The following is a 72089-nucleotide window of genomic DNA, read 5'->3' as shown; positions in this document are numbered from 1 at the left end:
TAGCTCCAGCCTTGCACATGACAACCCTGGCTTTCCCCCTCCTTCGATGCAGTTGTAGGTGGCACAGGTCTTGATGATGGTCGATTAGTCATGATGAAAATAGAATTTGGCAAAGGTTGAGCCACCATCTCCATTCTGCTACTCTATGATGCCTGCAGGATCCACATATTCAAACAGTTATAATTGTGCATAAGTGTGAATTGGGTGTATTCATGCAGTATTTGTATTACATGTCCTTGCATCTCAGACAACATATTGTTGCTTAGTTGAGACAGTAGTTGCCTTGTTGGAGGCTGAGATATTATTGGCTCCTATAACAACATTATTGGTTGGTACTAAGCATTGAACAAACACAAAGAAAAGAAGTAAGTTTGTTGCCTGGGTGATAACAGGTTCCTCATCATCTTGAACTTCTTCCCTGGCATGTGCAGCTCTCCTCTGTGGTTGTAACTTTGGCCTCATACCAACTTTCTTCAAATCACAGCCCACACTATTGTGGACACTACCTCCACAATATCTGCAGTTCATAATTATCCTATGCCTTGACAGTGTGGGTCCATTTTCCCTTGTTCTCATATGGTTGTTTCCTTCTAGACTTGGGTGACCTCCCAACATTCTTTTCATATGCTGGAGGAAGCACTTCTGGTCCATTAACCTTTTTTCAAGTAGTCTTGTCTCTGCATAGCCAGATGTTATGTCCATATACTTTGAGGTATGACTCTGTGAAGTAGCATTAGAAGGTCATTAACTCTGCACTTATCCTTTTATGTCTTAAGCATGCAATGGCATGGTTGCAAGGGATACCAATGATATCCCACCTTTTGCAGTCACAAGTATTGCTTGTAATGTCCACAATGTACTAAAAGTTCCTCTCCTGCACCTAAAATATACTTTTGCTAGCAGGCAGTGCAGTGCAAAACAAGTGTTTGCCAACTCTGCATTCTTTTGCACTTTCTTTCCTAATTTTTGGACATATAAGGCCAGTCCAAACCTCACCTACCTCTTTCTCCTAATTGTAATGTCTGGTCATAAGCTGCCCCTTGCATCCTTTCCAGCATGCTTATCATGTGAAGCATATAGGCTCCATGGATAGCCTTGTTCACAATGTGCCCCTAGCCTTCTTCTCATTCCTTAACATCTTGATATTCACCTTATCTTTCAGGCTGTATTCAGTGATTGCCTTCCTAAGAAGCTCAACTGAAGAAAATGTCATTCGAGCCTTGGATATAGGATTGTTCATGTCCTCTGCTCTAAATGATTTGAACTTGAATCTAGGTTCACCTTTTGCATCAGAGTCTGGCAATTCAAAGCCTTCCTCATCAGTAGCTCCTCTCTATCCTTGTGCACTTTATAAACTTCATCCACATTGTCCATAAATAGATCATCATCTTCTTGCTCTAACTCATAGTCACTATCAACAGAATCAGGGTCACAGTCACTGTATTCACTTGCACTGTGAGCCTCTGCATCAACTCCTTGTTCAACTCTCATTAACCTGATATTGTCATAGAAAACAGGAAGCTTCTCACCAACCTTCTCCTCAACAATGTTTACCTTCTTAGGACTAAAAACCTTAGGCAATATAGCAATTGGTTTTGCTACAATATCATCCCAATTCAAGCCTGCAAAATTGTCATCATGATCTAAATATATAACAAAATTATTGACCTTCTCCACGATAGATGCCATAACAAGTGTATCTCTATCATTGACAATTACCCTCAGACCATCTGCAAGAGTCTTCCCTGTAAGCAACCAATATGTCTTCAAACATATGACTCTTCTCGTAACCAATTTTAGCAATAAAACCATCTATCCACAATGGTGACAAACTGTTTGTCTCACAGTGATCGAACCGGTCCACTTTCTCATCTATGTAAGCCTGGTTCCCACCTTGACCAACAAAGAACCCACCGCGATGCAACTAACAGAAAACACATCATTCCCAATACCTACAAGACCAAATCCGCAACAATATAAGACCAATACCTCCAGATCAATTTCCTAGCAACAATTTCACCAACACCCTAACCCTAGGTGCAAAAGTTAAACCTTTTGACAGCAAAGAATATCTACATCTACAAACATACATCCTACAACAACGAATTGAATAGACTTGAGCTTTGATTTACTTACCATACACGGGCGGCGGTTCACCTTTTCGCCGCCTGGTGGCCATCTCCTCTCCGTCTCACCGTGATCCTCACCTCAACCTGGACTTGGCCGAGGAAGATTACGCCTTCTTTGCCATCAGTTGGTCCCTAGTCGACACCGATCACCGCTGATGAACACCTTCAAGTTTGGCCACCTCTCCGTCTTCCAAGTGACAAAAACGAAGTCGGAAGTGAGAGTGAAGTGGGGAGATGAGAGCAACAAGGGGTTCCTTGCATACGTTCAAGTTTGTGGCCTCCTCACGCGCATCTCATGTGCGATGCGGACGCCACGTTGGCATGGCCACATCGGCTCCCAGAGCCTTGCGAAGGGGTATGGACCTGTAGTGCACCACTTAAAAAGTTTGATGGTTCAGAACTACATTAAAAAAGGTCATGGACCTATATGACACAGCGGGACAAGTTCATAGACCGTCAATGCGTTTTACTCTTGGATTTTCGTACTTGAAACCCAAAAATATCACATATAAAGTTTTGCCGATCAAACAGCATAAATAAATTGCGATTCACTATCAGTAGACCTAAATGATATGCTTTACGAAAATCAAGCTATTGTTTAGAGTGGCCGGTTATGTTATAAAACCGATGGCATGCCTAGAAATGGGCTTCTTTTTTCTTTTTAAGTGATTTAAGTAGCTATAGAATGCCTGCAAATAAAAGATTTTTATTTCAACCTTTTATCTTCTAGCCAACGAGAGTTCCAAGCAAATGAAGAAGACTAACTCTACGTGTTGATGACGATCTACGAAAGGTATCATCGAAAAATTAGTTTGGGGCCTAAATATAGTTCTGATTTTTTTTTTTGTCTGAATGATAAGCCTTTGGTGGTGATACAGGGGCCCATTTGGTAAAGCTCTCCAACCTCCTGATTCTATGGTGGAACTGATTCTGTGGTAGAAATATATTCTATGGTGAAAGTGATTATGTTTGTGAAATTGTTTGGTATGTAGTGGTGAAAGTGATTCCTAAGAGAAGATTATGTTAAAATTAAGGAGAATTAGTCAGGAATTGGTGGAAGCTAGATTTTTCAGCTCCCACCTCGCAATACAAAACGTGGAAGTGATTCTCTCTGATTCTATCGTGGAATCGATTCTGCGGCAGGGCGTTTGATAGCTCTCCCACCGATTTTAGGATAGAATCAGCTCCTGGAGCTCTACTAAACAGCCCCAAGAATTATATGCCACTTCTCGCATTCATATGGCTTCTGTTTGCGAGGTGGTGGATGGGACACGTCCAACTGCTAGCTTTCAGAGGATAGTTTACAAATGTTGACTCGGATCACTTGCCTAGGTTGTTCTTAGAAGTGGAATGATACTCTTTCATTGATGAACTTGGTAAACTATTTTGGAAGCGGGATGCTAAAAAATCATTACACGGTCAGGTGGACATAGTAATCCGAGAATGCGCAAGATATGGAGGTTTATGATACCCTTTGAAGATCAAATCCTTATTGTGTGGCTAATCACGGAAGAAATTATTTTGACAAAAGACAATTTGATAAGGAGAGGGTGGAAGGGGATAGAGAAATGTCTATGGGTGACATGCCGATTATTTGATTTTCAGTGGCCAATGCCTTTTCATCCATGGAATATATAGTTGGAGACTGATTTGGTTGTCTTACTCAACCTTGCTCCCTGAGTGAACATGGGCAGCCAGGAATACCATTATATTCGATAAATGCAATCTTGACGTGACACATGAATATCCTCATTTTGAAATTTTGAAAAGGTTCACAAAATTCTCAAATTGAGGAGTGTAGATAGTTCAGAGTGTCGGGACCGGTCCAAGGATAGAATAATACTCATGCCATATATTGAGTCTCGAATCAAACTTAATATATAGAGACTCCATAGATGATAGCAAAACACAATGTGATAACTTAACTGAATATTTGTTATTACAGAGGGGAATTTCGAGGGTCAAAAAGCAATTCACAATAATGAGGCTTATAGAAGCTCATTTGCACAAAGACATAATTTAACAAAACATTTAATAAGAGAAAAGGTAAATAACTGAGTAATAATCCACCTCAAGAGTTAACCCTCTTTACATAAACCACCTCAACCGAAGATGATCACCTTAAACATGATTCCTGCAACCATGAATGAACCACCAACCTGATGCTGGCCACTCACGCCATTACCAATGTATTCAATCATGTGTGGCATTTCTCATCGTTCATAACCATGAGCACGACTGATTAATCAGTTTTACATTCTACAAAGGTTGTACACTTTATCCACAAGTCATAATTATCTATTATACCAGTGTTCGTGAAACACTTACACACTTTCGAGGTGTGCGGCCAAGAATATCACTACAAGGACTTACAAAGTCTCTCCCAACAAGTGTCTATCAACTAAAGTTTCACTGCTGCGTGAATAATTACCTCAACAGTGGAAGACCACTCTTGCGCCATACAGTTCCAAGGAAATTCAATTATGTTCCCCGTTCCACCAACTATTTTACACTATGTTAGAAGAAAACTAATTAGTTGGCTAGGTCTGTCCCATACCAGGCTTGTAATTGTACTATAAAGCTCAATCCAATAGCACCATGAACCGGTCTTTAACATGGCCTAGGCAAGACCGCCATCATCTAACACAGGGAAATCACCCATTATCGAACAAAGCTCACAATTTGCCTGGAAACATCAATAGGCCAATCAACATGCCAAACTTAGCTAGACCCTAAGTTCCATGTTACTAAAAATATTATCTCATGTTGCATATTTTATCTCATGTTGCATAGTACCATTACCAAATTATTATACCAAGTGTCATGATCCAACTCCCGAGTAAGGTAAGCAATTCTACCCTTGATCCCACCAAAACTGAGACAACAAGGTAGATATGTAGAAAACTAAGTCAAGCCTAACCTGGGTTTCCCATTAAAAACTATAAGCGTACAACTTTACAAACAAAACTTTAAAAAAAACTTAGGAGTAAAATGCATCAAGGACAACTTGTCTTCACCCTGGTACTCAGCGGGTTCCTCGAACTCCTGGTCCTAGAAACCTGCAAACTCCTCCCCATGGACGTCGACATCTAAGTGCAAAATAAAACAAGGCAATAAACACCGAGAACCAAGAAAAGGCCAAAAAAACCACACACAAAACAACTCAATTTATTATTTTTGGTGAATTATTAGTGAAGTAAATGATTAGATCGGAGTTGCATTGGTGGAGATATGGCTTGGAAGGGTGAAAGGAAGGTGTAGGAATTTTCTTGGAATTTTTCTGGAGGTTTCTAGATTTTTCTGGGAATTATTTGGATTTGCTAGCAATTATTGGAATTAAAAAGATTTATTATGAATTAATAAACACTAAAAATAACTCAATATATTTTTTTTAAAAAAATATTTTACTAAAAGAAGAACCAATTTTCTATTTTATCATAATTATTTACAACTTGCTAGAATTAAAAAAATTAAAGAAACCTATTTAAAACATTAACACAATAATTCCATATTTTCTAAATAATTTTTATAATTAAAAAATTTATTTTATTAAAGGAAAACATATATAATGGATTAACAAAAATATTAAGGATTTTTCTAAATTTTTATATTAAGAAAACCCTAATTTTCAGATTTATGAATTTTTGTGAATTATTTTTCTAAAGGAAATCGGTTTTTCGCCCATTGATGACAACATCACACTTAAATGCTTATGTGGCAACACTGATTGGGATTACACATATTTGAATATAGGGCATCGTTTGAAGATTAGACGGCTGCAATCTCATCAAGCGAAAGGGTATGGGAGTTTCTAATCTCTGCTACTAAAAATAAGATCCGATGGCGAGGGTTTACCTTCTCTTTCTCCAGTGAACTGAGGCGACGGTGCAGCTTGAGTGCAGCAGTGTAGCCGCCGGAGAGGAGTGGAGATGGGGCTGTGATGCTCGGAGATCGACGACGAGTGGCAGAATACGGAGAGGAGGCGACGGTGAGTCCATTTGGGGGGCACGTCGATGTCAGGGCAGGTCGTAGTGGCCTGGCGACGGTGAGGCACCACGGCGGAGGCTCGTCAGAGAGGGCTCGGATCGGCATTGCATGGCATGAACATCGACCGCGAGCAGCAGAGCACCACCAATGATGATCGATGAGCTCCTTTGGGGCGTCGCGGAAGCTTCGGATGGCTTGCAGTGGCTCGACGACGATGACGTCCCTCAGTGGCGACGGCGACGTGAAGCTTGGGCTCTGGGGCGACGCTCTCACCACAAGGAGGTTGGGGCACATTTAGGGGTGAAAAGACAACGATGTCGCCTAGAGGGGGGTGAATAGGCGTATCCTAAAAATTTTACAAACTAAATGCAATGGATTAGCAATATGCGGACAGTCCGTAAATTTTTTCGGAGTCTATGCAAAAGTGTGGACACTCCGGACATTTCAGGAAAAACTCAAGAGATGCCTATGCAATACAACGTGAACCAAATCTAGGAATTACCCAGCATCAGTGGATGTATTCCAACCTATTTCACCAAGTACATGCAGCTCAAAGTTCACAAAAAAGTAGATCGAGCAATATGCACAAATATTGAGCAAGAACTAAAAACAAGGAAGTAAGAGAGGAGACACATGATTTGTTTTTCAAAATTCGGACACCTCCTCAAGAGGTTCCTATGTCTCCGTTGAGGGGCTCAATCACACTTGAACCAGGTCTCTCTCAACCATTTTCCTCTCAAAGCTCGGTCACACTTGAGCTTGGCTTCCACTCTTGATTTCTTCCCTTGCGGAGGTGAAATCAAAGCCTTCACAAACTTCTCGCAGCACACTACAACCTTGGGTGCTCGCTGGCAACGCCTAGCTGCCTGGGGGATTGAATCCCCAAGAGTAACAAACACTTCGCGAACTTCTTGCCGATGAACTCGAGTGCTCAAGAATGGAGTTTAGCTCACTTGCACTCAATCTTTCAATCTCTCAACCCAACTCACTTTTCTTCTCAAATCTTATACTAAAATGGAGTGGGGAGAGCTCTATTTGGCTTTGGCTTTGTGTATCTTCGTGAAGGCACCAGTAGCCCTCAAAGGAGGGGGTATAAATACCCAACCCCCCCAAAACTAGCCCTTACACCTGAGAAATGCGAACACTCTGCAGAAATACGGACTCTCCACAAAAAGGTGCGGACACTCCGCAGTTCCCAATTAACCCCAAAACTAGCCGTTGGACCTGGAATTTGCGGACCCTCCGCAAAAATGCGGAGTCTCCGCCAAAACAGCACAACTGACCTTCTGGAAAACGGCGATAACTTTTGATCCTGAAGTCCGATTTCAACAATTTCGAGCTCTATGGAAAGCTTATTCAAAGGACTACACATCCCAACTGAATTATTGATATTAAACCCATATGATCAAACTAGGAATTCTCTGAAATCTATTTTAGATACTTCTACACTTTCGGCACCAGGCTCCTAAAGCGAACTCTCACTTTGGTTTTGGTTAGAAATTCTTGAGCACTGAGACATGATAATTAGCTCTATGTTGCATCCCTCTTAATAGTGCAGCATACCTATACTCAAATTCAAAGATATAATTCGTTTGAATCACAAATGAGCCTTCGAATACCTTCGAGTACCACTTCTTTCTTTCAAACTTTGAGGGTTGCGAACTTTCATATAATCTTCACTCCATCTCTTCTTAATTCTTCATATGATTGATGCGAATCATTCATAGCTTCCCATGGCCTCACACGGTCCATTGGCGCAAAGCCTTCACTCGCTCTTCACCACCGCCTTGGTCCTTCGGCGCCAAGCTATTTGCTTTCCCTTCACCACGGTTGGTCCATCGCAGCTGAGTCTTGCTTGCCCTTTACCATCTTACCATAGAAAACCATTTTGTATCCGACATCTTCAATAAATTCACTTTATCATGTATGGAGTCCATTCTTTGTTCTTCACTCTTGGCATATATGATTTCAATTCAACTTATACCTTCTTATGGATCCTAATCTCAACTCATTCTCAAGCACAAAGCACATGTGTTAGTCCATAAAACTTAATTGATAACTTTATACCTTTAGTCACTTAGTCTTCACAAGTGACTTAGCCTTCATGTTTATTGTCAATCTTCAAGCTTCTTCTTCTTATGAGCATCACTAAGATCTCAATGACTTTAATGCAATCCTTTGAACTCATAGCATTCTTCAACAGATCCATACCTCATTTCTTATGCATCTCCTATGGAATAACCTAATAACAATTCCCAACATAATTGTTAGTGCATATGTATTGTCATCACTTACACGAGCATCACCTAGAGCTCATTGATCTTGATACATATCTCTCCTGCATGCATAATCTAAGGAACATCTTACTAACAATTCTCAACAACATAGTTAGTCCATAGGTATTATCATTAATTACCAAAAACCACACATAAGAGCTAGATGCACTTTTAGGGGGTGGCGTGGGGTGCTCGGTGCGAGGTCTGGGCGCCCTTTATAGGCCGCGGAGGGGTCTCCGTTAGGGTTTAGTAGCCGGTGGCAATCGAGTGGCGAATTCCATGTATAGAGCTTCGAATCTGGAGCTAAATTGAGTCGTGTTTGCATAGGTGGTCCTCGTTTTCCTTCCTCTATGGCCACTTACCATAGATCGGCGTGGGACTGACAAGATATTTACATTCGGCCGCTGGTGGAAGAAAAGGAAGGAGGGGCAGAGGTAGGGGAAGGTTCTGACACGCAGACCTAGGTGCGCACGAGAGAGAGGGAAGGAGGCGGGGCGCGGCCGCTTCGGCCCGGAGGCGGGAGGGCGTGCGCGTGGGATAGGGGAGAGGAAGTGGGCCAAGGTAGCTCGGCCTACTGGAACGCGAGTGCGGAGAGGGTGGGGACTGGGCTTCGCCCGGGTGCGGGCCAGAGGGGAGGGAGCTGGGTTGGGTCGGTCGCTGGGCTGAGAGGGAGGGAGAGAGGCCGTGTGGGTTGGGCTAAGGGAGAGAAAAAAGGGCTCGGGTGATTTTATTTTTATTTCTTTTCTTTTCATGCATTTTCTTTTATTCACTTATTTGATTATCATAAAGGGGTATTAGGACATTTATTTAATATTTTTCTTCAGAAATTTTTATGTAGCAAATTTGGGCTGTGACAAGGAGCAAGTGAATAAGATGAGCTCGTCTGATGATAGTACTGTCACCTTGTTGGTGTTGCTGCAACAAGGCTTCTCTGTTGTTGGAATTTGTGTGTTGCGTTGTTGAGGCATGAATAACAATTTTCAGTTGCCATGAAGCCTGAACATCTGAAGTCGACGTAGCAAAGCTACCGAACCAATGGTCACAGAAGATCAGTGAGCCTAGTGTCATACATGGGCCTCAGCCGCCCAGCATGACTAGCACAGTATAGCTCTGTAGCCGAGAACCAAAATATAATTAATCTTGCATGTGCCAGTTGCCAACGATGATCAGACACCGTCGATCGAAGACCCAACGCCCCAGATGAGCCATCCGGTTGGTTGATGGATCAGCGCTGTTGCGTATGGGCCTGGGCTAGCTCCTATACCATACCAGTTTAGATCTGAGCACAGGAGCGGGGCGGACCAGCTCGGGAGCACGACAGTGACGGGTCTTTATAATTTTATGAAAACGATCTAAATCTGTACTACTTAAAATACGTCTACTAGTTTTTATCCGCTCGTTCGGCGTTGCGCTCTAAAAATCCTGTGTGTCCCTGCGTTGCGTTCCGCTCCGCTCTCCGTGTAGGCCCACATCGCGCGCTCCCACGCCCTCGCTCCCATGCACTGCCGCGTGCTCCCGTGTGCTGCCGCTTGTTGTCATGCGCTCCCGCACTCCTACGTGGGCCCGTTTCTCACGTGTTGTTGTTTGCTGGTAGCGCACACTTTCACGTTACTACTTGCAAAACAGGTGCATCAAACTAGTTTAATAAAAAATAAGAATCCAAGCGGAGGTATGTGTCTTTACTGGGCCCTCTCCTGGGTCTGCCCTGAGCATAGGAATAACGAGATATATTGTTTTTTTAGAATGGATTTTTTTTTAAAATATATGGTAACATTAGTTATAGTGTGATACAGTGTTTTCTTGTACCATGTTGGGTGTCATGGCAGTGCGATACAGTACCTTCAGTGTGTTCTTTTTTTATTTTTGGTGTTTGGCTAAGCTCATGGCCTATTTTTTTAAAAGAATGGATTAAGGTGACTGAAGTTTCCGTTGACGACTAAAGTTTTCGGAGAAAAACGATAGATTTTATCTGGACGTTCATGTATGAGGAAATAAATAGGTAAGATATTGTATTTTTTTCTATATATATATCAATATATATTTTAGTTGAATATCACGTGAGCTTGGAGGATGGCAACAGCTAAGCCAGTATGTATGTGGTGAACACCGGGCTAAAGGTGGCAGCTTGAGGAGCCTCCAGCGTGTAACGGAGAAGACGACATGAGCGAACGGTAGCTACAATGACAAGCGGGACCCACTTGGCATAGGCATGTCTACACAGGAGCTAAAGTGCTCAGGGCGCGGAGAGTGCGCGAAGTCTTCTACCGTTAGTATATAGCATTGATATATAATGCATGCATGGCAAGAAGTGAAAATGAGCTGCATACCTCACTTCACTGGCTCTTCAGTCTGGAGTGTCACATTCACATATACTACCAACTCGCATGATCCATGGTCTCCAAGTTTGGGTGACTGCATGTTACTTGAGATTTTGTATGTACTGCCTCACTTGTTTCTAGCATCTTCTTAGCTTGGACCACTTCTTGTTTCGGTAGAAGCTCCTGATTCAGCTACATTGTCAAATGCAGACATGCATGGATGATTGACAGATTGGCATGTAGTGTGATGATATGTAAATGAATAGAGTCAGTTTCCTTTTGTTAATTGCCAATTGCATGCCATGTTGGTGTCTATATGGGTGTCTCAAAGTTTTGATTAGAGGACGTGCGTGTAGCACGATGGCAAGTGCGCGTGGCTCGCTCGATGCTCATCGGGGTTTTCTCTATTAGTTAGGGGTACGTATATGTGTACACGTTTAGTGAGGATCTATCAGTAGTGTGTGCTTAAAGTGTGCACACATTTCCATGCATTGAGCTAATGTCGTGTGAGTAGATTATGTACGTTCTGATATGTACTAAAAAAGTTTTGGTTAATGTACTGGTTAGTGACAATAAGAGATTGAGATAAATTTGTCTTACTATCAATCTTTTGAGAGAACGTGTAAATAGCACGATGATAAGATCTTCAGGTGTGATGTTACTGAACAGAGCTTGAACTCTGGTTCTCGCAAAAAAAGCCTCTTGCTATGTCTTTTTTTTTTTGTCGTGGCGTGATCATTTAACGATAGCGTGTGGGTTGTAGCTAGCTTTCGAGACCTTTTCTCGATCTTAATGTAATGTCCTCGAGATATCTCTCCTCTTGGATTGAGTTTTTTTTTAATCAATTTTTTGGAACAACTTTTTTTTGGATGAGCTTTTATGAGAAGCTAGCTGTCTTGAACAGCTGTCTCGAGAATCCACTGGCCAGAGAAGCTAGCTAGCCCTTTGGCAGCTCTAATTTTCTTTCGGGAGATTGTTTGTTTTGAATGTATAATGACTAGTATGCTTTTGAAGCGTATGATGATGTGTTTGATTACTAAATAAACGCAAATGCCATAATTTTTATAAATTTCGACATTTTGGGGTGGAAACATTATGGTTTCACAATTTGAAAGGCAATTTGTATATCGACAGACACAGTTCATAAATATTGCAAAAACCAAAATGCATAGTTTGTAACATTGAAAAGTCAAGCACACAGCTAGAAGCTGAATGCCTTTGCCTTCATTAATTTGAAACTGATTTTGTTTAACAAACACACAGCTAGGAGTTCATCCCAGTTTGCTTTTTTCCTTGGAGTTTTTTCAGCGACGATCACATACTATTGTGCATCTCTGGACTTCCCTGAACATGTGCATCTCTGGACATGTACATCAACACCTGACGATCACATACTATTGTGCATGCCTGAACTTCTCTGAACATGGGCACATGATTCTGGATGCAGTTTATCAATTCAACGTTTTGAAAAACGGTAACCTCTACCGGTCACCCACCTAGTTGAGACTATACGGTGATTATGCGGTCTAATCAGTCTAACAGGTAGGACCGTAGGAACACCCTTCCTTGTACACGACCGAGTAACCGACCTAGTAGTTCTGTTTTCAATACACACTACTAAGAAAGTTATTACATATGGATTTTAAATTTTATCATAGATAGTTATAGGTTATATCTCTGTAAAAATATCTATAATATCAATCTTATTGCAGATGGTTATAACTTCGTCTATAATAAAGGTACACAAAGACGGTCTATTTGTGAGTAGTAAGAGTCATAGATGATTTTTGTTGAAACCCATATATGTGTAGTGTCATAGACAGAGTTTTTTTTAAAAAAAAAACCATCTATGTGACCCTTTCCCCTTATAAGTAATTTTATTCATGGCTGCTCTCATGATATGATATAAACACTTCATGATTCACAAATTAAGCAACATTGTAGACATTATTTACATATTACACATTGATATATTGTTCAGAACATTGATCACATATTGTTCATCAAAACTTCAACACAAGCATTTACATATCATAAAGGTTAAGAACATCAAATAGATGCACATCAAACATTATTCAGAACACATAAACCTAGCTATACATCATTGGCGACGTTGTCTTCCAAAAGTACGAGATGATAAACCTCATGGTGACACCATCTCCTAGAAGGACAAAATGATCGACATCATTGAGCGATGTCATCTTCCAAAAAGATAAAATGATTGACATTAACTCAATTTCCTATGTTTCAACACAAAGTTAACCCAAGCATCATCTTCAATGAGCATCTCACAGTCATTCGGATCAGGCTCTATCCGGACTATCTCACACATAAGCTAGCCATGGTTAAGCAAGAAATGCGGTTCAAACCAGTCTTGCAGTTCACGAAAATGTCCCCATTGTGACGAACAACAATAGAGAAATTTTCATCTGAAAGAACAGAATGGAGAATGTGATTCACAACAAACACATGATCAGCGGAGGGGGCCTTCATAGCAGCGAAGAACATGAAGTCTACCTAGCCAAAGTTGACTCTAAGCATTCGCACCATGGAAACAGCCATAGGGACAGCCCCATCCTACCATTGCTTGATTGCCGTGATCTGAGCCATTGCAGGTCTACGATAGAAATAAGGTATTACCCTTGGTTATACAGATCAAAGCAAATCCTAAGAAACCTCAACAAAACTATGATAGGAACTCTACGATACTCACCTAAGTGCAGTGAAGGGAATTCAGTATCCAAATGTTTGATCCGTCGGTCATTTGGTACAATGACCGAGGGTTCAACTTGTAACCATTAGGAACATCACCACCTTCGGCTATTACACAATCTCACTGATGGGCTGTCGGCCTAGGTTGAGTTTGTAGTAGTGCATGTTTCTCTGGGAATATAATGCTGTTTTCAGTTATCTTTGTGTGTAGTGATGGCAAAAATAGAATACTAATGCAAGGAAAAAATAGAGGGTTACCTTTTTCTGTACTATAACCTTCATATATTTTTTTTAACTCAAATATTGTTTGATTAAAAAGTGAAAATGAATCAAAATTGGTATTCAACCCTCTTCATTGGACCATCGCATTGCTGGACAAATTCTTGTTCGTTGGGCCAGCCTACTGGGCCTAGATGTATATCAGGCCTTTCCAAAAAGACATTACAATACTTGGTCAACCTGTAGTGGGTGATTGATTGTATAGCACATCCTTAAATAATAAATTAAATTCCTTTTTCCATTGAAGGAACCTGATCTTTTGCCACTGCTCCATCTATGTCTTAATTTGTATATTTTTGCAACTACCACTAGGTCAACATCTTTTGACATCAATATGACTATTAGAAGATCATAGGATTTTTTTAAAAGATCAAGATATATACCAGAACAAAATAGAAAATCAATAAAAACAAAACATAAAAATGGGAAAAAAAACAGGGGTCGCTTTTGAATAAGAACATCCTTGGCTTTATGTAACATGCTAAAATAATTCCCCGATATGAAAGTCTTATGATATATTTTTTTTGTTCAGAAGCATTCCTAATTTTATGGACTTTATGGTATTCTAATTATCTGATGCAAATTTCTACCAACTTCTGGTAATGTTTCGTTTAAGATTTCTATGAATTCTTTGTCATTTTACTTGACGGTTCAACATTGTTAACCTGATGGGCGCGCAAAAAAGAAAAGAAAAGAAAAAGGCAGATACAGTATATTGTAAAAGGGAGAAGCATCATTTCGGGGTTGTAGAAGAGAGAATGCAAGTTTTTAGACTAGTGTGGCCAAAGGAAAAGTTTCTCTAATCAACATGCTTTAATTTAGAGTTTGTACTTTAATTAGTTTTCACTTCTATTGAAGCACGCAAATTAACACTACTCAGCAGAAGTACAACTGTACAAGTACAGTAGTACAGCACTCACACGGCCGGATCAAACAAGAAAGTGATAATAAAAAAACACTTAAAATGAAGTGGGGGACAAACGCATCGAACTAGATCTCTTCTTGAAAAGGGAGAATGAGAAGTCGAAACTCGATGCGTGCATGCACAAGTTGTGCGTCTTTAATCCAAATTCCAGGGTCCCTTGCCAAACAAACAAATATTCTTGCTTTCACCTTCACACACATACACACACAAATTTCTTTTTTTTTTCAGGAAAAATGGTGTATCCACCTTGCTTATATTAAAGCACGATCCAAGAATAACAAGAGAGTAATAATCACAAAAAGGAAAACAAGAGAGGTAGCTCAAAATTCATATCTCACTGGAAAAACTGGAAAAGGGAGGTTACAAGGCCGTTTACATTCCTGACCCTTTTCAGCCCTGTTAGGTTACACACTCTATAGCCGTCCCATTGTGATCGGACGGTCCAGATTGTATAGGTACATCATATTTGTGACTTTTGAACACTCTCTATAGCCGTACGTACATGCACGTGTACACGTAGCTCTTTAACCTGCAATTGAAGATTATTTGCATGCATGCAAGGTGCAGAATTTATATATAAACCCAACAAAATTAGGGGTGTGAGTGATTATGATCGTTGTCGATGGATGGATGAATGGATTCAGAGCCATATGGCGCCGGCGCCCTTGAGCATGGGCACGAGCTTGCTGGCGAGGTGCAGCGACATGACCCCGTCGGTGGAGCCGATGAACCTGCCGCCGATAAAGACGGCGGGGACGGGCGGCGAGCGGCCGAGGCGGCGGGCGAGCTCCCGCTCCATGTCGCGGCCCCGGGGGTCCTTGTCGAGCTCGTGCACCGCCGCGCACACGCCGAGGTCGGAGAAGAGGCTCGCCACCGTGTGGCACATCGGGCACTGGCTCGCCGTGAAGATCACCACCGCCTTCTCCGTCGACAGCTTCGCCACTGTCTCCGCCATCGCCGTCTTCTTGATTTCTAAATGGGTCTAGTGAGTTGAGGAGCTAGGCACAGCTAGTAGCTATAGCTAGTGTGTCTTTTGAAATGTTTGTGTGGTTTGCAAGTGCAGGGTGTCACGCCCTTTTATAGTGGTAATCCGATAGAGGAAGAGGAGAATAGTGGGTGCTTGTATGAGAGAGAGATCAGAGAGAGAGAGAGAGAGATGTTGTGGGCATAAGAATCTTCAACTTAATTAGTTTGGTACAAATTTTGCTACCTGTAGCATTCCACTAAAATTAGAGTTTACAGAAAATGTTCATCGGTCAGATCAATCACTTGGATATTAGTGATTGCGAATCGGGTTCTTACCGTATAAATTGTTAACAATATGTTCCTAACATGAAAACAAACATATAAAGTGTCACATCAAGCAATCTCCACCGGAAAATATATGTAGGCAGAGTCGCAGAGATGCATGGTTCTCCAGACATGAATGTGTCCATGTCCATTTAATAAAGTAGCTAGCGGACATGCATACGGATAATGTTTAAAACAGCTTCGAATGGGGCCTAGAAAGATATATGGAGGCTATTGGATTTTTATGCCACCCACTGCGAAAATATGGAATCCCTCCAAACTGTACTAAAAAATGATTTTTTTTCTAGGGTTTTGTAGCTCAAACCAACTGAAACTGACCATCTAACCAAGAATTGGCCATAATAATGGCCTATTACAGTTAATTTATAGTAAAAAGCAGCTACAATAAATTACAGTCGGTCCATGTTACAAACTGTAATAATTAGACTAATACAGTCCATTTTGAATAAGAGGCTACTAAAATATGTTACAACAGTTGATTCATGCTAAAGAGCATATTACAACATTTCTCCCATGGGAGTGATGAGTATAATTCCAGCCTTCGATCCTTAGAGTGTAAGTGACCCACCGAAGAAAAGAGTCCATACTTCGGACATGTTGTTGCGGTTGTCCTTGGTTTGTTTGAGTTCTTTCCACTCGGCGACGAAGTCAGCGAGTACTTGTGACTTGATTGTTGTCCGAGGTATGAAGCGAACATCAAATTCCCTGAGCTTGCCAGTCCACTTAGTGATTCGTCCAATGGTGTGTCTACTGTGGATGATCTCTCCGAGTGGAATATTTATGGTATTGTGATCTTATGAGCCTGCAAATAGTGCATTAGTTTATGAGATACCATCATTACCGTGTATAGCAGCCTTTGTACTTACGGGTAACACTCATTAGGACCGTGGAGTGCTTCATTGACGTAGTATACCAGTCGTTGGCTCTTCTCTCGCTTGTCAGACACTTCTCTTTCTACTACCAGCACTCCACTTACGACACATGGCCCGACCGCTATGTATAGCAATAGTTCTTCATTTGGGTCAGGAGCGACTAGCACAAGAGGGAAGAAAGATACCTTTTTAGATTTTTGAACGCCTCATCCGCTTCCTCAGACCATTCAAATTTGTCGTGTTGGTGCAATAACTTGAAGAAGGGAAGCCTCTGATCTCCGAGTTGGGATATGAAATGACTGAGAGCTGCCATACACCTGGTTAGTTTTTGAACTTCTCGTAATACCTGGGAGGTTGCATTTCTTCTATTGCCTTGATCTTGTCAGGATTGACTTTGATTCCCTAGTATGACACTATATACCCGAGTAGTTTTCTAGCATCGACTCTGAACGCGCACTTCTCTAGGTTGAGCATGACTTGGTGCTTGCGTAGATTACTGAAGGTCTCTTGCAAGTATGAGATAAGGTCTTCCTTCTTCTTGGTCTTGACAACAAGGTCATTGACGTAGGCTTCGATATTTCGGCCAATCTGGTTACGAAGAGTTATCTGCATACCTTGTTGGTAGGTGGCCCCAGCGTCTTCAATCTAAAGGGCATTTTGACGTAACATAGCACTCCAAAAGGAGTTATGAAAGAGGTTTTCTCCTCTAGTACTAGAAATCACCGGTTTCCCTATAGCTTTTCATTTTCCTTAGGAAAATTTTCCCTATCCTAGGAAAAGAAGCTTTCCCTAGAATGTGAACCTAACACCGTAGGAAAACAGATTGTTCCCTACGAATTGGTACCTTTCATAGGGAAGATTGGGGGAAGCGGTCCTGGTGTGCCACGTTGGCCCCAATGTTGACAGCTATCCCTAGGCATATATGGATTTGTAGGGAAAGAAATGCCAAAAAAATTCCCCACAGTGCTAAAAAAAATTCATCCGACGCCAACGCTGAAAACCCTATCGCCATCCCAAATCCCTGCCGCGCTCTCAGCACACCCAAGTCCTTCAGCCACCACTGCCCAAAGCCACTCGTCACCCCAATCCTCAGCACCCCGTGCTAATGTCCCGTACCCCGCGTCGAAGTCCTTCAGTCCGAGAGGGAGGAGCCACCCCGTTTTGCACAGCCGCTGCCCCACATCCTCTCTCAAGGCGTCCGGGGGGGAGGCGCCCCGCGTTGCCATCCGGGAGGGAGGCAGCCACCTCCGTCTGAGAAGAGCCAGCCTGTTTTGCGTAGCAACCTTTGGAGTGTGCCGCCTATCTTCTGTCATCTCGCCGGCCTTGCTGGTGCCTAGGCCCTGGCATGGCCTAGTGGTAGTGCAGGAGGAGGCAGCTGTGTGACAGGCGGCGGGATAAACCCGGCCATCCGGAAGGAGGACCAGGTGGTAAATGAAAGCCAATACCACAAAATATGTTGTATACTTCTTTTGGAGTTCTTCTTTTATTAAACTAATAAAAGAATGGACACCTGAATTTAAATCATTCATCCTCCCCTAACTATAACCTTCGCTAAATTTTTTGCTTACACGATAATATGCGTGCCCCAGCTAAAAATCTTAGTAATCATACATAATGATAGCATTGTTCATTGGCACTTATCAATGACATTACTTTGTGTGTTTCAGTTTGTTGTTGCAATATTAACCATGCTAGTGGAAGATCGTAGTTTGATGTACCAAGGTTGGAATGACAATGATTGCCATTCTCAAGAATGGGTGCACAACACAAATGGTTTTCTGAACCATGCTTTTAGCGGTGTCCCTAATGCTGAAAAAACTGGAGTAATTTGTCCTTGTTTAGATTGTTGCAATAGAGTCAGAAGGAGAAAATCTATACTGAGCATGCATCTTTGTAAAAGAGGTTTTATGCCTAGGTACAATAGGTGGACTGAACGTGGAGAGCATCTAGATAGGTCACCTGCATTGGAAGAACTCTATAGCACTAGTGATAGATTAGATGAAATGTTGGGTGATTTTGGTGATGCAATGCATACAGATAATGTAGAGGAGAAACTACGACAGATGCTAAGACATTTTATGCATGTTGTCTGCCTCACATGAGTCACTATATAACTTCATTCGTATTTCACGCCTAGCCACAATGGCATGCTTGATGGGCATAAATCACAACACAACCTCTCTGCTGAATGTATTGATAATTTACTTAGACTCTTTGGTGATGTGTTGTCTGAGGGCTATAAAATGTCGACTAGCTTGTATGAGTGTAAGTGTCTTCTCAACGATCTAAAAATGCCCTATGTCAAGATAGATGCATGCATAAACAATTGTATGATATACTACAAACAAGATGAGCACAAAGAGAAATGTGATATCTGTGGGGAAATTCAGAATGTAGTTGTTGAACCGGTAGGTGAAGGGCGTAAATGAAAGCCAATACCACAAAAGGTCCTGCGTTACCTCCCAGTTCTACCAAGATTGCAGCAGATGTATGGTGCACCCCTTTGATGCTGAAGCATGGAAACATTTTAGTATGGTATGCCCAGATTTTGCAATGGAGGCAAGGAATGTTCGGTTGCTATTGCAACTGACGGCTTCAATCATTTCTCCTTTGGAGCTTCATAGTATTCTTGTTGGCCAGTATTTGTGATACCTTTGAACTTACCTCCAGCTCTTTGCATGAAGGAGGAGAACATGTTTCTTAGTCTATTGATCCCTGGACCCAACCATCCTGGTAGGAATCTAAATGTCTTTATACGACCGCTAGTGTATGAGTTCAAGGAAGCATGGATAGGAGTAGTCACCTATGCTAGTTTCTTAAAGCAGAATTTCTGTATGAGGGTTTCATACCACACTTCAAGTCATGACTTTCCTGCATTAGGCATGTTCAGTGGATGGTCTACGCATGGTGGCTTGGCATGTGTAGAGTGTATGTTAGGTGTGGATATTACTTGGTTGCCAAATCGAGGGGTCAAGATGGAATAATTGAAGATAAATGGGATGAAGAGCCATGACTACCATACCATACCTTCATGGAGCGGCTCTTTCTTGTGATGATTTGAGGATTTGTTAATAATGAAGTATGGGAGGTATTAGCTGAGCTAAGTTACTTTTTTTAGAGTGTTGTGTGCAAAAGAGGTCGATCCTGCACAAATGCTACAATTGGAAGCAAATATACCTATTATAATTTGCAAGTTGGAGAAAATCTTTCTACCGGGTTTCTTCAATTCAATGGAGCATCTAATAAAACACCTCACGTATCATGTAAGGGTAGGAGACCCCATCATGTATATTTGGATGTACATAGTTGAGAGGTATAAACTTCAAATTCCTTATGGTTTTCTTATTACCTATCATAGACAATGAACTAATTACATGATTCTTGTAGGTTATTGAAAAAACTTAGACAAAAAGTTTGTAACAAAGCTCGTGTTGAAGTCTCAATAGTAGAAGGATGGCTTGTTGAGGTGATCTTGCACTTAACATCACTATACCTACCCGATCTCATACCTAGATCCCACAATCATCCACATCGTTATGCTCAAGATGGTCCTTGATATGAATGTACCTTTAGTTTGTTTCAAGTGTGTGGATGGAAGACTGGTAGAGGAGTGTCTAGGTTCCTAACAGTTGAAGAGTACAAGGCAACAATTATTTGATCTTCACAAACTTGAGCGAAATGGATGAATATGTGCAGTAAGTGCTCTGAATATGTTAAATCGGCATGTTAATACTTCATAATCATAATTAATAGTTTTGTATCAAAATCTATAGAAAATTTGAACAAGAACAATAGAGGCGTCCAAGACCACCAACTCAGAAACAACTAGACAACTTAAGGATGAATGGAGCTGGCAATAGCAAACCAGACTTGCTGGATTGGTTTAAAAACATGGTACTTCCTTGGCTAGTTTCTAGTAACAAACTTGTAAACATTCTCCCCCCATCTTAATCAGGTTTCAATTTTAATTTGGATCATTGCAGCGTGACAACAATGCAAGCATAAATCCTGAATTGCGTCATTTATCACATGGATGTGGCCTCAAGGTTAAGTCATATGACATTTATGAAGTTAATGGGTACAAATTTAGATCAAAAAAGTACGAAAAATCAAGAGGGAACTTAACTGCTGTCAATACAGGGGTGCTTGCTATTGGCATTGATGTAGGCACCAACAAGACGCTTGAGTATTATGGCATTATCAAAGATATAATTGAGTTAAGGTTTGATGGTGATAGAGATTTTACCCTTATTTTGTTTGAGTGTAATTGGTTCCACCCGACTAATGGAGTGCGATACTTGGAAAGGTTTGGATTAGTTGAAGTTGCCCATGCATCATGTAATCCAGCAATCGAGCCTTATGCACTTGCTAGCCAGGTAACTCGGGTGTATTATCTTCCATATGCATGTAAGTCGGAGTTGAGCCTTAATGCATGGTGGGTTGCATATAAGGTTAGCCCCCTTGGAAGCTTGTCCATTCCATCAATGGATGACTACAATGATGAAGATCCACAATGTACAAATACTTTCCAAGAAGATGGTATATAGGCTGACTTCTTTGTAGACATTGGATTTTGCTTAGATGTTATTACAAGTAATGGCTTAAATGAGGTTGTCAATCCAAATGACCTATCAGAGCTGGTCAAACAATGAAACACTATGAGTGGAGAGAATGACCTGCCAACTGAAGTAGAAATTGGATATGATACGGAATCATGCTATGAAAGCATGGACGAAAGAAACCTAGAAGATCCTGATGATTGTTTAGTATAGAAATGTTTTCCCAAGTAATAATTATTTATGTACTATTGTACTTGTAATTTCAATTATGTACTACTATACTTTAATTTCAGTTTTAGTTTGTACTACTATACTTTAATTTCAGTTATGTACTATTGTACTCTAATTTAAGTTCTCTATTGCATTTGCATAATTGAGTTACTGGTTAATTGTTATAAGCTTATTTTGTGCACAGATGACACTTTCACACCGTGTGGCACATAGTTGGATTAACAGTGGGTCCACTACAAGGGACGAGGCAACTTCTAGTCAGAATGAACCTGTTGATTCATCTGGAGTTGATGAGGAAACATGAGAGGTTTACCTGTGTGGTAGTGCATAACTCTCCCTTAGAATCCCCAATGAGAGAGATTGTCTATTGCTCACACTCGAAGGGAAAATGTGAGTTTGTAAAATTGACATGTCTATTTTCATGCTCATTCAGACATTGAGTTAACTAAATGGTTATTTCCAATTTCAAGGCAATGGCTTGAAGTCCCTACGCTAGGAGGGGGAGGACACCTTCAAGTGTACTGACATGTATATTGAAGATCAATCATCCTGGGTTGGTTGAGTTTAAAGGCAAGGCGGTGCCAGCATCAACATAGAACCATTACCTTGCATCAAAGGGCACAGCTGGGAAATCCAAAGCTCATGTTGTTGTGGAAGAATTTTGGGTAATAATTCTCTCCTTTGTGCCATTCTTTGTAGAATATCACTTCTGTTATGGTAGTTGTAGATTTACTTTAGAGTAAATTTCATAAAACTATAACTATTTGTACCATTATAACACAGACCTACAACTTTTGAAGTATATTTCACAAAACTACAACTACTTCGACCCTTAGTAACAATAAACTATAACTTTTTAATATGGTCCCATGCGTTAGCCACACATATGCCACATGGTCTGGTCCTACCTGTCAACCACACATGTACCAAAAAGTTACAGTTTCTTGTTACCAAGGGTCGAAGTAGTTGTAGTTTTGTGAAATATACTTCAAAAGTTGTAGTTCTGTGCTATAATGGTAAAATAGTTATAGTTTTCTGAAATTTACTCTAAAGTAAATCTACAACTACCATAGTTGTATTTCTATGTTATGATGGTACAAATAGTATTGTGAAATTTACTCTTTACTTTAATTTCAGTTCTGTTGAGTGATAATTCCCTCCTTTGATAATCATCCTTTACACCATTCTTCTGTTATGATAATTCTGACTTCAGAATATGATATGTTCTAATTTTATTTTAGAAGATATACTTATGAACCTACAATTCTTTAATTAACTTAGTGTACATACCTATATACTTCTGAAATTATAGTTCTGAATTCTGCACAAAGAAAACTACATTTCTGAAATCTACACAAAGAAAACCTACAGTTACAAGTTTTTTTGTCTTGGCCTTGGTTATTCAAGAGGATAGCTCAGATTTATGCTAGCTGTGTGTTGATGCATGCGAGGATAGCTCAGATGAGATGCAGAGATTCATTCTTTTGTGTACTGATTTCACTGGTAATATGAACTTGTTGGTTGTAAATCTTTACCATTTTGTGAAACTAAAATTCTTTTAATATGATATGTTCTTTTGTCGCTAAGGTTCAAATATGATCCTGAGAAAGAAGATGATGCAAGACAACATCTAGCTGAGTGCTGCAAATAGCTCATACAAAGCATCATGTACTATGCAAGAATCTATGCTACAATTGAACATTACATCAAAGTGGAGAAAAAGGATAATTTGCTACAAGATTGTTGGGACTTATTATTTGTCACGGGATGAGTATGTCACCCAACGTCCTATTTGGTGCAAAGAAGATTATTGGCGTGCTTTGGCCAAAGAATGGAGCCATCCTAATTTTAAGAAAAGATCTGAGACAAATCGCGCCAATCGCTACAGCTATAAATTTAAACCTCACAAAGGAGGATCCAACTCTATTGCAACAGCACGCCAAAAGCTAGTGAGTGTTTCCTTACTAAAAATCAATTACACATTTCAAAATTATTCATGGATTTAATTTGAGTTTCTTTTGAATGAAGTCTAATAAAGAAGGGATAGAGGTATCTCAGTTCGGGGCATGGGTCTATACACATAGGCGATCAAATCCTCAAGATCCTAATTCTCTAAACACAGTAGAAACCACTGCATGCCTAGTATGTTTTTTTGTTAACTCCTGTCACATATTTTGTGTGTGTAATATTGTTGCATAAACTTGAACTCTTCACACATTTCTTGCTTGCTAGACGCATGAGAGGTACAAAGCTCAGGCCATAGAGTTACATGGGCTAGATTTTGATTCGTTACACTCTCTGGTGTATGTTAGAGCTCTTTATGGATGTTCTTGTGGTCAACCACATGGCAAATGGGCCTTATTAAATGGGATAGTTGATGATGGAGTGGTCCTTGCTGAGTTGTAGAGTGACAATACATCTTTGTCGGTCGCCAAGCGCAAATGTCAAGAGGAAGAGGAACATGCAAGGGAAAAAGAAACTCGTGATAGTCGTTTGGCAAAGGAATATGCCAATAACATGTTAGAATGGGGTATCCTAGTGCAGAGCCACAATGGAAATATTCAAAAGTTTTTGGAGGTGAGATCAACATACTGCTTCTTTTTTATTTTTCCTAGTGTTAGTTCAGTTATTTGCTACATCATAGTCTTCAAGTTGCAGGATGTGGCTGCACATACTGGAATGCCTTCATCTTTAGTTCCGCTTCCCTGCCTCCCCCACCTCCACCTTAGGCATATGGTGTTTCAACATCACCAGATCCATCTCTAAGAGATGTAAGTCCCCCACCTCCTCTTTAGGACTTGTTGACTTGAGTTCTAAAAATTGGTTGCAGAATTTGACTGATAGTGGCACCTGAAATTTTTTAGATTTGTTATACCATCACCACAATAGAAACAGTCATCCGAGCTGGGTCATCAGTGTTGGATAGGATAGAATCGGCACTGATGAAGTATCGGTGGCAGTTCATAACTTCTTATGCTCGATCAGCGATTGAGATAGGTTGAATCGACACTCAGTATCAGTGTTGGCTCTTGATATAAATCGGCACTGATACTATCAATGCTAGTTTATAATTTGAACCGACACTGATAGTTTGGAATGGACCCAAAATTGTAGTTCAATCAGCTTTAGCTCATGTGTTCAGGTCCGCTTGATCTCTCTCTCACTGATCTCTTCCACAAGGTGTTGTCCCTTATCTCTCACTAGCATGGCTACCGGCAACGTGGTCCCTTATCTCTCTCTCTCTCTCTCTCTCTCTCTCTCTCTCTCTCCATTATCTCTTTCAACTGACAGTGTGGGAGGCCACTGGTCAGCGATAGTGGCTCAGACCTGGGCAGGGCTCACCCTGGTTATGGCTCGGGTGGCGAGATCGGGATGGTGCACGGGCAGGGAAGGCTAGGCCAGCTAAGCGGCGCGCGCAGGTGACTGCGCAGGGGAGGCGAAGGGCGTGATGGTGAGCGTGTGAGCGGTGGCGTGCGTGGGGCGTGCCGGTGGTTGTGCGTGGGGATAGTGGTAGCATGGCGTGTGGCCAGGTAGCATTGGCTGGCTAGGAGTACACTTGTAGGTGGGGGCGCACGAGCAGCATCAACGGGCGGCATTGGCTCGCTAGCGGCAGCTATGCAGGAGTACACATTTAGATGCACCTCTTACAATTTTCTCGAATGATATGTTGTACTGCTGTACCCTTTTTGGCCTCAAGCAATTTCCTTCTTTTTCATTCACTTCCCACTTCTTTGTGTTAATTTGAGCATTTGCTTGTTTTTTTTTTTGTTGGATCTGTGAAATGTATGACAAAAACTTGAATTTAGTTGGATGATGGAGGACCTTAGGTATGTATGTCATCTTTGTTGTTTTCAATTTGGTTTGCCCATTTCTCTGAGCTAGATGATATGAGTAAGAATGGCGATGGGAGGAGTACGCGGTTGAGTTGCTGGTGTTGGTCACAATAGCACGGTGTTGTGTATGCTAGTGTCTATACTTGTACTGGATATTCATGTATATGTAATGGATGCCTTCAGCAAAGTTAATGTTATGGTTGTGCTGGAATGAGATTTGTGATGTACATGTGCAGGAAGGTAATTTTCATATGCATCCGGTACTAGACAATTGAGATTTGTGGTTGGAAACCTAGTTTTCATATTTTTAGAATGAATTTGGTTTTGTAGTAGCGGAGGGGCTATCAGTGTCGGCTCATGACATGGAACTGGCACTGATAGTCTGTGACTATCAGTGTCGAGTAATCAGTGTCGGTTCAAAAATTGCCACTTATGGTGTTTTGGAGCCGACAGTAATGACCATTTATGTAGTAGTGCATGCTTGTGGAAAACGAGCCACAGAAGTTGTGAAAACATAAATTGTAATATGCCTTGTTCCATGACGACCTGGGAATGCAAAGTTAACAAAATGATGTGGATATATGTTCTAAATTTAGTGGAGTAATATTTATGCGAAGGGGCCGATCTCCTTTCTCTAGTCCCCAAATATTAAAACTTATAAGGCATCTAATATGACCAGCTGGTGATTCGGTTAGATACAAGTTGTAGCAATAGCAAGTACCAGTTTCTGCAAACATTTAGAGCTTTAGTTATTTTGCTGAGGGGGGATCACCATGAGAAAGTTGAATATATGTTTAAGCGTCCTACTAAGGTCCATGCTATGGTTTGCTAATTCTAAAATGTAGACAATGACTTTCCGTTGTTTTGAATTTACTCATTATCGATGCTATTATTATTGGGATGTTCTTTCGATGCTAATGTTGGTTGCCTTCCTACTCTTTTGAACTCACTGTGATTGTAATGCTTTGTAACAATATATTTTATAGACCTATTATATGATTGATGACTTTGTTGACCATTGTAATAATATCATGTATACTATGTTTGGTGACCTTTTGTTTGTGAATGTTTTGTGCAATTAATATTATTCTAGTTTGGATCTAATTTTGAATATAAATGTGGAAAAATAGAGCAAAACAGCCCTAGTGTTTTATGCAGATTCGTAGGGAAAGGTTTTTCAGTCACAGGGGTGGAAAAAACATATTTAAATGTTCCCTAGATGTGAAACATGCTTTCCACGTATGCAACTCTACCATGTCACAAAGTGTTCCTACAATTTTTGTTTTGTAGGGAAAGAATCTTTCCCTTTGAATTGTAAAAAACTGTAGGGAACCAAGTCTTTCCCGTCCGCTGCATGGATTCCTGGGAAACAAAGTCATAGGCACGTAGGTTCAGAGCCAGGCCAACTACACCAATAGCACTCATCGTCAAATATTTTCCTGTAAATCGTTCCCTACAAAAATCCAAAGGGACAATATTTCCCTACTGTTTCTTGGCATTTCCCTAGGAATTTTGACTCTAGGGAAACTTGCAGTTTCCAATAGTGCTCGTTGTCCGGATGCATGTTGATCTGGTGTCACCGGAGCAAGCATTGAGAAGGCTTAGATAATAGCACCCGAAGGTTTCATCGATTATCTGATCTATCTGTGGTAGGGGGAAGGCATCCTTCGGGCAAACTTTGTTAAGGTCGGTGAAATCTACGCACATGCGCCACCCGTCGTTTGACTTTTTAACCATGACGGGGTTAGCGAGCCACTCGGGATGATCCACTTCTCTGATGAACCCTTCCTTCCTGAGCCTTTTGATTCCCTCCTTGATTGCTTCTTTCCGGTCAGGTGCAAACCGCCAGAGCTTCTAGTTGACCGGCTTGGCATCTGATCGGATAGCTAATTTGTGCTCGATCTTCTTGCACTAGTAGGCATAGTGCGCAACAGCCATGAACTTGGCCAAAGTTTATCATCCTAAGATGGTGTTGTATGCCATTTCGAAGTCAACCACAACGAATGGAATCTTCTTTGGCCCTATTTGTTTCAGCTTATTGCTGGCTTCTGCTTCTCATACGCCAAAAGTTGAAACAAACATGCTTTATTGTTTTCTTTTAAAAAGTTGAAAAGTTGCCTTATGATGAAATGAACTAAAAGATGATAAGCTGTTTGCGATTGATTTTTCTAGCTTTTTGTGTGCTAAGAACATAAAAAAATTCTCATAAAAACCAAAAGCTATCATCTTAGAAGTTAGTGCTATCTAAGAAGTTGACGGAACCAAATGATGTCTCTTCAATTAATCTAGAACAAACTAAAAAGATTGTGGCCGCTAGTGTAATGGCTCATTTCCATCCTCCAGCACCTCCATCGAAGCCTGTTGTGTCTGAAGATAGCATAAATTTTTTTCATGAGTATAGACAAAGTTAAATAGACTGGGTGGCTTCAAGGAAGCCACCGACGGATTACAAGCATATCAACAAGAAGCAGGCCAACTTGTCTAAGCATTGGGGGCTTCCTGGCTACTTCTGGATTATCAGCAGAGCAACTAGCACAACTTGTTGCGGGAGTGGAAATCCCAAAGTTAGATGTTAGATGGCCATTTGCGTTGGACAAACCTTTGGTCAAACCAGATATAGAAAATAATCTTATAACTCAAATGTACCGATTACATTTGTGGTAATTAGAGCAGTCCAGGCAAGATATACAAACGTTTATATAGAGATGAATATTTGCTCAACGGGGATGACTACTTCTGGGTGAACTTCGAGTGCTTGTATGAATTGTACCAGAAAGATGCTCTTGATGTGTCCATAGTCAAAGCATGGACTCTGTAAGTGACTTATGTATATAATTTACGTTATATGATCTTGTACCTTGAGATATGGCAAACTTCTCTCTTTCGTAGATAATAAAGTAGGATTCATCGATCTTGGGTTTGTCAATGAGAAAATTTTGCGGATGAATATAGACTTCACAGAGGACTACTTATTGAAGTGTCTGTTTCACCACCAACACAAGAAATTTGTACTCTTACCCTACAGCTTTGAGTACACGTTTGCACGCCAGGGGGTTCACCTTTTATAGGAAACTCGATTCTAGTACTAATTTGCCACGGTGTGACATATTTTTGCAATTTTCATTGGATTCTCCTTGTCATCCACCCAGACTTGAGTAAGATTATTATCTTGGACTCACAAAAGAGAGATAAGATAACTTACCAAGACCTCATCGACATGCTAAACAAGTAAACTCGATCATTAGTATTCACGTTAATTGCATTTAAGTTTAATTGGTATTCATATTCACGTACGTGGACGTACACAAGATACTACAATAAGAGTGTTGTCTACTTTCCCTACAGTAAGTAGTATGATGTAAAAACTGACTTTCCGATACGTAGGGAATATTTATGTTTTGCATTTCCTACTAAATAAAAAGGTTCATTAATTCATTCCACTAACGTATCATTTCCTCTTGAAGTGTAGGAGACAGTTAGCCGACAACAATCTTTGTGAGTTTTATATCCTTACTTTCATGTACATATTCAGCGAAGACGGAGACACTACCAAGTTTACTGATGTTGATGTATAAAATTACATATCAATGCCTTCTTTTCAATTTCGTGTTCAATGACCAATTGTTTAGATTCTTCAAACGCAACGCATCAAACAACGCACAAGTGCGATACTCCCTACAGAAATACATGCCATGCAAGATAAGATCATCAGGTTCTTCATCGAACATACTATCAATCCAAATGGCAAGTTTCATGAACCGATTGTGTCATCAACGCGTGAGAGACCTTCAGATAACACCATACCTTCTAGTAGAGAGTATGGGATAAGGAAGAAGTCTACCAGGGGTTAGATAGCGTATATATCGCCAAATGACACCATATTAATGAAAGATACTAATTACTATGTATTAATAAAGGACATGAATTACTATGTTTAATGAAGATATCTTTATTATTGATTTACATTAAATATGTGTTTCATTGTATGCATGTATTGAGAGCGAGAGAGAGATGGAGAGAGGAGACACTACTACAGAAATTGTCATCAGTGCCGGCTCAAAAATACCATCAGTTGAGGTTTTTGAATCGACACTGATTACTCGGTACTGATAGTCATATACTATAGTCATAGACTATCAGTGCCAGTTTTTGAACCGGCACTGATAATGGGTATCAGTGCCGGTCCATAACAAGGAACGAACACTGTTACTCAAACTATTAGTGATGGTTTGTGGGATAAACTGGCACTGATACAAAGGCTATCGGGGCTGGCTATTTGTCATGAGCCGACACTGGTAGCCCCTCCTCCCTGTAGCATGGGACATTGTAGCAATGCTAGGTCATATGAGTCATAAGGCCAAATGTACGCATAGCATTATCCATTGACAAAAGAGGAATGCTATTTCAAATTTCAATAGTACATATATGGAACCAATGCACTTGCTGATTTGTAGAGCATTGGCATCATATTACAAAATCAAACATTATATCATCAACATGGACATCCATCGCAAGTGGAGTTTCAATACAACGCACATGGTTTGCAGTTTACTGACAGGGAGTGAGCTTCTTGTTGTCGGCACCACGAGGATTGTCAACCTTCCAGTCATCCTAGGCCCTTGCTTTCTCCTCTTTGGCATCCTCATCATCTTGGGCTGAGCTAGTGCCATCCTTATGCCATGCAGAGTTCGCTTCTTGAATCATCTTATTAGTCCTTTCTTGCCATTTCTCCATCATTTTTATCTCACGCAAACAAGCTTCTTCTATGCTTATTGTTGGCATCCTATGATCCAAGCAAGATAGAAAGGCAACAAAAAAATGAATCAAAGGGTACTCTCGTATGTTCCAACAATGCTTCATGAACCATCGAAGGACGGACTATGCAGATCAATCTATGGCATTGTAGGTGATAATATATATTTCGTAATGGACTGAAAAACTAACTTGCTTTGGGCTAGAATTTTCTACAAGACTCTGTGTCATTTGGGTTGGGTTAGTGGCCCAAGATAACAGAGGAGTAACGAGAGCTAACAGGAGCTCGAGCTCCTCTGGTTAGCCTGCCATGGCCGAGCTCATAAGCTCAAGCTGGCGATGTGGTATTGGTCAGGGTGCCCAAGCAAATAGAAAAATGGGTTGCTGATGTTATGGCGAACATGATGGTGGAGTCGGTTTGGAGGTCGGCAACGGTGTGCTGTTAGAGCGTGGAGGTCCTTTGGTCAGCTGGAATGAACGTTAGCGTGCAACAGTCGCATAAACAGAAATCTAAGTGCCCATGCATGTGCGAGTGTGGTGGGGACTCTAGGTGAGCAAGCTAGAGTAGGAGGAGTGCGGTGGTGCCTTACCAAAAGTAGAAAAGGGCGGAGTTATGGCTGTGGTTAAGGAAGACAGAGCCATCCATGGTGGCGACAGGCCCAAGCAATGTCCCCTGGTGGACTCGCGCCTCTCCTAGTCCAGAGAGCAAACAAAGAGGAGGGTGGCTTAGAATGCGAACATATGAGTTTATAGGGACAGGACGTGGTCGAGGAAACCCACCAGTAGAGTAGATAAGCGGCGCTGAAGTTCTTGGTCGGTAAGGATGTTGCCCCCCAATTCACAGCCACAAGCGGCTGCCGAGCAGAGCTGGTGGTTTGGCTGGCTTCGCGAGGAGGTGTGGCACGCGGTAGAGTGACATGCTGGTAGAGATCAGTCCATCTACTGTCGATGGGCTTGGCCACGAGGATCCCATTGGTGCTAGGGAAGACGGTGAGGTCAGTCTCGAAGGTGGTGGAGGAGGAAGAGCGGAGGTGGAGGGGGAAGTGGCGGTAGGGGAGGCGGAGGAGGGAGGGAGGGAGCGGGGTGGTGGGAAGGAATTAGGGCCCCTGGTGGGCCATGGTGACGGCGGAGTGGGAGTGTAGGGAGATGTGGTGGCTTGTGAGACCAGAGATTTGGGATGGAGCTCCAGCGTGGAGAGCGCGCTGAGAGAGAATAGCGAAGAGATAAGAGAGAGAGCTGTTGTGGCAAAGAGATAAGCAGAGAATGAGTGGCTGAGAGAGGACAAGTTGGATCCGGATGGAAACCTACTGCCAAAATTGGAATCTATTAAAATTTCAGATCCGTTCAAGATTATTAGTGCCACCTGGCAATTACAAACCAGCATTGATACTACATATCAATGTCGGTTCATGATTATTAGCCGACACTAAAGTATCAGTGTCAGTTTGTTTTAAGAGCCGGCACTGATACTTAGTATCAGTGCCAGTTCAACCCGGCTCAATCATTGATCGAGCGCGGGATGTTATGAACCATCACTGATACTTCATCAATGTCAGTTCTGGCCTAGCTGGCACTTATGACTCGATGTGGATGACCAGTTCTGTTGTAGTGAGAGAGAGAGGAGAGGACAGAGAGGTAAGAGAGAAAGAGGAGAGACAAAACACTATCGACTCAAGGATTTAGCCGGTAGTAATTCCACGGGTATCACTGCCGACCGAAACCACTAGCCCTAGTGATACCTAGGGCATTACTGTTGGCTTAAAACTTGAGCCAGCAGTGATAACCTCCTTCACTGTCGGTTCTCAGGGTCGGTAGTGATATTCCCTGATTATTACTACCTGTTACCCACTGTCGACTCTAAAACTGACAATAAAGAGGATTTTAGAGCCGATAGTGATAAGATTTTCTATAGTAGTGAGAGATGATCAGTGACAATGATATCCACCGAGTCGAAGCAAAATCGGTGCTACACACACGTTACACGAACATATGTACCGCGTCACTATCAGTACGTGCCCATTGATCAACCGGCCTTCTCATGTACAAGCATACGAATCAATTTAGATTCTGTAATTAAGCAAAGAAAAGAAAACGCAAATACAAAAGTCAAAACTTAAAGTGTGATTCCACATTATATACAGTGGATGTCGGCTCTCATAGCTCATAATGTGGCACCCAACAAGCCACGCCTCTGGCCTGCCTCGCCCGCATATCTACACATTCCTGCATCGTGGTTTTGGAATCCTGAAAACTAAAACCATTGATGCAAAGCTAGAGGCATCTCTCTCTTTCTCTCTCTCTCTCTCTCCATCTCTCTCTCTCACACACACAGGGATAGCGAGCGTATACAGTGGATGTGTGATGCCGCGATCCGAGACCGATCTCAATATATTATCCCATGCATGCATATCGCCTTTATATCCATCTGTCACAAGATCAATCTAGCTAATTACTACTTGCATTTATATCCAAGTGTGTATAGAGCTAAGGTTTCTTGTAAAGTATAGAGTTCCAAGACCTGCATATAACACACATGCATTGTTTAGCCACGCATATATTTAAACTTTAATTAAGCAATTGACCCAAATCTAATATATTCTTAGCTGTAGCAAAGCAGTTTTTTTTTTCAAACGATGCAGTTATTCGCCTTGGTGATAATTATCGAATAATTTTTTTATTTGGCTCGGTTTTTTTTATTAAATTTACATTATGCTTGTGAAAATGTGTATATATCTATTATCCTGGCCCATATATTAAATCATACTTATGATTCTTAGTTAGTGAGCATAATAATTATTAACATTTGGTCCAACATAACACAGAAAGGTCATGCCTTGAACTTTAATTCCATTTGTGTAAAGCTTTAAACCTATGTGATTAGAAGAACCAAACAGGGAAATAAAGACTATGCAGCCATTAATTAATTATTTCGAGATTCCTAATCAAGAAATAAATAAATGTTACTTTTCCATATAATCATATAATTATGTCTTTATTCTTGACTTTATTACCTTTTGTTTTCCTACAACAGTATTTCTTGAATTTAGTTTGTTCCTTTTGACTTTGATATATGCACATGTCATGCCACCATTTCAAATTAGTTTGCCGCTCTGGTTATGATGACTTGCTCTTAGAAAAGGGAGAATTGCTTTACTCTTTTCAAAGTAAAATTGGATCACACACTAACTAGAATATTGTTGCATGCCTTTTTCAAGTAAAACACACTCTATGTTTCCATTGAGAAACATTGATGTCAATACTTGATGGACGCGTTCGTTGGAGATTATTATTATCAGATAAAATTGTCCACGCTTAACCTTTGTGAAAGCCTTATAATAGTTTGAATGAATTTGGATTTAAGTTCTGGTACTCAACCAAGCACGCAATTCAACGAGTGAAAGCCTTATAGTAGTTTGAATGTATATATTTCAGCTTGCAAATTGAGCTAAAACTTGTTGGGAAAAATATATTTATATAACTTCTCATGAAATTAATTGCAGTATTATTACAACCATATTAATTTGGATATGTAATCACACTATGAGACATCTGTTATATTATCAGTACTAGTTCATGAAGCAATCTATGTGCTACTCTGAACTCAACTCTGTGAGTTGCTCCATCTTATCTAACCCTGTTGGCTTTCAGTTCATTTTTGCTCTCCTAGATGCAACCCAAAAGGGCTTAATTATGAATTGGCAATGCTATGATTGTTAGAACATGGATCGTTAAAAAATGATAATTAGTATATCATTTATTTGAAAAAATGTAAGATCAAATTACAACATACCATTATAACATTTAAGGATACAGATTGAATGCAACACATGACGGTATAAATTGTGTGTAGCGGCTGACCAAGCAGGCACACATCTACTAAGAAAGATCACCATGATGCATGCGAATGCGATGTCAGACCTCAGCAAGAAAACCAGCTACATATATCAACATTTCTACGCAGATGATCACCTAGGTAGCTAGATATATGTGCACAACCAATTAACCAAACACAACTACATGATCGATGATCAATTGGGTAATGCATGCAAGTATATATAAATCATGTCATCAGGACAAATTATTAACTCTCATGCATATATATTCATAAGCCCGTAGAAAAAAGGTGATCAGTACACGCACGCACCATTGCAAAGTTAGAACAGAACATCAAAAAAGAGAGATAGGGAGAGAGAAAATTACATAGGCCGTCTCTCGCTTACCAGCTACAACCTACAAGGCATGAAGCTAGCAAGCTAGTTTGCCTCAATTATTCCTGTCAGAACTCTGAAAGTCTGAAGAACAGGACTGGAAAAACCTGGCCTTGACACACACATACCCTGATCCGTCGTACCCTTTGTTTATTTTTCCCACGCATGCATGCATGCATGCACGCACGTACGTGGCGTGGACGACGTGGGCTGGTGGCGCGCAGTCTACAACCAGAGCGCGCCGGCGTTCTTGAGCATGGGGACGAACTCGCCGGCGAGATGGAGCGACATGACCATGTTAGTGCCGCCGACGAGCCTGCCGCCGATGAAGACGGTGGGGACGGTCGGGCCACGGCCGCCGAGCATCTTGAGCAGGGCGCGCTCCATCTCCTTGCCCCTGGGGTCGCTGTCCAGCTCGTGCACCAGCGCGTTCACGCCGAGGTCCGTCAGCAGCCGCGTCACCGTGTGGCACATGCAGCAGGAGCTCAGCGTGAACACCACCACCGCCCGCTCCGACGCCAGCTTCATCACGCGGTCCATTTGCTTTCTCGGTTGCACGAATCTCCAAGCAAACTCTCTCTCAAGCTTTTCTCTCTAGCTTTCGATCGAGCTCTCTGTCAAGCTGCTGCCTGTGGATGCACGTAGATGAGTGAGAGGGCTAGCTGAGGATGGATGGTTTGGAAGCACAGGGGGTGACTGCCTTTTATAGACTTTGCAAGGCTAGGGTTTCCTTGACGGGTTTGGGTCTAGCTAGGACTGCAAGTAAGAGCATGTATGGATCGGAATACATCTACTTTTTCGAACAGGCCAGTACGATCTAACTGGGCGATGATGAGTGAGATGATCTAGCTAGGTGTTTCTGGAAAGATTAAAATGTTCCAAAGAATCTATAAGCTGGTATAGTAACAGTGGCTAGTAGCTAGCTTATTGGCTAGGACCATATATTCATACATGACACGTCTTTGACTTTGAACGTTATATTAAAATAAGTTGAAGGTACTATATGTGTAGATTGCATATATGTACACCGAGAAAAGACTGGTTCACCGAAAAGGATGGTATATATGCAACTATGAATGCAAACAGGGGTGGGGCCAACAAGCGACATGGGTGTACATATGTACGTCTAAATTTTTATACAATTTTTTTTTCTATATGTTGTTTTCAGCTCAACCCGTAGCCCACTGCCACGGGCAGAAGAGTTGAAAGTAGTCAGGTTGCAGCCCTAGCCGCAGCCTACTGCCACACGCAGATGCGCACACGCCCCACGGGCCAGGGCGTGAACGACTGCGTCACGGGCACGAGCAAGCCCAGGCGGCAGTGGCGACACCAGCTCCAGCGCGGGTGCGAGCGACTATGTGGTCACGGGTGCGAGCCAAGACTAGGCGGGGTGTGGCGCCAGTGCGGGAGCGAGCCAGGCGGGCGGTAGCTGCTGCAGCATGGGCACGAGCTTAGTGGGCGGGCGGCGGCGGCAGCTGTGGCGCGAGTACGGGCGAGGCAGCAGGGTGCGGTCTAAGCCACACTGGTAAGACTAAGTAAGACTAAGATTTGGTACTGAATACTGGTATCATCTATAAAAAGAATTGGTACTGGTAACGTGTGAAGTGAAGTAAATCGACATCGTGAGAAAATCCAAAGCAATCAAAACCAGGTTGAAAATACATTGATTCCTCTCGTTTTTGTGAGATCAGTAATTCAAGCGTTTGATGTTTTCCCAGCTTTGGTTGTCCAAATTCTAGTGCTTATGTTGACTAATACACAGCGAATAAGATATGGTTATATTTGTTGGAAGGAAACTTGCTTATCAGTTTACATAATCTCTTTGGAGTCAATATGTGCTTTTTCATGTAATCAGTAAATGATTACATGCTTATCAGTACTGTGTTTTCAACTTTGCATGTTTATCAGATGATGCATAGATTTCCAAATTGTAACCGACCTTTCCCTCTATTTTGTTTACAAAGACTTGGAGTGTAGGTCATTTCCAAAAGAAGGAAACAACTCTTCTTTTGGTCATTTGGTCATTGCTTATTCTTTCAGGATGGTAGTCTGAAGAACAGAGACTTGGAGTGTAGACGAAACAGCATGAAGTCTGAAGAACATGTTTTTCAGTCATTTGGTCATTGCTTATTTCCTTAGAATGGTTTTGTGATGGCAATACTCTCCAGGCTCATCAATAAGCAGCTGTGTCACTTTCCATTAATCACATGGTTTGTTTTATGACACATTTGGTTCCCTTGGCTGTTCTTGATTGACCATATGAGAATGCATATTGTATCATGATAGTATTTGACTTTTTTACATGTAGTGCTGATAATCAGATTGAACATGCACATTAGCTTTTTTTTGTTGTCTATGATGGCCTTTGCCCTTTGGGCTATTTACTGCAATGCAAAATTGAGCGATGTTATTTGTTGTACTTTTTTGTGTATTTGTTCAATTTTCATATGCTTAACATTTATGGTTATAAAAAAAATAGCTATGTATAATATAATATGTACACCCAATTTGAAAATCATGCGCCCGCCACTGAATGCAAGAGATCACACTACCACAGAAATGGTCTTCCGAGCTGGGTCATCAGTGTCGGCTAGAATAGAACCGGCACTGATGAAATATCAGTGCCGGTTCATAACTTTTCGCACAGAAAACCAGTATCAGTGCCGGTTTTAAAAAACAACCAGCACTGATAAATTATTATCAGTGTCGGTTTTAAAAAACAACCAGCACTGATACCATCAATGCTGGTTTTTAAGTACCAACCGGCAGTGATGAGAGAACGGACCCAAAAATTTTATTGTATCTACTGTTGGCTCATCCTCATGTCCGCTCGGCTTGGCCAAATCCGTCCCCATGCGTTCACCCCAAATTTTTATTAAGTCACCTGTGCGTTCGCCCTCACCTCCTCTCTCTCTCCACCTTATCTCTTCCTATCGATCCCCTCCTCTCTTCCTCTCTCTCACAAACCGAATCTGACAGAGCAAGAAAGTGGTTGCAGCAGCGCAAGCCATGGCATCGAATTCGAGCCTGAGTTTGGCGATAGGTGTTTGTATAATGCATGGAGCCATTTTTTCAATAGGGCCCAAGGAATATATATTGGAATGTTTTGTTGTGTTGACCTACAAAGAATCTCATATATATGTATGTATGCAGATGGCATATGGGCATGAGTGCCCCCGTTTCCTTCTCTTAGATTTGCTATATCATAGTTATTTCAATGTCTTTACAGAATCAGTCAAGTTTATCGACTTTATCTTCTCAAAAATATTTGCCCTAGCCAATGGGGATTGCCTTCTCTGGTGACGGTGGCATGCGACAAGGTAAGACGAGGTTTCAATGGGTTAGGGTCTAGGTTCACTGAACCAAAACCCTACAGTTAAAGTGGACATTGGCCCTATAGTATCGCTGTTGAACACCAACAAACCTAATTGCACACAAGGTCATCGGTCTGGCCAGGCAGGCAGATCCAACGTGAGTGGACCGCTTGGAGCTTGGAAGAAGAGGGGAGATAGATGTAGGGATGGAAACGGATCGAATACGCATGGAATCGAATTCGGATAGTACGATTTACCACATTTTAATCCGAATGTGAATACGGATCCGGACATCCTCGAATACAAATACGAATCGGATAGTTCGAATACGAATCCGCATTCGGATATCTACTCGATCTTCGAAATTCAGGTCAGAAATTTAAATTTTTGAAAAAAATTGACTAAAATTTGATAAAATTTGACTGAAATTTGTTCTAATTTGATTGGGCCGGAATTTTAGAAATTTTGTTCAAAATTCATGTTGGAAATTTAAATTTTTGATCAAATTTAACTGAAATTTGTTCTAATTTGATTGGGTTGGAATTTCGTTCATATCTGAAATTTCTAAAACTTTAGCAAAATTTGGTTCCCTGGTTGGCGCATACGGATACGAATCGGATATATCTCGAATTCGGATATCCACATTTGAATCCGAATCTCGAAAACGAATTCGGATATATCCATTTTAGTATCTATTTCATAAACGAATACGAATACGGATATCCATATTCGTATTTTAACGGATACGGAATCGGATAATTCGGATTTCCTGCCATCCATTTTCACCCCTAGATAGATGGATAGCACCTTTTACTGGACTGGGGAACAATAACGGTGAAGGCAACACCAGTGGCTCAGTAAGCCACACTCACTCTAGGGACAATAGCACAGGCAAGTGAGTTGGCGGTAGCAGCAGATACAACGAGGGGCTGAGTGGGCTCAAGCGCCCCCCCCCCCCCCCCCTATTGGTTGCTGCTCTCCAATTGGATAGAAGGGAGGAAGGAGATGAAGAAAGATGAAGAAAAAGAAGAGGGAAAAGAGATGGAGAAGGAGAAGAGAGTGAGCCTCCTTTACGATTTGCGTCTGTGCCCGCCACTAAAATTTTAGCTAGTGGTAGCACGGGATATGTTCTCGTAAAAGTAGGTTGATATCTAAAGTGGGACAAATGAAGTTGCCTATATACTTTATATGTGTGTGATTTCGAATACAATGTGTTGAAATATGATGTTTCCATTTCTTTTTAAAAAATTGCTTGATCCATATAATCCTATTAACAGTGCATTTTATAAGTTAATTAAGTTAGAACGGTCAAAATAAATAAATTTTGTGCAAGGTTGAGGGACGTAATCAAAGCGTGCGCGTGTTGCTCTTAATTACGGTAAGTTTGAGCTTTCATTTTTTAAATGATGTGTTTACTCCCTTGCTAGCTAGATTAGGTGTTTGAATTAAACCTACCTAGCTTGAACTAGACCCTAATTTGTGCGATTTTTTTTTTGTTACTACCTGGAAATAACTATACACTTTTCCGCAGAAAAAAAAGGAAATAGCTATACACATGAAATATAATATAATAAAGGACCCATCTTGGATACAGGAACATGAATATATTTGTCAATTTCTTGTCAACTCCAGGTGTGCCTAGTTCTAGCTACTGCAATCCACTAGATTGAAAGCAAGCACAATCAAGATTCTGAAGAGATTGATAGAGCCAGGGCATTTATTTATCTGTACCTTGGTTTCACTCATCACACGCAATTAAAATCAATCACACAAGAATCATTCGATAATTAATAATTAATTTACCAACGAAATTAATTGAAGAAAAAAAGGAGTGCGAGAAAAGAATCAATTGATATGATTATTTTGCCGTGTCGTTAGCGGGGTTGCTGCAAATCACATGCGCCGGTCTCGGATATAGATCGATTCGCGCGGTCGAGTGATCTCAGAAGATAAATCGGAACAAATTGGGTTAGATAATAATCTCTGTATACTTTGCCGACTCTTCTTACTTCGAGCACCGGTACACTTAGTATTCGCTATGTTACTGGATAGGTATCATTCTATAATAATTCGAGCAAAATTACTTAGGGTAGTTACTAATTAACGATGGCATAAGTAGTTTTATCATCAAATTATTTGCACATTAATAGATAATTGAAGTTTCTGGAGAAAAAAAACAAAGGATAGTGGTCACAAATGTATTGTAATACTCCCGTCTATTAATGTTCTGGTTTCGATATATATGGTCTAAGTGTTCTGATTTGATAAGATTAGTCATGTTTTACTAGACTATGTAGGTTGAGGGATAATTTATAAGCCTAAGCAGTTTAAACATAACATATTCGGGTTAATCTTTTTACACGAAGGGTAAGACGAGTGCTATGTGTACATGGACCTGCCCCACGTGGGCACTAGATTTGAAGCAGATTTTAGATGTAGGATGTTATAGGTGGTATCAGAGGATCAACCCTCATCGCACGAGTGCGTGCATGTTGGCCCGTGGAGGGGACATGGCACTGAGGGGGGGGGGGATTATGTGAGGAACCGTCTAAACAATATTCTAATTAATCATCAGGAGCATCATTATTCATAAATACAACCTCAATGATTAACCAAAATACCATCTCGGTAATTCCGGCATGTGTTTTGTGCCCAAGATCAGAACACATGCTTTTCTAATATGTACATCACAACATAGCTTAAGAAAGAATGAGTAATTAAAGTTATATTACAAGTTCTTAAGCATGCAACCATTTGCAACAGTTTACACAAAGAGAAACTGTGCAGCGGAAGATTAAAACCTTAACAGCAATAAAAAGGAGAGTGGAGCCATATACCCTTTTGCTCCACCCCAAAAACTACACCTCACCAGAGCAGGATGCACTACTCTTGCCCACCACCTACATCGGCGGGCACGAAGTAGCCCAACACCACCTCACCCTCACCAGCAGAACCTGAAAGCGCAGGCATGAGTACGGAGGTACTCGCAAGACTTAAACCATATAGAGCACATATACATAGCTCAACTCCAAGAATTATGCATTGAGTTGTTAGCAAGAGTAGGCCACAAGGTTAAGCAAAATATATGCGGTAAGCAACCTAGACACATATGTGTGAGCATCTATACTTAACTCAAAAGCAACTACCTTTCTACCCTGTAAACCACAACTTGAACATGTATGTATAGGAACTATAGTATCTCATCAACAATCTACCAACCATTTCCATTATACCATAACCTTATCCCACATTCGTAAACTCTACGACCGATACAAATGAAATAATAGCATGCTCATGACCGAGAGCGCGGCATTTCAAAATATTTTTACACTCTGCAGGGGGTACAACTTTACCCACACGACTCGAGGACCATTCGGCTTGTGCTACTCACGAAAGTACACACAAGGGGTACTCAAGTCAACTTTTCTCATATCCAGAACCACCCACTTGCAATGCCCCTATGGCACCAAGGTTACCGCGAGCGTGTTATGGACACCTCCGGCTCCCTGCCACCTTGCTTCTCCTTGTCTTTTTCTCTTACGCGTCATAGAGCCACAAGGCAAGTATCGGCACAGCATATGATAATCGGCTTACCTTACTATTAGATCAATGTGGTGAGTACGGAAAGTGCTAGAGCCAACTGTGCCGACGGATGACCTTAAACGATATAAGTGGTTTAGGCATCCGGGCTCCTCTCCCGGACTACCCAGAGGACTCCTCCTGGGCAGAAGATACCACTAACACCGCCCACATCTCACCTCAATCTCACATCTCAACCATCCATCTCAATCTCATCTTTGTATCTGTGAACAGTGATTAAGCCCTAAACTCGCGAACAACAGCAGCACCGTCGCTCGACTTCTACCGAGGACTTAAGTATTGCTAATCATTTCGAATAACCCTTGAAGCTAGACACCAACTATATCATCAAGGCTATAAGGATAAGGATTGATCAATAAGTCAAGGTAGAGATAATGCATCAACATAGGTTCTACCCATATCAACCTGACACTGGACTCAACACATGCAAACATACATAAAGCATAATTTATCAATTTAGACTCCATTTAATTTGAAAAAAGGGTGCAGTATGCTTACATGCTTGCCTTGCTGCTCTGGGGTTTGCCCGATACTTCCCGAACAGAACTGGCAGAAGTGGTGTGCCTCGGTGTCGCCCTCGATCACACTCGCGTCACGCTCCAGACCTTCGTTCACTACTGAAGAACACATGCAATGATGAGCATGAATGACATGTAATGATGGATGCTCCACAGCGTATGGCAATAGTGGAGATGCAATGCATTATGCCATGTGTTCAAAGCCTCAAGATTTTCTTCACTTGGATTAATGTTAAGCATTTAATCATTTTCTAGATTAATTAATTTTAACACAAAGCTTAGACCTAATTAGAAAATTAATTCATACTTAACATGAGGGTGATTATTTTTAATGAGCAGGGAATCAATTATTAAAATTTACAAAATTTATTTTATCAATTTTGGAGCTACCAATAATTGATTATGGAATAATGGAACTCAAAACTATTTTATGCACCCATGTAATTTAAATACATATTTCATAGCTCCCAGTATTTTTAACACGTAGATAATGATCATATAAACCTAACAAAATTGGTTTCATGACTTTTGGAGCTATATACAATTTTCTATGCATTTTACAAGGTTCAGCCGATTTATTAGTTGTACACTAAATTCATTTCGCATTTTTTGGAATATCCAGATTAAAATGCCCCAAATTTTTTTTGTACCGGAGCCTATCTAGCTACTGAGGCTGACCACAGGCCCGGGCATTTGACTTTGGTCAAATGGCCTTGAGGCCATGCCACTCACACGGCCGACGGCTCGGTCTGGCGTAGCCGACGGTGAACGACGGCGGATTCCGGCCAGCCGAGAACACCCACGGGGTCAGCACGACAAGAGGAGCACGTTGGTGACACGTGTGGTTGACGACGGTGACGGGAAGGTGGCCAGAGGTGAAAACACGGCGACGCCTCAGTTCGGCATGCTGGCGGCGAAACAGCAGCGAAAACGTCCCGACCGAGGGCTCCAACAACATCAACGCGGGCCTGCGAACACAACAGCCCGCCTCTTAGCTGAGGGGCCCGACGGCGGCTCAGCCGGCAGCGTGGGCGGGGAGGTGGCGGCGGCTCGGCCATCGCGGACTACCGCGCCGGTGACAGGCTAAAACAAAACAAGCGCACGTGAAAGGTAGATGTGTGCGAGGTGAAGCTCACCCTATGCTTTGATTTGGCGGAGAAGCAAGGATGCGGCAGCTCGACGGTGAGGTGGTGGAAAGGGCGCCAGATTTGGGGAAGACGGCGGTGCGGCGTCGATTTCGGCCGGGGAAAGGATGGGGCTCACGTGGGAAAGACTCGGGGAGGCTCCACGACCTTCCTTCGTGCTCCCTGTGGCTCGAGCTCGGCGGAACTCGTCGGTGGCGTGGTGGAAATGGCCAGCAACTGCTGCTTGGCTGCTCTGCTCTGATGGACAGCTGGCCGGGTGAGAAGGAAGCAGAGAGGGAACGAGGAAGAGGGAGAAAGCGATCGGCCAGAGGGGTTAAGGCCGGTGGAACTCCCTGAAGCCTCGGTGCCATGCTCAGCTTTCCCGGCGATGTGGCCAGCTGCCCCAAAAGTCTATGAAAATGGCGGTCATCACATATACAGAGAGAGGAAGGTCAGTGGATGAACAGTAGCCAGCCAAAGAAAATATCCTCCCCCTTTTCTAATTCATTTGGAGGTCTTCCTGTGGTCTAAATTCATGGGACAAAATTTGTATAAAACTATAATTCATAAGCAATCTATTTTAACTTGTTTGACCCCAATAAACTGAGCCAATTTTCAATTAAAATTCTCCAAAGATGCAAGCCTTCTAACTTGTGGTAATTTTATGTCTTCAAAATCATTCCCAAAAATTTGGGAAAAATCACTAATATTCTTCACATGGTATGGACTAATTTCTAAAATTATTTTCAACCCTATGTTTCATAGCAATTTCGTGAATTCCTTCACCAGGCACCACTTAACATTAATGTTCATAATTTATGTTTAATTGAAATTGCATGTTAATAATTACTCAAAATAATTAAACATGATGCCAATGATGCTTAATGATATGCTTAAGCCATTTGGGCTATCATAGATTCTGAGTATTTTTCTATCGTCTATGCGGTAAGCTATCAAGGGTGTCAAAGAATGTAATATTTGGCCTATTAGTGTTCTGGTTTTAGCCTGTGTGGCACAACTATTCTGATTTGGTGGGATTAATCCTAGTAGTCTAGGTAGGTTGGAGATAGCTTATAAACCTAAGCAGTCCAACATAGTACATTCGGGTTAGCTCTTTTATATCACTAAGTGAAAAACAGACAAAGAAAACACCACATAAGTTGGACTGCTCATGTTGGACTGCTCAGTTAAAGTGATATAAAAGATCGGCGCATGTCACTTAAGAGTCATAAGTGACGGGTCCTGCTACAACCCGTCACTTATGTAGCCTCATATTAGGATCGAATCATGATCCGTCACTTATGACAGGTCATCAGTGACGGGTCAGGTTATAAATTTACCTGTCACTGATGACATTAGTAATGGGTGAAGTTATGATCCGTCTTTAATGATCAACTCATCAATAACGGGTCATCCTAGGCTACTTATCAGTGACGGGTTTCACTTATGACTTGTCATTAGTGACAGATCTCACTGGACTAGTCATAGTGACGGGTGATGTCACAACCTGTCACTTATGTAGTGACGGGTCTGATGACTCTACTATGTTATTGGAGCTAGGAAAGATAATGTCTTTTCTTACTTAATTTGTCCACTAAAAACTAAACGTATTGTGCTGATTTGAAAAGATATTGCGCAAAAAGGTTACAACCATGCTATTGCTAAATATTTACGTATAAAAGCACAAATGTAAACACTAGACTTATAACCATACTATAGCTAAGATTCAAACCAAAGAGCTATGAGACTACAAATATTTACAGAAAAATGCATCAACAAGTTACAACTTATGTTTAGTCTATTTCATGAATTTTCATTCACACATTGAACAAAACTGGTGTAGGGTACAACGGTGTTATAGGCACAAATATTTTTTATTTTTCTCACCTCAACAACACTAGAATAGGAATAATTGTACATTTTTGTTAAAGGTTGATATAAAGGGTGGCGGATATGGATACAAATACGCGTTCTGAAAACGATGTAAAAACTTTAGTAGGCGAGAACTCAATCTTCTAGGACGTTTTTGGGTGTGAAAAATTTTTCAAACCCGACGAAGTGGAGAGAAACGGATGTAACCTTTTCTGTAGATGTTCGTAGAGTAAAAAAAAAACATCAAAATCGGAGTTCGTATGTAAAAGTTATGTCTGTTTTATCGAAGACACTCTAGGTCACCTATTAGAAACATTCTTTATATTGTTTATTTCAATTATGCATCTACTTTGGATTGAAATAAAGAGTTCAATTGAACTTTAATTCTACTTTGTGATTCTAAAACTTTGAATCAAACCATTAAAAATATTTTTATTACATTTGCTCTTAAGCTCTAGAGCAACTTGTAACTCAAATTGGTAACATAGTCATAGGTGACGGGTTGACCCGTCACTAATTAGTCATAGGTGACATGTCACGGTTATGACACGTCACCTATAACCTTTGACAACGAGGGTTAAAAGATATAAATATCAGCTTCCTATCACAATAGCATGATAGCTAATGTGGTAAAGGTGGTTCATGAGCGAGGGAAGGTCACCGGTTCGATTCAAACAGAACGTAAAGATTGAAATAGTTTGAAAAATGGCATGGCTTATATAGGTCATATGTGATGGGCCCTTGTGTTGGGTGGCTCAGGTGAAAATAATTATTTTTTTATTTTTTTTAATCTAAAAATTAAGAAAAATATTTATCAGTCATAAGTGATGTGTCACTGTTATAATCTGTTATATATGTTCAGTCATTAATGTCGGGTTACTGTTACAACTCGTCACCTATAACTTTTATTATTAACGGGTCAAGTTATTACCCATCACCTATGATCTTATTGGTGATGAGTCTTAACCTGTCACCAATGACGACTCATCAGTGACACGTTCAGATGACTGAGTGGGACCCATCACTAATGATAATTAGTACCCGTCACCCATAACCTTTTTTCACGTAGTGTATGAAGCGAGAATAAAAGTGTAAGAGGTGAGTTATAAGTACGTAGGACATTTTGATAAAAATAAAAAGAATAGAATCAAGTCTAGGTAGGTTGGAGACAGCTTATAAATCTGAGCAGTTCAAACATAGCATATTCGGATTAACTCTTTTATATAAAGCAAGATGAAAATGTAAAAAATGTGTTAATACGTACCTGGGGCATTTTGATAAAAAAAAAGATAGAATCAAGTGTATCAAAAAGTTATTTTCAAAAAAATCCCGAAACATGTGACAATTTTTGACTTTCCGTTCCATCTAACTAGCAATTAAAGCCCAGATCAAACGAAGAACAATTCAAATTGCCATCCTCTCGTGAGGATCACTTCTCTGCTGGTACCCACCGGGATTTCCGGTTACCGCTCAGATTTTTTTTTTTTCTGAAAATATTACGTACCGCTGGATTTGATTCCCTGGGTTGCGATACCTCTGACGTTCGGCAGATAACATGTGAACCGAAGAGTGTTACAGAACGTAAAACTGCAGTGCAGATTGGACTGCGATGGCTGGAATCCAAAGTAGCAAGGATAATGTACCGGGCGTGATGACTACGTGCAAGGCATGCTCAATCCGATGGGATTTTAACACAACTGGAATCCCATCATCTGCTGTGTGCTGATATTATTCTCCGAGTCAATAATAGGAAATCGATTTCACCAGGAAATTCTTTTTACATCTTAAGGCAGATTGGTTCTCTTTTTACATCTCTTTGGTCACGCAAGTGGAGCTGTCAAGCTGTTCACATAAATGGCCCAGTTTGGAACACAAGAATTAATTTTGACATGAGACAATTCAACTCCCCACGGAATTGTGAAAGTTTCCCCGTCCCAAACGGGGATTACATTTTTTTTTCCTTTTGTCATAAGTACATAACTTATCAGGATGGGTTGTTACATCATCTTCAATCATATTCTCTTCATTTCGTTTTTTTTTCTGATTCACTTCTCCGATCATATTTATTTTATTTTTTCTCATCTCCAACAGCTCTTTTTTTAGGGGAATTGTGAAAAGAAAGTAGAGAGAATCACGTCCTGAAAGGAATGACTTAGGAATCCTTCGTGACGGGAACCGTGAAGGGAAATCGTTGAAGCGCTAAAAGGAAAAAAATTCCTTCAAGACAGAATTTTCGTCGCGGAAAGAAAACGGTTGGCCGTGGTCTTAGTACACAGATGTAAGGATGCACAACATTGCATAGACTAGGGACCTGAAAGTTGTATTTACCGGCACAGCAAATTGCAGCGTCGAAGTTCCTGCATTCTCCACTTGCCACAGGCCACACTGCATGCGTGTACCCCAGCCTGAAAAACACCACAGACGCCGCTTCTCCCAGCAAAACTCTACGGAAAACGCGTCTGTCGTAGCAAGACCGGTGCCGACAACGACGGGGAATACCAGTATGGTACGGCCAATGCTTCGTCATACAACACATGGAACTGATTCTGACCAGCTGATCGAGCCGGTTTCGAAGGAACCAGGGATCAGTCCCCTCAGGTTTCAGAATAGCATCCAGATGGCCAGCCAGCCAGCCCTCATCACCTCACTGACCAGCCTTATCTGTGGCACGGAATCTGACCAACTTGCCCGCGGCTTTTCTCAGCAGATTGAGCTGCGCTCTGCTTTGTAAACCAGCCGGACCTTATCACATATGAGGCGCTGCGATGCCACGATCCGACGGTGAGGTCGTGCCTTTTTCATATCCTCACTGAATCCTTCCCTACAAAACTCTTCTGCCAGCAAAAGCTAGGAAGGTTAGAGCAAAAGATGCTGCGGCACAGCAGCTATCTACCTGTATGATGCTGCAGCAGGCATATGAAGAAAGTCAGATATTATCTGATCTTTTCTCTCTCTCACTCTCTTTCATTTTTTTTTTCTTACATGACGCAAACATCCAACACAAGCACGGAAGAATGGATATTTGGATAGAGATATCCTTATCCCCTATATCTGCCTTGATAGTTCTCACCTGGAAAAGAAAGGAAGGAGAGAGAAAAGGCTAGTGTTCTGTAGAGCAATCACCATTGCTCCAGAACCCTTTGATTCTGTTCAGTTTTTGCTTAGTTCTTGACTCTTCAACTTCTCAAGGGGCACTCGTGGCTTCTGCAAGAAGGACAATAGCATTTGTTGGCTCCTGCACGAAGGATGTTAGTTTAGCCCTTAACAGTTCAAACCCTACTGTGCATCATTTCAAGTATAGAAAATTCCGAAGTTTAAACGAGTGACAGTAGGTACAGCTTGATTCATTACCGGTCCAACGCACTGCAATTTGTTCAACTATAGTTCCAACAAATAAGCACAGACATAACAAGTTAAGTCTAAGGCCATCTCCAAGAGAGTCCTCAAATCCCACTTTTCTAGTGCTACAGTGTTTTGCGGTTTACTGTAGCACTGTAAATTCATCTCCAGCAGATCCTCTATCCAGTGCTACAGTGCTGTTACAGTAGAAAAAAATAATGGATGCTGTAATAGTGATAGGGGATGCTGTAATAGTGTTTTAAGAATGAAAATTTGAGGTAGCTGTTGGAGATGGTCTAAGACCTCGTTTGGTAGCATTTTGTGGAGTGATTCCGCGCGGAAATCAGCTCCCGCGCTGTCAAACGCTCTGTTTGGGAGCGGATTCCGCGCGGAAATCACTCCACGATTTGTATTACGAGGTGGGAGATGAAAAATCTTGTTTCCACCTGATTCCCGATTGATTCTCCTCGATTTTAATATAATATTGTCGGTGTATCAGGAACCAGGGGTCCTCGAATCCCGAGGCCAGGCCAGCCATCCGCCACAAGGCGTCATCCCGCTAGGTCTCTCTTGTGGGATGAGGAAAGGCCAAGTCCCGGGGGAAGGTGCTCGGGGCCACGGTCGGTGACCCCCGAGTACCCTAGTACCCCGATAATTCATGGAATCCGAGTACCGGGAAGAAAGTGCTTGGGGAGGTGCCCGGTCACCCCCGAGCACCCTAGTCCCCCGACGATCAGAAGAGCTAAGTTCCAGGAGAGAGTGCTCGGGGCTGCGTGTGGCAGCTCCCGAGCGCTCAGTCCCCGAAGATCCGTACAAGAGTGCTCGGGGCTACACGTGGCAGCCCCCGAGCACTCGGTTCCCCGAGGGTTCATGCAAGAGTGCTCGGGAGAGAGTGCTCTGGGAGGTGAACAGTACCTCCGAGCACCCGGCACCCCGAGGACAAGGATGGGCATTCTTGGGAGAGAGTGCTCGGGGATGTGAACAGTACCCCCGAGCACTCGGTACCCCGACGACTCAGAAAGGCCCCCGAGGGGCCTGCCGATGAGGTGTCAACCAGCCAGAGGTACGAGGCCGCATTTAATGAGCGTGCGTGGCCTGACACCTCCAACTGCTCCCGCCGCGCTCAGCGTCAATTCCTGCCACGTTTTGGCTGAGAGGCGTGGGGTCATTAATTGCACAGATCCCGTCCCGTGCCATCCGGCTTGTCGCGGGATAACGTCGTGAGGATCAAGGCGTTCCGTCTGCCGCACTGCTGTGGCAGGAGAACGAGACAGGGCGGGCACGCCGGGTTGCTCTACGGCTGCCCGGTGGGCCCTCTCCACGGCGCCCGTTGCCAGGGCATTTATGGTGACGGGCGACCGGGCGTGCGACGTATTTTCCACCCCCAGTCACTTCACCCAGAAGAAATGATGACGCCCTTTCCATTTATGGCGTCTCGGAACTCGAGCCCCCTCCTTTCCGTTCGGGGCATGTCGTGGTCGGCGAGTACTTAAAATAGCTGGCAACACAGAAGAGGAACAAGGAGAGATAACACCAACAACGGCGAAAAAACTCCAACCCCAAGACGAACCAGACCCACAACGAGAGTTCGGGAGTAGACACGAAGAACACAGCGCAAGAGAGACGCTGTGAGCAAGGTTGAGCACAGTTCCAGCCGAAGAACAAGGAGCCTCAAGCTCATAATTAGGCCAACATCCTTGTAACCAGCAACATCCTTGAGGGACTTCCTCAGGATAGTTATAGCATCCATACAGGAGTATAGTATTACGCCCCCGTGCGGCCCGAACCTGTTTAAATTCCGGTGCATTTACTTCTTCTTGCACTAGGTCGTCACCCCCCCCCACCGACCGTTGCATTCATTCCCATTTATTCCTCCGACGAACTTATTCAGAATCATCCCCCGACCGAATCTCTAAAAAGGGGTCTCTCAGGATCCCTGCGACAGGAGTTAATCCTCCAACAAATATTCTCTCAGAAATCACTTCCACCACTAGCATACCAAACGATTTTACAAATAAAATCACTTCCACCACAGAATCAATTCCACCCTACTTTCACCACAGAATCACTCTCACCACAAAATCAGAACTCTAACATACCCTAAGTAGAATGATTCCTACAGTATACAGAACTGTAGACGTGAGAGGGTACATTTCAACATTGTGCTTGTGATTCTTTACCATGTGCTTCACAAGACCTAACATACGCGGCTACACTGTTGCTATATGCCTTGAAGTTCACTGTTGCTATATGCCTTGAAGGTCATGTGCCGACACCTACGAGGATCTTATGCCATGGTCTGTGCCATCCCATTTGTGCAAGTGGTCTAGTACCTACAAAGTTCATTTTTCCATAGGCATGAACACATAACTCCTTAGCTCAAACCAAAACCAGACTAGCTTCAGCAGGCTCAAGATCCTAACATATCAAAACCTATCCATTTTAGCAATTTAAATTCCAATTTGAACATGGCAATTGGCACCAGTTGACTACGACTCTATCCTACCTATGAGACTACGACTCTATCATCCTTTCATCTTCACCTTCAGAGAATCCTCTTTTGATGAGCTGTGTTGATTTGGATGCTTCTTTCTTTCCTTTGTTCTTTCAAGATGCATACTGTTTTCGGTGAAAGAAGCCTGATATTTTCAGAGCCACATTTTGTTCAAAGAAGGATTGCATCTCTCAATCTTCAAATGCATAGCTGACACAGAAACATGCGTCTGCAAGGATAAGGGGACAGGCACAGACAACTTGCAAAAATCTATACAACAATAACCACAGACCCAACTGAAGCATTTCAAATCCATGAACCTTAATAGAGTGACCATGAAGTTCCCAGGTACGATTTGTACTTGAGCAGACGGCCTAAATCTCTGAGCTGATACCGCTGTTTTGCAAAGAACTGCCTTTATGCACACCCTTACACAGTGGCGTAGTGGCACTAGAACTGTGTGCAGGGAATGAAAACAGAGAACAATATGCAACATTGTACGATCGTTGACACCGAGAAGAGGATGGGTACCATGTGACTTTGATGGATTGATTCCGTGACGAATTGTATAAAGCGATGCCTCGGCAGGATGATAGTTCCCTCAGCATCGAGCATGTTGCTGCATGTACGTCGAAGTAGCGATACATCATCCTGTCTAAGGATCCTCTAGCATCAACGTTCGGCGTGGCGCCACAGTCATCGATGTGGCCACTGGTGCGTCTTTCTTAACTTCATCCATATACCACTCTTTCAAAAAGCACAGAAAGATAAGCAACACAGTGAGAGGTACGGTTTATGTCATGGATTTAGTAAACTTATCTAAATTTTGGTTTATGTCATGGATTTAGTAAACTTATCTCAAGTCCGAGCGAAACAATCGGCAAATCACAATTGGTGTATGGCTATTTCGGTTTATGGCATGGGTTTAGTAAATTCTTCTCATGTTTGAGTCACTGACCAACCTCTTGTGTGAATGATCCCATGCCTATACTCTATCTGCAGAGACAAGGAAAGAGTTATGGTGAAAATTTTCAGATCCATTCTAATGTGCCGTGCAGCTACAACCTGGGCAATGCAGGACATCAACAGCAGGTTCAAAAAAAGGGAAAAAAAACAATACAAACAAACCAGTACAAATGGTGAAATAGGTTCAGCATCTACAAATCATTTTTCGAAGACACTATCGGTATGTACAATTTATTGGCTAGAGTAGTGGAGACTGACATTTGGTGCATGCATGAATCATCAAGCAAAAAGGGGATTCGTCGAAGAAAGAATCAGCCAACAGGGCACAGGTGTGCAATTGCACAAACAACTAGTGTCCATTTCATTTCCTCTTGAAGCAGAATCAAATTAGCTGTTATGCGGTAAATGAAGCAATCACGTCAATGAATACGTCCAAGCTCTCCCCGTGTGGAAAGTTGTATGTCCTGATTCCAATTAAAGTTCTGCAGAATTTTGCATGGTTCACAAATTGAAAGTACTATAGAATTAGCATAGTTCATATGATTAGGGGTGAAAACAGGACGCATATTTTCCACCCGTCCGACTACCGGAAGGCTTATGAAACAAATATGGGATAACCAGTATTTGTGTCCGACACTATCCGTGTCCGACTTTTGATCTGAGAAAAAATGCAGTATAGGATACAGGATGACTGATATTCGTCCGAAGTATCCGAATGTTAGATGTTACGAGAAAATTTATTGTGATTTCACTTAAAAATATGATAATATATAAGTAGATTATCATATATCCGTAGATAGATAATACTGAATGCTTTTAAAAGCATCTGTATGAGGATGCAAGTGAAGTGAAAGATTTTCATCTATTTGACTAACCAATATCTATCCGACTATCCGTTCTGACTTCGACTCCAAGGAAAAATGTAGGATAGGATACATGATAAAGAAATAATTATCCAGCACTATCCGTATCCATTCCGGCTACAAGAAAAAATTATAAGATAGGATATAGGATGAGCTATATCTGTCCATATCCAATCCGTTTTCATTAGTACATATGATTATAACATCTTAATTTCTATCATAATTGTCTAATTAGTGTAGTCGTTAGTCATACAGAACAAATTTGATTGCCAAGAATAGTTCTTACAATAATGACTACTGTCTGCTCAGTATTGAGCTAGTGCTAGAATAAATTTGATTGCTCTCTGGGTTCTAGCTACTGTCTACTTCTGATCATATCATTGTTTAATATTTATAGTTATTGAACGAAATTTTTAAGTTATGTATACCTAACTTAAAAATGCTGGGCCGGTGGAGATTGACATTTGGTGCATGCATGGATCATCAAGCAAAAAGGGAATTCGTCGAAGAAAGAATCAGCCAACATGGCACAGGTGTGCAATTGCACAAACAAGTAGTGTCCATTTCATTTCCTGTTGAAGCAGAATCAAATTAGCTGTTATGCGGTAAATGAAGCAATCGCGTCAATGAATACATCCAGGCTCTCCCCGTGTGGAAAGTTGTATGTCCTGATTCCAATTAAAGTTCTGCAGAATTTTGCATGGTTCATAAATTGAAAGTACTACAGAATTAGCATAGTTGATATGATTAGGAGTGAAAATGGGACGTATATTTTCCACCCGTCCGACTACCCGAAGGCTTATAAAACAAATATGGGATAACCGGTATTCGTGTCCGATACTATTCGTGTTCGACTTTTGATCTAAGAAAAAATGTAGGATAGGATACAGGATGACTGGTATCCGTCCGAAGTATCTGAATGTTAGATGTTACGAGAAAATCTATTATGATTTCACTTAAAAACATGATAATATATAAGTAGATTATCATATATCTGTAGATAGATAATACTGAATGCTTTTGAAAGCATCTGTATGAGGATGCAAGTGAAATGAAAGATTTTCATCTATTTGACTAACTGATATCTATCCGACTATCCGCTCCGACTCTGACTCCGAGAAAAACTGTACGATAGGATACATGATAAAGAAATAATTATCCAGTACTATTTATATCTGACTCCGACTACGAGAAAAAAAATATAAAATATGATACAAAATGATCTATATTCATCCATATCCGATCCGTTTTCATCCATACATATTATTATAACATCTTAGTTTCTATCATAATTGCCTAATTGGTGTAGTCATTAGTCGTACATAACAAATTTGATTGCTAAGAATAGCTCTTACAATAATGACTATTGCCTGCTCAGACATAACAAATTTGATTGCTAAGAATAGCTCTTACAATAATGACTATTGCCTGCTCAGTATTGAGCTAGTGATAGAATAAATTTGATTGTTCACTGAGTACTAACTAATGTCTACTTCAGATCATATCATTGTTTAATATTTATAGTTATTGAACAAATTTTTTAAGTTATCTACACCTAACTTAAAAATGCTGGGCCGGTAGTGATTGACATTTGGTGCATGCATGGATCATCAAGCAAAAAGGAAATTCGTCGAAGAAAGAATCAGCCAACAGGGCACAGGTGTGCAATTGCACAAACAACTAGTGTCCATTTCATTTCCTCTTGAAGCAGAATTAAATTAGCTGTTATGCGGTAAATGAAGCAATCACGTCAATGAATACATCCAGGCTCTCCCCGTGTGGAAAGTTGTATGTTCTGATTCCAATTAAAGTTCTGTAGAATTTTGCATGGTTCGTAAATTGAAAGTACTACAGAATCAGTATAGTTCATATGATTAGGGTGAAAACGGGACGCATATTTTCCACCCACCCGACTACCCGAAGGCTTATGAAATAAATATGTGATAACTAGTATTCGTGTCCGACACTATCTGTGTCTGATTTTTATCTGAAAAAAATATAGGATAGGATACAGGATGACTGATATCCATCCGAAGTATCCGAATGTTAGATGTTACGAGAGAAAATCTATTGTGATTTCACTTAAAAACGTGATAATATATAAGTAGATTATCACATATCCGAAAATAGATAATATTGAATGCTCTTGAAAGTATCTGTATAAGGATGCAAATGAAGTGAAAGATTTTCATCTATCCGACTATCCGTTCCGACTTGACTCCGAGAAAAAAAAATGTAGGATATAACACATAATAAAGAAATAATTATCCAAAACTATTCGTACCTAACTCCGCTTCCGAGAAAATATTATAAGATATAATACAGGATGAGCTATATCCGTCTATATCCGATCTGTTTTCAACCCTGCATATAATTATAACATCTTAGTTTCTATCGTAATTGCTTAATTGGTGCAGTCATTAGTCGTACATAATAAATTTGATGGCTAAGAATAGTTTTTACAATACTGACTACTGTCTACTCAGTATCGAGCCCGTGCTAGAATAAATTTAATTGCTCATTGAGTACTAACTACTTTCTCTGATTATAAATGTAGGTCGTTTTAGACTTATATACAAGGATTAAGAAAGTAGATCAAATGACCTTGTTGCCCCTTATTTATTCTGTATTGAAAAAGATAACTCGTTCATTTGCGAGAGTGATAACATTTATTAAACAAGGGCAAAAAGAGAATAAAAGAGAAAAAATGCATAGAAGTTTGAGAATAATTTATATTTAGAGAATAGTTGAGGAGATTAAAATGATCTATATTCGTAATCAGAAATAGTATTGTCTATTTGAGATCATATCATTGTTAATATTTATGGTTATTGAACAAATTTTTTAAGTTATGTTACACCTAACTTAAAAATGCTGGGCCGGTGGAGATTGACATTTGGTGCATGCATGGATCATCAAGCAAAAAGGGAATTCGTCGAAGAAAGAATCAGCCAACAGGGCACAGGTGTACATTTCATTTCCTCCTCACCAAACAATTTCTCTCTCCTCGGTTTACTGAAGAGACGGACAGGCAGGCAAAGCAAATCAGCAGCTGAGTGACTCGAGAGTCGCAGCACAGCGGCATGATTAACTGGACGCATCGCAATCAGCCATGGGACTATGGGGGTGGTAAGAGATTCGAGGTGGGGGACCAAGAAACGGCCGGGCTGGATCTCGGCAATGGCAGGGTCGGGATTCCGGCGAAGTTGCCGCACGGCAGTGGTGTACGGACGGACGAGGAACGGAGGAAGGCGCACGTACCGTGGCGAGGACGGCTTCGAGCGTGCGGTGGCGGATGCCGGCGGCGGAGAGCCGGTGAGCGGCTGGCAGAATTGCGAGGTGGTACCTGAGGAAGCGCGTATTCGCCTGGTGAGGACACCGCCTTGAATTTTTAGATTTTGTCATTTTCAAAAACTTTTTCTGTCATAGATCTATGGAGAAACAATATTAAAAAATAGATTATTTTTACGACACCTGTAAAAGTATCTTTTTTCAGAAATTATTTTCACATAGATCTATTTGTAGAATATATTTTTTAAAAAAAATCAAAATGTAAAAATTCCACGGGGCAGTGATGCCGTGGATGATCAGTGCCGTCCGTCCTCGAACGAACGCTCCGTGACCGCCAATCCGGAGAGCCGCGCCGCAGGCCCAGTACGCGGCGCGAGGCCTACATCATACGTGTCCTGTCCGTCCATCCTAGGGCGAACGGTTTGGATCATGGGAGGAGAAGTTGGGACGCGGACGGGTAGTGCGGCTCGAGCTGGCATCCTTTTCTGGGCCCACTTGTCATGGACCGCCGTGTTCCTTGTTCGTCGCAAGTCGCAACGTCGTATTTTTTTTCCAGAGAAATTTGCTGTTCCTCCGTATGTGTGCGGGTATATGGCTATGCAGCATCCTAGCCATCAAAAGTAATTCCAGATTTGTCCAAGTACTTGACAATGAATATAAGATAGGTTGGTTAGTTAATTTGAATGTTAAAAGTTTGCAGCAATTTGAAGACACATTTTTTTGCAGGAAATTTTAAGACACATTTGATGGATGTACATGTGGAAAAACCATTCTCCGTTTTTCATGTACTTTCCTTCAACCCGTATAAAGCATAAGCATCATTCTAGTCATGCTGGACTGGAACTCTAGAAGGCAAGTCAGGAAACTGTTCAGCACAAGTACACAAACCAACTAACAATCTGGAATAACCATGTTTTTCCACGGATTACAGTATCAAGATTTAAATCCTAGACAACATGCTGGGTTTCACCCACGGTGATACAGTCAACAACTGCGATCAAGATTTAAGATATTGCATCGCTGTTTGTGTTGCGGCAGTAATGCTGTAGCTCAAAGTTCCAACAGACAAAGCTTCAAGGAATGAATTGAATCTTCACAAAATGGTAGGGCTTGACGGCTGGGGCTCGACATTTGACAGGCACGCCGCAAAACAAATTTTCTTCTTCTATGTATGGTTCTGGCATTGATTTTGTAGACCAGGTGTCAATCGGCACCAAGAATTCTCTACAGGTTGTTGTCAGAGGAGTCCGTTGTCGGCGAACTGCTTCCTGATGAATCTGCAGGTCGCGATGTTGATCGAGTATTGTACGAGTTGCAGTGGCTGCACTTATGGCCAATCACATGGAAGTTCACTTCTGAGACTTTGTTGCAGTCATTGCAAAGCACCCAAATCTGACCATTTTAGCACAAGGAGAAAAGCACTACTTAGATGAAATAAATTTGCATGACAATATCTTCTGACCACTTCAAAAGGTTAGCCTAAATAGAACAGAGAGACAGTATAGGGGAGCTTCCTCCTTTGGGGTGCTTATTCCATTGAAATAGCTGATTTCTAGGCTAACAGAAGACTGCAGAAAAGTATTCTAGGCAGGTTATGAAAGTGCTATGAGTGAAGGTGTCCTGGATTATATAGCAATAATCAACTTATGGCTTATCCTTGGGTGAATGCACTAAGTAAGCCAGTTATGAGTTGGGACTGCATAGTTAAGTCAGAAAAGAAGTAAAGAATACCTTGTAACGATATACAGGAGGCATGATTGTTGCTTCGATCTGCAAAACAATAAGGAACAAACATCAGCTATTTAGCAAGCACCAAAAAATGGCTGAACTTAGTCAGCACATATGTATATTTGTTGAGTCTTTTCTAATGCAACCAATACTAATTGCTAATGTTATAGTATCATCTCATCTCATCTGAAATGAATGTTTCCTGAAAGAAGAGGGTTTTGTTTTGCTCTGACAAGTTAAATTATTTCTTGTACAGCCCTTTGCTCCAGGAACATGCATCCTATCTTCCGAAGTTACTACCAAAGTTTGTTTGATAGTACCAGTTTGCAAGCTATTATAGGTAGAAAAAAGAAATATGGTACCTCTTGATCCAACGCTTCCCAGTGATGGGTCATATCAAGAGCTGTCTTAGAGCATATTGGACAAGTGTACCTGTAGCATCAAAAGGCCAATGCAAGTTACCACAAACGCCACTGCCTCAGAGAGAAATTTGCAAGAATGATAATGGAGTATCAATATTCCTCCAAATCAAAACAGGTAGAGGGATTTACTTGTTATGCCCCACCATATCAGAAAAACATTCCATGTGCATCGTGTGTCCACAGTTAAGAACTCTTGTTCCTTGTAACGAATCAAATAGATACTGCAGACAAAGTTCTAGTTATAAGTTATAACATATAGATAGTTCCAGACACGGTGCAAGTTATCAAGGTTACCTCATAACAGATTGGGCAATTCTGTCTCATTGAGTTCTCTACACACTGATGGTTATCGCGCAGTATAACAGAATAGCAAGACCCTGTTTATTGCAGAAAAGATATGACAAAGAAATAAAACATATAAGCATTACCACACAAAGATTAGCCAAATGTATGTTTACCAGTGAACCTATAAAATAAAAAATTTATTTGGGGTGTGCTTCTTCAACAACAACAAAGCCTTTTGTCCCAAGCAACTTGGGGTAGGTTAACAAGCCCACAAAAAAGATGATATTATATAAAAAAAGTAAAATAGTGTTAGAAATAGTAATAATAGTTAAGGAAGATCAATTTCCTAGGTCTTGGTTCGGGCACATGGATTGCTAATTACCACACTCTGAATACATTCCATTCTTTAAGTCTCTCTTTACTGCTCCCTCCCATGTTAGATTTGGCTAACCCGTCTATCCTTGTATTATCAGCACGCCTTAGAATTCCTCTATGCACCAAATTCCTCTACATCAGACCTCTGGAGGCTCCCCTTGAGGTGTGCTTTCTTTGTTGCTAAAATTTCTATCACCCAAATATTATATGGTTAACCCTAGATGCTGGTCTCATTAATTTCATATTGGTACGGTTGGGGGCATGGAACATTATAGTTAGAGAAAAGAAATGACTGGATTCCTATTTCCATCTATTCCCCAGTATTTCATTTATATCAAACAATGTAGTGCTAGCTAAGCAGGGAACAAATGCATGAGGAAGAACTAGTCCACTAAATGGATAACTTTGCCCCTCTACCATGTGGATTACTCAAACAGAGCATAAATCAGTATGGTATTGATGAAAATACAGAAGAACAATTACTCAAAATCAGCATAATCAAATTGATACACGCAAAGCATACCACACTTTACGCAGTGGAAGAAGTTTTCCTTGCCACCAACCCTGGTTGAATCAAATAGATACAGGTTAAGCACTTTGCTTAATACGATATTGGTGAAAGATATTTTCATGCTCACCTGCATATGCCACAGTCATAGCAATGGTACTGCCCTTTCTCTGTCTGTAGCAAAAGACAAATGCATCATTTGACAGGAATGATACAAAGCACATAACAACAGAATAGAAACCTAAAACTTACATCATCATCATAAAACTTGCATATATCACAGAAGTACTCGCCCATATTGACTCCACAGCTTACACACACTTGTGATACCTGAGCGAAAACCAAGTTTCAGTTTAAGCATAACAACACCTTCACGTGACATGAGTACTGGGTAAAAAACTTGTAGCAATTTAAGTCGTACCAGTTGTTCAGTATCACAGAGTAGACATACTACCTGCAGGAATGAAGGAAGTCAATCTATCATAATTTCTGAACCTACTAAAGTCAACTAGTTGTACAAACTAGAAAAGAGAATGAGAGGTTTACTTTTTCAACATTCTGGCGACATATTGTATGCCGATCTCCTGAAGCCTGCGGTGAGCAAGTGAAGACAATGCCACCAATAGTTCAGTTAAAACTTAAAAAAGTGTTCTCACTGGATGGCACTTTGCACAGTATCATAACCTGATAGCTCAATTCTACAAGGGAGACTATAAGAAATCCATAATGTACCATCGCTCTCAAAATGACTTTGAAACTTTTGAAATATCGAGCTCCCGTGTTGGGAATTGCATACATATAACTTTAATCTACTAACATGATTGTGCATTTTTTGCAAACACTTCATTTATGCTATATAAACAATACCCCTGCAAGGGATTACCGCCATCGAATTGTACATACCAACTTGTCATGCTCAGGATTAACCAAACAAGTTGATCCAATCGAGATCTAAGACTGAGCCAATTATACAACCAAACTATGAATTCAATTTCAAGGGATCAACTCAACTTGCCAAGTTGTCTCAAAAGACTAATGAACTAAGCATAAATCTTCCGTGTTGGGAATTGCATACATATAACTTTAATCTACTAACATGATTGTGCATTTTTTGCAAACACTTCATTTATGCTATATAAACACTACCCTGCAAGGGATTACCGCCATCGAATTGTACATACCAACTTGTCATGCTCAGGATTAACCAAACAAGTTGATCCAATCGAGATCTAAGACTGAGCCAATTATACAACCAAACTATGAATTCAATTTCAAGGGATCAACTCAACTTGCCAAATTGTCTCAAAAGACTAATGAACTAAGCATAAATCTCCCGCTTGCGACAAACAAAAGTACACACTGGTAACTAATCGTTCAAAACATCTAAGACACCTTCCAGAGAAACTCTATGGAACAATATTAACCATGGTCTACTGTTCACGCAGCACAGATAGGTTGACTTCTACTGTTTTACATGGACAATACGAACCAAGGCCTCCGAAACAACAGTACCGTACCGTGGTCTCGTTGTGGCAATGGCGGCAGGGAAACACCTGGCTGCAGCACGGCGCCACGATCTTGCACCTCCGCCGGTAATGTTCGCACCTGCACAACAGAAGGGGGTGGGCGAGTTTGAGATGAGCTTAGCAAAGCTAGCCATGGATCAAGAAATCCAAAGAAGGGCGAATAAAATCCACCGAGCGAATCAAGAGGGTGGGAATCGCAACATGGACACCACCCCTGAACACCAAGAACGAACGAATCAGCCAATCGCGAGGAACCGAGCGATTCGAACCCCGGAAGGAGCAAATCAAGATCCCGTCTGAAGCAAGGAACAGGGAAGAAGAAAATTAAGGCGCTCGCTCACCGGTGCTCCATCTTGCCCACGTCGCGGCGGTCGACGTCCCCGTCGCCGACCACGTCGTGGGAGACGTCCTCGCCGCCGGGTAAGTGCGCTCCTCCCATCCCCGGCGGCGGTGGGGTGGGTGGCAGGAACGTAAATAAGGAGGGTGCAGAGGGTAAAATGGTACGATACGGGTAGAAGGCGAGGCGGCCAAGGCTCCGGCGGCCAAGCCTTCGATGTTCTCTTCTTTTATTGGTCCCAAAGAGGAAAGGGTGACGTCACGAAGTCGAGGGCTGGGCCCACAGCTTTAATTGCTAACTCTACCTTGCCTAATCTCATAATTCCTGGGGAAAGAAATTAATTTCAGAGTCGAAGAAAAAAACATTTCTCTAGCAATATCTTCCCTTAGCGAGAGATGACCACGAGCTATGCATACATACGTTGCAACGTACCTAAGCTATTAAAAAAGTTCGAGGCTCGCAAATTATTGCTAAGTTTACATCTGTTAAGCTCAAGTTCGAATAGCTCGTTAAAACTTTAGATAACTTTAACTGCTATTCGTTGAGATAAAGTTGGTATCCATTCATTTTAGGCAAGTTTATTTTTTAACCTCATTATCCAATCTAAAATCCAATCGTCTAACCTCAAAATCATGTGCCTACATACATATGTGGCTCATAGTAGGACTATAAAAAAAACTCTAGACTCATAAGCTACTCGAACGAAACTCATTTTAGATTCGATTCAAACTCGACTCAAGACCCTAACAAGTCAAGCTCAAACTTGGTTATAGACTCAGTTAGATCTTTAACTCGAATCAAGCTCGACTTAAATTTCTATCAAACTTCAGCTTGAGACGCTCGAGCTTGGCTTGTTGACAGTCCTAAAGGAACTCAAATAAACTACTATTACAAGTTTGAAATTATAGCTGTGGACATATCGTACACGTATAATTATTTTTAGTCCATGGGATTATATTTAAGATTTTCAATCGATTAGTAAGAGTCATGTCACATGCATAGGCATGCTCAAAATAATCCATATAAAATTCTTAAGTAGCAAAAATGAGTATTAAAGCTGGTTTCTTCTATGTGGTGCTAGTATTCCTTCAAGTCACGAGAGGATGTTACCGGTCAAACTATTTAAACTTTGGCTATCATTGTCTTCTTAATATTCAGGTCTCGTGCCAATCTCCATTTGGCACGGTTACGAATTCTATTTAAACTTTTTAGATTCAATGTTTTTCTAGAAATGTTTCTACGATGAATTAGATTTAATTTGTATAATTGTTTGACTAGTTTAATAGATTCAGATTTCTGAAGACCTTATGTTAGGCCATCTTAGCAGAGCCTTCAAATTTGCATATTCGATGCTACAGTGCTTTTATGTGGTAGTGTAGCACCGGAAATGATCGGTATCCAGTGCTACAGTGACACTGTGGCCGTACTGTTCATAGAGGCTACCAGTAGGTCCGAAGGAGGAAAACACCATCGGGTATTGTACCAAATACTGTAGCGGTACTGTTTACAGAGGCTGACATAGGGACCGAGAGAGAAAAAGAGAAGTAGAAAGTAGGAAATAGGTAGCTGCTGGAAATGAAAAAAATAAGGGATGCTGTAATAGTGATAGAGGATGAAAATTTAAAGTAGCTGTTGGAGATGATCTTAGAGGGGAAGATAATTCTAGTAAAAAATATCATTTTATGTTATTCTCCTGCTAGTAAAAAACAGATCAGTGGGTCCGGAGGAGGAAAACACCGTTGGGTACTGTACTAATACTGTAGTGGTACTGTTCATAGAGGCTGACAGCGGGACCGGAGAGAGAAAAAGAGAAGTAGAAGGTAGGAAATGGGGTAACTGCTGGAGATGAAAAAATAAAGGATGCTGTAATAGTGATAGGGGATGCTGTAATAGTGTTTTTAGGATGAAATTTAAAGTAGCTGCTGGAGATGGTCTTAGAGGAGAAGATAATTCTAGTAAAAAATATCATTTTATGTTATTCTCCTGCTAGTAAAAAACAGAAATATTTCTCTTAGTCTCTTGCAGAAATTAGAAACCAAACTACGCCTTTCACAGAGAAAAAAGAAAAAAACCAAACTACCTGTTTGATAGAAATTCTCCTGTTTCTGACCAGAAAAGGAAGTTTCTTGTTGCCAAGCGCACCCTCAATTGAACCTTTAAAAATGATATAATTAGCTTTGTCTTGAAAACCGGTTTTGTAATATTTTGATATGTTTTATTAATATATTATAATAAAAATGAGTAGTCAAGTTGATATTTTGAAAACCTTGTTGGTGTCCAAATTGATATTTTCATCCTTTTCCAAAACGATACTTTTCTTTTCTTTTTCTTTACCGGAGGGAGTATGTAGCCTGTGGTAGGACCCCAGGAGGCAAGAGTTTTATTTTGGGATATCACTTGTGAAATAAAAAGTTATGGTACAAGTGGCAATGTTAATGGTTGGTTAAGTTTAGTTTTGTGTGTGTAGCTTGTTGCGAGGGAATATATCCTACTTAGACAGACCAGACTAAACTATTCATTTATGCTTTGTAATCACTTTAAAATAACTTATTCTTAGAGCTCTGTGCGTGAGTCAAGCCAAGACACACAATGCATTCGAGTGACGAAGTTCAAAAGGTTGTTTGCGTTCGGGAAGTAGAAATTTTACATAATTGTTAGTAGCATGTTTTGGAACAAATGTATAGATCCACATGCAGGGCACACGTTAAGGTATGGGTGTACAGATGTATATCCAAATATTTTTGCGAAACATTTAGTATATATACTTAGTATGTTTGTATATATAAATCTTAAGTATTGTGCTGCTGGAAACAAGCTAACAAGCTACCTATTGGTGAGATGTGACCCAGCTGCCAGCATGAAAACGTCCCACCTGGACACCTCTGCACCCCACCGGCCCAAGATCCATACCGACTGCCATTCCCCACAACCAGACACGAACACGACGGTTCCACATCTCCCACTCCCACTCTCCCAGTCCTAGCGGCTACCAAACCTAGAAGCAGCTCAACGTCGATACGCAGGGTGGGACCGTCAGGTACAACGGCGGCCGCGACCGCAGCCGTGATGCGGGCGTCGGTTGTGGTGCACGGCCGCGGGCGGAGGCTAGCCGCGGAACCGGCCATCGCGGCGCGCCCGGTGGCGAAGCGGAAGCGGGAGATGAACGATGCAAGGAAGGAGCAGTGCCGCGGTGGCCGAGGAGGAGGCACAAGGTGGACACGATGGAGACGGCGGCCGGCTCGCACGGGCGCCTCAGCCTCCATGGAGACCGACTCTGTGGTTTTTCTCTTGTTGGCTTTTGTCGGAACTCTCCTCGCTCGCTTGTGCCACGAACCCGTGAGGCTATTGCGGGTGGAGGTGGTGGGCTTTATGCGCGCGAGCGGCAACCGCTGAATCGGCATTCTCGCTGTTCTCTAGTCATACTCATTGAATCCAATTCCAACACATGTATCTGATTCAGGCGTTTCAAGTAATTACCTCTCGCTGCGATGTCTTTCTGTGTGGCTTGCTGAGCCTACTGTGAGGATGCGCCTGATGGCTGTTTTGGTAGATGGATGTCAGGGATTGAGAGGAGGCACTATGGCTGGTGCGATCCATTGGCATGCCCAGCATGAGGATCCGATGTTTCAGGAGTTTATGGGCCGATCCATGGGCGTGCCCAGCTGTGTTCACAGCTTCAGTGATGAAGATGTATCTAAAGGATTTCGATTTCTTGTGGAAGCTCAAGCGTGTTGATCACTCTGTGACTGGAGTGTGGAAGATAATAAAGCCTAATTGCATTGTTTGATTTACTCCTACTTTTCATTTATACTGTAGCGGCAGCGGCGGTGCGGGCACTAGCGAGGCGGGGCAAGACAGCGGCTGCGGCGCTGGTACGAGCATGACAGGTATGTACATCCAAATTGAAAATCCTAGCCCCGTCACTGTTCACATGGAAGCTAAAGAGAACTAGTAGGTGATACATACACATGAGAAACTATCTCCAACTTAGGAATTCGGTGGAAACACTCTACCGTCTCGCCTATTCATTGTGCAACAAAACTCGATGTAGTATATCAAAACCATAACTTTCTCAAAATAGTGCCACACTCAAGGTTTGCCTACTTATATGTCGCGGTGAAGGAGAATCTAATCTTTGCGAAGAAAAAAAAACACTATTAAAAACGTTAGATTTGATAAACCATGCCCCTAATAGTCCACAACCTTTTGGTTTCTTTATGTTGCTCCATTTCTTTGGTGAGGAGCCATTGGGTTGTTTGCTGTTGATTTGTTGGTGACATGGAGGGGAGAAGATAGGATAAGGCGACGAGACGCGCAATGGCATGGGCCGCACGCATGCACATCTTTTAGCTATCCTTCCTCCTCCTCCAGCTGCTTTCTTTATTTCATTCGACACTTTGCTTGCACTCTTCCACCGCTTCTTGGCATTTCTTTCTTTCAGTCCACAGCTGATTGGTATAAGAGAGAATAGCAACACTCATCTACGAGATCACATAGGATGACTTGTAAATCCCAATAAAAAGAAGTGCAGCCAACCATGCTGCGAACACCATTCATGTTATCGGATTATTATTCCGGATGGAAGACTCACTCTACAACATCTAGGTATGGGCTAACAATGAACATCAAAACTAATGGTGTTCAGTGTTGTATAAATCAAAATACAAATATCAGGTGATGAAATGCTTGTATACATTGTAAGACCAGGATTCTCAGCGAATAAAATCTTGCGGCAGCCTCCTCTCTGGCTGAAGACAACCAAGCCTCGGTGAAGATTTCAACATATCCCAAGCTACTTGATAGCCGGAGGACTGGTTTGCGCATCAGCCTGAACCGGTGAGGCAGGAGTACCAGCGTCATTGTTGACCTCTGGCCCTGGTCCATCAACTGGGAGCCCATTATCAGTGACCGCCGTCCCAGCACTCTCAACAGACTGCTTTCGTTCGATAACTCCCGACTGCCTTCGTTCGATGCTTCCCGACTGCTTTCTTTCGAGGCTTCCCGACTGCTTTCTTTCGAGGCCTCCTGACTGCCGCCGTTCGATGCTGATCCCTGAACTGTTAGATCTTGCAGGTACGGTCAATAGCTGGCTGACAGCGTCGAATGTGCTCCGACACTCTGTGATCAATGTTGCACCATTTGGGTAGCATCGGCCAAAACATGCCGCACAATAAGGATATGCAACCTGAGATGAAAAATTTAGATGTGAGCCCTCCTCCTGTCTAAAGACAAATATTTATGGTGTACAATTTAGACTTGATGGGTTTGAGACTTTGAGCCCATTCAGTTTTATTTCATGTGGAGAGGTAACATGCAAAGTTCTATTGTCAGATTCAAGACCATTCCTCTATCATAGAAAGCACAGCCCACCTCGATAAATGCCTGGCAGAGTGAAAGGAAAAGAGAGGACTCATTCCCACGAAGCATACGCATGGCATTGTATCTAACTAGGGAGTCAGACACTGCTTGTAATCCCTTGACCACCTCCTGAGCAAGGACTTGTTTCAAGCTCAATGGCGCACACAGTCTTAGCTCATTCATTGCTGCAGAAACACCTGCACGCAAGAATTTAAAATCACGACACATCAACTTGTACAAACAAATTGCTACAGAAACATGCTCAACTAGAGTCAACACGTGATGATCTCAGAAGTGAAATACGAGTGATTTAGTAGAACTTACCATTAACAAACACTGCAAGAGGTGGATGCTCCATTAAAACAGAAGGTGGAGTCACATCGTCTGAGGTCTCATCCACAACTCCATTTGCTACAAAGCCAACAGATGGCATGGGAACCCAACGGTGTGAATCCAAAACAACCTAGCTTGGTGGAAGGTATAACAGTGTCAGTAAGATGCTATACTAATATTGTAAGGTGCAGTGTCCAAAGAACTACAAAGTTGATTCAAAAGCTCAAACAGCATAAAATATTCAGTTTATAATTAATCTAGAATGAAACAGTATGTACACATAAATAAAAGTTGCAGAAAATTGTGTTACCTGAAAATTTTCAACCGCCGTACTCATATTCTTCGAGAACAAATTTAAAACCGCGCTACAAAAAGCAGATAACATCATCAATAATAATGCCCCTTTACAGTCCCGAATCTTAATAACAAAATTTATAATCCAAATACCAATTACTTTTCAAAGATTGGTGGAAGTAGGCCACGGAAATCCAATCCAACTAAGCCAAGACCCATTGCACAATACTGGAACATGAACAAGTGTTCAAAATTTATGAAAGATACCAGAAATTTGGTGCTAAATCTTGTATCGAACCATAATCCAGATATAAAAAGGATCAGAAGCCAATTCTTACCATGCATTGATCAAGAATGTAGGACAGAGACCCACCTTCTGTTATGTTTGCCAACATAACTTGAAGAGTGGTGAGGTGGTTACTAACTTGTTGCATTGCCCAGCTGAAAAGCAGCCCACCATCATAGTTCTCCTCACTTCCAGATTTATCATTGTTGAATATTGCCCGATACTGATTAACAACATCAAATAGATGCGTCCTGTGGCAATGCACCATGCCTTTCAGGTAATCATAAACATTCCTTTGGTCCAGATCATCAAGAATACCAGAAAGCCAAGCTTCCCTGCACCTCAAGAACTAAAAATTATATCAGAGTTAGGAGATGAAGATGAAGATGCTCAAACATATCATCCAGAAAATTTGACAATACACTATAAGAAAGAAAGCAGGGCAATATTGTTGTTAAATTTCTGCATCCTTATTTCATAGAACTCATGAACACTACTAGAAAACAAAAATACTTGGAGATATGCTGACCCAAAAATCTCACCACTAAAACCCGAATGAAAAGAGCAGTATCTCTTGAAACATAATCACGCCAAATTTACACACAAAAAATCAGAATACCTGTAAGCGCAATTCTGTCTCACTGAAAACTCCAATTCGACGCAAATGTGATACGATACGGAGGCACTCAGGTAACTGTAGAAAATGAAATGACTCATACTTAGATACATATGTGCTCAAGAGAGTGGACAAATAAAATAAATTGGCGGTGAGAAGAGAAAATATTGATGATAACAAGGAAATAATATATATGCAGAACATAGTCTCTAGAATGGTCAACTTGCCCATAGCAATCACGGTCGATGCAAAACATCAAAAAGGTGTCAGTCATTAATAGTTTTTATTACACCAGCATCTTCACCTGAATATTTGATCGAAGTTTCTGGAGAAGCTGTGAAATTAGTGATTGTACTGTCTTCTTGACTTCAGCAGCTAATCCTTGGATAACAGGCAAGCTTCAATTGGAAAAGTGAATGGTTAAAATAATACCAAATGCCAGGGGCTGCAACAAGCAGTAATTTACACAACTTACTCGGGGTGCAACTTTGAAATTTTGCTTACAAAAGCTTCTAGATCAAGTGCCTCATCATAGTTCCCATTCCGTATACATCTGCAAGCAGCAATTTATTTATCGTCATGCATGATTCAGCAACAATACAGCAGCTGAAACTATTAATTACTAAAGAAACAAATGATATACCAACAACAGACAACTCAAACATGAATTAAAGAACCAAGAGAAATGGTAAGAAAAATGTTACATACGTATCCATCAGCTGTGGGATTTCAAGTAGGTCAAGCAAGGTACTATGGTTGGCTAGTAATGTTTGATTAAGCTTCCTCTCTTCCAAAATTTGCTGCGCTGACTCGACAAACTCAGTGCAACCAGATGTCAAATTTGGTATCTCCTCTATCTGCAATGAGTGAATAAACAATATGTTTAGACATTTTGCATCAGCCTTCCAACATTGCATGAGCCATACAAGAATATAATGTCAGTATACCACAAAGAAAGAAACTAAAGCTGCATAATAAAAGAAGGCATAATTAATTTCAACCTCTGCTATTGCTAGTTTGAAATCAAGTGATCAACATTACTTGCATAATTTCCAATGTTATTGAGAAACCTTGTTTCAGCATATAAATAGACTCTGGAGGTTTTCAGAGGTTGATGCACATCCAACAAATATATCTGTGAGGGCTAAACGTATAAAATTGTATTTTAATTCTTTCATGAAGTGTCTATAAATACATTTTTGGCCAAACCGGACGGCCAAGATCATCTAGTTCACACCATACTATTTTAAGGGTATTTCCGACCTGATACACCGGCCAGCAGTCCACCTAATGGCAACAGCTCACCCAATGTCTTTCTCAGCCAGCAGCAAACGGAATGGCATGAACAAGAGCTGAAATCATACCGACTTATCACCCAACAAACTGAGAGACTGGGGAATTGAACAGGGCCAACCTTGGATTATGTCATCAGGCCTCTCAAATAACAGACACTCACAAGTAACAACAGAATTGCATTTCCACTTAAAGAGACAACTACACGTCTACACCTTACATCTCAAACGAGATCAGGTGATCTACTTGCTAGCACCATAATGCAACAGCATGAAATCACTCCACCAGCATTCATCCGATCAATTGATTTTTGCATTTGACTGCGTAAGATCTACTTACTGATCCATATTGAGTATCAAAATTTGATGCAAAGGTTTTTTTTTTTTAAAAAAAAAAGAACAAGGAAGTAATGGTTGCACGACTACGAGCTGGGAGGGATGGGCCGCATTACCAGTGCCTCCAGGTGGCTGTCGAAGCCCTCGAGCTGCGCGCGGACGAAGGAGAGGGCCTCGGAGGCGGCGATGAAGGCACCGTAGTTCTCCACCGCTACCTCCTGCATCTGCCGCTGCACCCGCTCCGCGTCCACCCGCAGCAGCTCCGGCTCCTGCGCCCAACCAACGCATCACGGGATCATCATCAACCTTCAATCAGGGGCGGCAATGCGAGAGGGCGAGGGCTAGCGCGCGCGCGTAGGCGTACCTTGTGGAGGCGCTCGATGGAGAAGGAGAGGAGCTCGGAGACGTAGGGCTGGTAGGCGGCGCCGGCGAGCGGGAGCGTGGAGGCGGCGCTCGCCATATCAGCGGCAGGGGCGGGGCGCTGGCCGGCGTCGAGGAGGTCCATGGCGGGCGGGGTGGGCGGGCGAGATCTGGAGAGAGAAGGGGGCAGTGAGGGGTTACAGGAGAAGAAGGGTGGGGTGGTTTTAGCAATTGAACCCTTTGGGTTTTGTTTGTGTTGCATTTAGTCCTGTACAGTTTAGATTTTACACTTTGGTCCTTCAAGCTTGCACTTTTTTTTTTCTTGAGATGTTCAAGCTTGTACATAGAAAATAGTTGTGCAATCTTTTGTGAAAGAAGGTGTTTTAGCTATTAAGCTTTTCTCTGTGGTTCAAATAAGTCACTGAACCCAAAAACCAAAAGTTTGTATATGTGGTTTAGGTGAGATCATCTAGTGTGTTGTTGCTAGGTAACATAGCATAGCACTCACTTGGTGACTATCATCCACATGGACACATATTCATCAGGACCTCTCTAATCTAAGAAAAATTGTATTTTTTTTAATCTCCCAACATCTAAAGCATATCTACATCTCGTATCTGACGAGCACTTGAAATCCCAATTCGACCGCTCAAAAATTCGGTGTCTACGACCTGTTGTTTCTATTGTAAAAGTCAACGGCTACACAGGGAATATCACTATGTTGCTCATCAAGAGAATGCTAATGCCACAGCAGATAGCAACCAACCATCGAAGCTATGGGATCTGAGAGAGATGAAAATATGAATGAAATGGATGAGGGAGAAGATTGTCTAGAAAAGGAGGAAAATGAAGGTGGCAAGTGGATAACATCTCAGCATGATGCCATTTCAATGCTACACATCAAAACCAAACAATGACTTTGATGAGCCACTTAGCCCGTTTCGTTCATGACTAATCTTGCCATATATTATTGTTTAAGGTTAGTCTTGTCATATTTTTATGGTAAGAAAATTGACTAACTTTAACAAAATATTGTATTTATAACAAGTAGGCAAGGAGGCTAAGAAGTTAGGCAACAGTAATCAAACATTGCCTAACAAAACTAAGGCTGCATAAGCTTTTAGGTGTGGCAATCATATGTTGCAATCCAAAGAGGCCCTACAATACCTAGTTTCCTACCTAGTTTCTTAGTTCATTTACTTCTTACTTCTCAAGATAAGTTTACTGTACCTGTAGTGCAATTTACTCTTTCTGTTTTTTAGCACTCCCATTGAAGTGAAACCCCGTTCGGCCGTTTCCTTTCAATCACCAGGGCCTTTGACTATCATTTCAGCCCACCTTTCCAACATAATAAGCACACAGCCCGATATCCAGCCCAGAGAGCCCATATCCAACCTTTCTAGCACAAAGAGCCAATGGACCCTATTTGTCGGCCCAATAGGCCACAAATCACTTTGTCGGCCTAAATCGTCTAATACTCCTTTGCCGACCCAAAAGGCCCAAAGTCTGGCAAACAGAAAACAGCTCGTCTTTCCATTGGAGCTTTTTTATTTTTATATTTTTAAGTCGAAAATTGTAAAAGTGGGCATTTCTTTTGAAAAATCGTACATTTAGATTATTTATTGGAAGGGCGACAGAATGGGCAATAGAATTAAAAAATAAAATAAAGTATTTCAATGCTTTCAAACATCAAAACACTATCGAAATAATTATAAAAAATTCTAAAAAAATATATAGTGTAGAAGATGCTATATTCTAGCTCTCCCAAATTTTTTTGGAGAGCTAGATCATAGTATCATCTACACTACCAATTTTTTTCAGGATTTTTCACGATTATTTTGATAGTGTTTTGAATTTTGAGATTAATGAAAAGCAATATTATTTATTTTTAAACGGACCTATGACACGGGTGACAGATGACAGGAGACCAGGAGCTGAGATGTGCGATTTTTGAAGTCCGTTTTTAAAATTTTCAATTTAAGAAATATAAAAATAAAAAGATCTCCATTGTGTCGTCGAATCAGATCGAAGGCTTTGCTAGGGTTTCTCTGAATCTTGTGCGCAGATGAAGCGGCCGCCACCACAAGGCGACTCAGGTATTGTGTCAAACAACTCAGGTATGTATATGTATGGTATGCCCTTATTGGATACTGGGGTGGAGTCATGCCAGGTGTTGATGGAATGGAGCACTACGAATTGAAGATGCAATACCCTGTGTTATCATCAGGAGTTCAGAAAAACGAGCCCTATGCTGCTTTGA

At 41.4% G+C, this 72089-nt stretch overlaps 4 protein-coding genes across 5 annotated transcripts; all 4 read right to left on the bottom strand.

Moving 5' to 3' along the window:
- Positions 1-14942: 14942 nt before the first annotated feature.
- Positions 14943-15664, bottom strand: LOC133905064 (glutaredoxin-C15-like). The gene has a single exon (XM_062346767.1). It carries the CDS (start codon positions 15579-15581, stop codon positions 15267-15269), a length of 315 nt encoding a protein of 104 aa, XP_062202751.1. The 5' UTR covers positions 15582-15664; the 3' UTR covers positions 14943-15266.
- An 18642-nt stretch (positions 15665-34306) lies between these two features.
- On the bottom strand, positions 34307-35040 carry LOC133905276 (putative glutaredoxin-C14). Its single transcript, XM_062347030.1, has one exon. It carries the CDS (start codon positions 34930-34932, stop codon positions 34618-34620), a length of 315 nt encoding a protein of 104 aa, XP_062203014.1. The 5' UTR covers positions 34933-35040; the 3' UTR covers positions 34307-34617.
- Positions 35041-47805: 12765 nt separating this feature from the next.
- LOC133904824 (E3 ubiquitin-protein ligase MIEL1-like) lies at positions 47806-61173 on the bottom strand. Of its 2 annotated transcripts, XR_009907507.1 has the most exons (13): positions 60959-61173; positions 60609-60696; positions 59638-59682; positions 59513-59545; positions 59344-59421; positions 59222-59265; positions 59107-59147; positions 58218-58300; positions 58053-58144; positions 57864-57933; positions 57505-57543; positions 51185-51649; positions 47806-48055 (listed from the first exon to the last, which is right to left on the bottom strand). XR_009907507.1 is itself a non-coding variant. In XM_062346400.1 (12 exons), the coding sequence occupies exons 1-12, from the start codon at positions 61054-61056 to the stop codon at positions 56998-57000; spliced, it is 879 nt and encodes a 292-aa protein (XP_062202384.1). In that variant the 5' UTR covers positions 61057-61172; the 3' UTR covers positions 56607-56997. The 2 variants fall into 2 exon arrangements, 1 of the variants encoding a protein (XP_062202384.1); XM_062346400.1 differs by lacking the exons at positions 47806-48055; positions 51185-51649 and adding an exon at positions 56607-57165 and having other exon boundaries at positions 60959-61172.
- Positions 61174-65436: 4263 nt separating this feature from the next.
- LOC133905105 (conserved oligomeric Golgi complex subunit 8-like) lies at positions 65437-70011 on the bottom strand. The gene is made up of 12 exons (XM_062346814.1): positions 69834-70011; positions 69586-69738; positions 68550-68698; positions 68317-68394; positions 68146-68239; positions 67845-67919; positions 67278-67574; positions 67100-67167; positions 66956-67010; positions 66637-66775; positions 66325-66509; positions 65437-66139 (listed from the first exon to the last, which is right to left on the bottom strand). The coding sequence occupies exons 1-12, from the start codon at positions 69972-69974 to the stop codon at positions 65747-65749; spliced, it is 1827 nt and encodes a 608-aa protein (XP_062202798.1). The 5' UTR covers positions 69975-70011; the 3' UTR covers positions 65437-65746.
- Positions 70012-72089: the final 2078 nt, after the last annotated feature.

Source organism: Phragmites australis, chromosome 22 (assembly GCF_958298935.1).
Source record: "Phragmites australis chromosome 22, lpPhrAust1.1, whole genome shotgun sequence".
NCBI classification, from domain to species: domain Eukaryota; kingdom Viridiplantae; phylum Streptophyta; class Magnoliopsida; order Poales; family Poaceae; genus Phragmites; species Phragmites australis.
This window is presented reverse-complemented; position numbering and strand designations above follow the sequence as displayed.

Coding starts and splice junctions, on each gene's coding strand:
- LOC133905064 (XM_062346767.1), bottom strand. CDS start 15,581: ATGGCGGAGACAGTGGCGAAGCTGTCGACGGAGAAGGCGGTGGTGATC.
- LOC133905276 (XM_062347030.1), bottom strand. CDS start 34,932: ATGGACCGCGTGATGAAGCTGGCGTCGGAGCGGGCGGTGGTGGTGTTC.
- LOC133904824 (XM_062346400.1), bottom strand. CDS start 61,056: ATGGGAGGAGCGCACTTACCCGGCGGCGAGGACGTCTCCCACGACGTG. Junction 58,145..58,217: donor ATTGCCCAATCTGTTATGAG/GTAACCTTGATA, acceptor CTTTGTCTGCAG/TATCTATTTGATTCGTTACA. Junction 57,544..57,863: donor GGGAAGCGTTGGATCAAGAG/GTACCATATTTC, acceptor ATTGTTTTGCAG/ATCGAAGCAACAATCATGCC.
- LOC133905105 (XM_062346814.1), bottom strand. CDS start 69,974: ATGGACCTCCTCGACGCCGGCCAGCGCCCCGCCCCTGCCGCTGATATG. Junction 69,739..69,833: donor CCATCGAGCGCCTCCACAAG/GTACGCCTACGC, acceptor GGTTGGGCGCAG/GAGCCGGAGCTGCTGCGGGT. Junction 67,011..67,099: donor CTTCCACCAATCTTTGAAAA/GTAATTGGTATT, acceptor TGCTTTTTGTAG/CGCGGTTTTAAATTTGTTCT.